Source organism: Oncorhynchus tshawytscha, linkage group LG23 (assembly GCF_018296145.1).
Source record: "Oncorhynchus tshawytscha isolate Ot180627B linkage group LG23, Otsh_v2.0, whole genome shotgun sequence".
Lineage (NCBI taxonomy): Eukaryota > Metazoa > Chordata > Actinopteri > Salmoniformes > Salmonidae > Oncorhynchus > Oncorhynchus tshawytscha.
In genome coordinates this window covers 11,299,421-11,371,509 of record NC_056451.1, presented here as the reverse complement: position 1 = coordinate 11,371,509, position 72,089 = coordinate 11,299,421, and the positions used below count along the sequence as shown (strand labels likewise).

The 72,089-nt window shown below is 41.6% G+C and overlaps 3 protein-coding genes across 3 annotated transcripts; 2 read left to right on the top strand and 1 right to left on the bottom strand.

The window, feature by feature from the left end:
* Window positions 1-119: 119 nt before the first annotated feature.
* On the top strand, window positions 120-1,732 carry LOC112222987 (type-4 ice-structuring protein LS-12). Its single transcript, XM_024385874.1, has 4 exons — window positions 120-163; window positions 534-602; window positions 896-1,013; window positions 1,353-1,732. Exons 2-4 carry the CDS (start codon window positions 557-559, stop codon window positions 1,591-1,593), a joined length of 405 nt encoding a protein of 134 aa, XP_024241642.1. The 5' UTR covers window positions 120-163; window positions 534-556; the 3' UTR covers window positions 1,594-1,732.
* A 28,273-nt stretch (window positions 1,733-30,005) lies between these two features.
* On the top strand, window positions 30,006-53,326 carry ntrk1 (neurotrophic tyrosine kinase, receptor, type 1). The gene is made up of 17 exons (XM_024385875.1): window positions 30,006-30,386; window positions 34,913-34,987; window positions 35,584-35,655; window positions 38,921-38,989; window positions 39,349-39,503; window positions 39,765-39,907; window positions 40,247-40,385; window positions 45,187-45,519; window positions 45,709-45,729; window positions 45,993-46,051; window positions 46,179-46,281; window positions 47,168-47,320; window positions 47,482-47,612; window positions 47,728-47,900; window positions 49,383-49,632; window positions 49,869-50,027; window positions 52,392-53,326. Exons 1-17 carry the CDS (start codon window positions 30,187-30,189, stop codon window positions 52,575-52,577), a joined length of 2,421 nt encoding a protein of 806 aa, XP_024241643.1. The 5' UTR covers window positions 30,006-30,186; the 3' UTR covers window positions 52,578-53,326.
* Window positions 53,327-61,144: 7,818 nt separating this feature from the next.
* On the bottom strand, window positions 61,145-66,825 carry LOC112222989 (membrane progestin receptor delta). The gene is made up of 7 exons (XM_024385877.2): window positions 66,564-66,825; window positions 65,982-66,109; window positions 65,566-65,771; window positions 63,209-63,335; window positions 63,016-63,112; window positions 62,590-62,734; window positions 61,145-62,307 (listed from the first exon to the last, which is right to left on the bottom strand). The coding sequence occupies exons 1-7, from the start codon at window positions 66,756-66,758 to the stop codon at window positions 62,042-62,044; spliced, it is 1,164 nt and encodes a 387-aa protein (XP_024241645.1). The 5' UTR covers window positions 66,759-66,825; the 3' UTR covers window positions 61,145-62,041.
* Between the last annotated feature and the right edge of the window lie 5,264 nt (window positions 66,826-72,089).

Here is a 72,089-nt window from a genome sequence, read left to right as displayed (position 1 = left end):
CATCAGCCAACACTACACATTTGCACATTCCACCTCAGTTCACTTCCTTACATGTAGTAGCCAATAAGATTTGGGCCAGGCCCCTTTTCTCCAGCAGGAGCTATAAAACCCCTTGGCCCCAGACACAAGGTACCGTTAGGTCCAAGAACCTCCAGAAGTAAAGGTAAGTCTTCCATGGTTTTCTCTGTCTGATCCCAATGTCTCAGTATATTGGTTTAACGCTTAAAAGTGTAGCCCCATATTTATTGTGTGTATACAGAGTGTTGAGTGTGTCTTTTTGTTAGTAGTAGCCTCAAGAGAGATACATCTAAGTACTGTAAAGTTTTCATTATGACTACATGGTTAAATATGATACCAATTTCTACTGAGATCTTAATGTGGTAAGTTTCATCACATTTACCTGGTTTCACCAGGATAAGTGCAACTTCTGAAAGTGAATAGAATATCTTAGAGTGTCAATTGCCATGTAGTGTACAATGTTGCATCTGAAACTCCCTGTTGTCGTCCTAATCCTCTTGTCTCCTCTCCTGTAGATCCCCCTTGCCCATTAGCAATCATGAAATTCTCTATCGTCGCTGCCCTTGTTGTTGTGCTGGCCATTGGTAAGAATTCATTACACAAATTGTTCCGCAACAAAGAAAAATCTTTGACTTTCTATCGTAATCTGCATATATACCTAATACTACTCATGAATAGTAATTGAGTAACGCATAACTGCTAAACAAGGTAATTCAGAGGATAAATATGTATTTGAAAATCAAGCCTTTTACTCCTCTGCTCATCTATAACCTCTTCAATCATAACTACATCCATCCTTGTTTTCTGACTGAACACAATACTGTGTGTGTAGTGAGTGTGTGTAACTAAGTGGGTTTTCTGTGTGTGTGTATGACAGGCTGTGAGTCCAGTTCCCTGGTGAAGCGTGACATCCCTGCTGAGATCGAGACTCTCACCAAGTACTTCCAGGACGCCATTGAGAAAGTGAAGTCTCATGAGCTGATCAGCCAGGCTCAGTACGTCACTGACCACAACACTCTTCCAATAGAATTTAATATAATAGAATACTTCTCTTGAGGGGGGATTTTATTGCAGATCAACAAAATAAGTACCATCAACTCTGTATGGAGTTTAATCTCTTCACGTTAAAGATATCAAGTCATTCTAAATAGATCACTCATTCAAATTGTTACTATTCATTTGATTTATTCGTAACATTGTACTTGACAGGGATATTACCTTTAAAACATGTCTGTTTTCACATCAGTACCATAGAGTCGGCTTTAAAGCTAGCTTGCTCGCTGAGCTTACAGCTGTTGGAAAACGTCTCTCTAAGTGTGTCTCTTTACCCATAGGGGTTACCTGGAGGAGGGTAAGACTCAAATCACGCCTCTGACTGACAAGATCCAGGAGCATGCTGAGAAGATCCAGGAGCAGATGAAATCCTTTGTCAGTGACATCGAGAAGCAAGTGCGTCCCATGGCTGATAAACTGCAGGTCCAGTTCAAGCCTCTGGCTGATGACTTGCAGGCCCAGATGGAGCAGCTCTTCCAGACGGTGGTTGACCAAACCAAGGCTCTCCTCCCCCCCCAGTAAATCTAACGTAACATCCCCATAGCTTGGGTTCACTTTTGGTTCAGCCCAGACCATAGAAAGGAAAAACCTCTGTCTGTTTCACCTGCGTCAAGTCTACCTCACTCCTCTTGACATCACCAATAAAGGGCATGAAAGGTGACCTATTTGTCTGTGATTGTTTTCTCTATGGTTCACATGGGCACATTGCAGATTAAATGAATGCACTGTGTACTGCTGTGTAATTTATTGAAGGTTCAAAGTCAAATTATGGGGTTGAAATTAGATACATTTCTGGGTGGAATTTGATGGGAAGTGCTTATTGAAATGCAAGTCAATATTTGTTTTTGATATACTGACCTTTGGGCCACTCTATCATATAGCCTATAAGCAGAGTTGGGTAGGTTACTTACTAAATATAATCTGTTACATAATCCGTTACAGTTACTAGTTACCTGTAAAAAAATATATAAAAAAATCTGTAATTTTGGATTACCCATACTCAGTAATGTAATCGTATTACTTTCCCCTTAAAAGGCATTAGAAGACAAAAACGATCCATCAAACGCATTTGGTGTGTCATCATAGTGGTCTCTGATTCATGGTCAGACTCGCTCAGGTGGAACAAGCTAAATTTGCGCCTTTTTTCAAGGCTGAATTGAATGTCATTGAGAACAGTAAAAGGGTCAAAACAAATGTTTCGCAAGCAAGTAATCCAAATGTATCTGTAATATGATTATATAATTTTAGCTGGAACTATTTTTTTTTGTAATCAGATAACATGATTACATGCAATCAGTTTCTCCCCAACCCTGTCTATGAGCCCGAGATGTTAATATTCTTTAAAATGTAATTTGTATTGGATGGAGTTTAGCATCAGCTACATTTAGATTGTTACATTAATGTCATTGACTGTGGCCTAGGCCAACTACACACACTCATTAATGCATAGAATGTCCAAAAGATGACAATGAATATCTGATCTGATTGAGGAGATAAATGGTGAAATAGCTTTGCTTGTCCTTTGTCTTGATGATACCGTAGCTCTGTTGAATTGACTGGGAAATAGGGACATGCTGGGACTACAAAGTGCATAGAAAAAGACAAGGTTACAAAAACTCAGGAAAAGGCTCTAATATACAGTCACGGTTACAGATTTAGTAGCCTATAACTGATTTACACTGTGGACAGGGATTTGAGCTATAAACCCCTTGATGTCGCGGGAAACCATCATCTGTGATCCGATCCATGCACTCACGGCAGACGTGGTGACCGCAGGGATGGCGCCAAAGTCTCCAGTGTGGAATGAGACCGCAACGCTGAAAGTCGCGCGGCACAGTTGTGCATCCGAGAAGCCCGACATGAGTGACTTCAGAGGAATAGCCCACCACGTAACTGAAGGGGGTCAAAATAATAATATATACAGTATATTTTGATAGTGCAATTCATAGGCTTTATCATCATCACGACATCACCATTACATTCTTAAACCCTAATCATACAGAGTACGACCGTTTGTAGTCCTAAAAACCGGAAATAATTTACCTCTGGTTCGTTCAGCCATTACTATGGGCAAAGTTAATGGGGAAAGAATAGAGTTTTGGAATAAACGGCGAAAATAAGGTCTGAGGTTTTATGAGATCTTATAGGTTTTGTTCTATGAGGTGTCAGCCAGTTAACATGAACTTTATGAATTACAAAGTCTTTAAGTGCGTAAAGTTTTTTAAAGTTACATAAATGCTTAATTAAAAATGAACAAAAAGTGATGTTAGCTGATGAAGATTATCTCATAGAACAAAAATGTATAAGATCTCCTAAACCTGTGTTTACCACAGACCTTATTTTCGTGTTTATCCAAAAACCCTACAAAAACTCCATTCATTTTCACACAGGCTTTGTACAATGAACCATGGCAGAGTTAGTGCCTACAAAAAAAACTTAATCACTATTGCTCTCTATATCACCACCACCACCATCTTCTTCTTCATCATCGTAGTCATCAAAAAAGGCTGTTCCTTTCAACCAATCAGCATGCCCGAATGGACATTTGGGATGCTGATCCATCCCACTTCAGGCAGACTAGACACTAGACTAGAGTGTTGTCCGTGCATCCGCAATTGTAAGTTTATGGCTTCAACGTCATCATCATTGATATAATAACCTAAATATAAATTATTTTCAGTTTTAGATGGAAAGTTTGTTGATGTTTTGACAGACCAAAATTGACCTCATTTAAGGCCTACCTCATGTAGGCCTACCTGTCTTTTGTATTTTGTCCTCTCAGTTGGCAACAAGGGAAGATGGAAAACATCCCACTCCAAAATCTCTGCAGTCCCTTCCATACTCTCATTGCTTTGAAAAGTCAATGGAAAAGGGTGAACATCTCTGAAACTGAATGAGACAAAGAGTTAAGGGATGAGGCAGTGGTGTTTGCTCAGCCTCGACTACAGCTTCGCAGATATTGTAACTTGAATATAGGCCTGCCTACCTACAGATATCTCCATTTTAAATAGCAAAAATAATAATAAACGACACTACATCATAATGGAGAGATGGTTGCAATCTGGAGAATGTTGTACATCCTTTAAAAATAAGTATACGCATGTTGACATAGAACCTGCATATTAGGGCTTTTTGTCTCAAAGCAATGAGGTAGACCATGACTTGTTGTCAATTTTGACACATAACAACAAAATCACTAGTCTTCCACACAGCTATGGACCCTTAAGATGAAAGGCGGCATGCTTTATTGGTTTTAGAAAATGAAACTCAAATAGAGGCACACTGTGTGTGCTGTAGCAACCCAAGGAATCAAATAATCATTCATCAAGTCAATGTTGAGTCTGATTTGGGAAAAAAAGAATGTGTGTACTTCCTCTACTCTCATTATTAGCATGATGGCGGTGCATCTAAGTGTACACAATAAGTAGGCGTATAGCCCTCTTGAATACACTATGCTCAATGATTTGATAGCACGATCTCATCGGGCTTCACTTTACTTTACCCTTGCCTATTCAGTTGCCAGGCTACAAGATGTACTCAAGGTGGCCTCCTTTAGCTAATGTTTAAAATACTGAAGGATATTTTCAGGGAACCTCAGTCTCCTTCCTGCTGAACTAATCTCTATACATCGCAATAGCCATCAGACCTTCAGGCTGAAGGCTAAAGGCATTTGAAAGAGGTAATGCCAGTTCTTGGTGACCTTCTCATTGTAATAGAATATTTAATGAAGACAACTTATTAAGTGCCCTTACTTGCAATCAAAGAAACACGTGACAGAAAGTTTTTTTTTTTTAAATCACATGTAAGTTTTATACCTCTGCTCATTTTGATAGGCCAGATGTCTTGTCAGTTCTGCAACGTTGCCTACTTGAAGTAAGCATGACATTAAAAAAATAAAAGATATATGAACCATTTAAACCTGATTCCAATCTCGACAATGGGGTAACCAGGGATTGCCTCTAGGCAGTTTTTATAACATATTTCAACTATATGTCTGTCAGACTTCTGTACTCATAACAAACGTATCAGTCAACATCAGATGTCAGTGTACGACAAATGATCTAGCGACCACTGTCACGAAGCAGCAGCAGCAGTACAGATGTTTATCAGACCATTAACTAATGACTGCATGTCTCATGGCATGTCTTTTCATAAACTCATAGAACATTTTATAACTTCTCAATACATTTGGTAACACAGGCTTCATATCAGAGGGTTATGAAGGCATATGAGGGACATGAGGCTTAACAGATGCTATTTCCGTAGTGTTAAAGAGGCAGTTGGTGGTGGTACCTTGTTATACAGCCTCTCAGACCCTGGGGTGGTAGAGGAAGGACAAGGCCAGGGTGATGTAGGTAGGCACACCAGATGGATGGAGAGCCAGTGATAAGCCCCAGAGATAACTGGGTATCTGGGCACACTGTGTCCCACAAAGGTTGGCACATGCAGTTACTGCCATGTAGTTAGGCATAGAGAGAACCCCTAAAGATAAACGGTGTCTTTGAGGTTCCCTTTGCATTTAAAAAAAAGTGTGTTACCTGTTTCAATAACATGTGCATTAAGTTGGATTTGATTTGTACTTATGAGCTCCATGTAACTTTTTTTATACTGGAAAAATAGACATGAATAGCATAACAAAAGCAAATGATCATGTTTGTGCATGATGTGATGATCAATCAATTTATTTAGCTATGTTCTGTCTTAATAACCATTAGAATCACAACAGAATATGTTTTCCCTTACCTGTTGATGTTGCCCACTGAATATGGGGAACATCAAGGTAGTATGTATTATGTATATACTGTATTATTCCCGAGGGGTTTTTCTCTGTTACTGTAGGCTGGTGAGTGATTTGGGAAAAGACTCCTTGTGGTGCCACGTCAATTTCCAGAATGTCGATGTTATTTGTAATCACGCAACTGACCAAATTACGCAATATTTTAGTTCTGGGTTAACCAAGATAAATGTTTTTGACATCTGAAGTCTGTCTGCGAGGTATGAAATATGGTGTGACATATCTAGCTGGCATGTGGCCATTGTGTTACTGTTTGGACTCCTATAACACATATATTGACATTAACACATTAGACACATGTAGTTAATGCCTAAAAACTAATTCAGCTATTTCAAAGTTATTGCCTATTCTATACTGGCATAGGCTCTAATCTAATGCATATTCTCCTCTGCATATTAAAGGCTATACTGCATGTGCATTATATTTATAGGGGATTCCATCACATGTACAGGTCCTGTTGAGTAACTAAATTGTCACAGATATGACAGGAAACACATTTACAGGCAATGTTTATTTTGTTGATCCTGTACAACAAAATAAATAGATTGATATAATTTCACTACACAAGGAGTGTTGTGTGTGTGTGTGCCTTTGATAATATGCTCTGTGTGTCTATAGTCTTTAGAAGAAAACAAATATATTGTATGCCCATGTTGTCCATGCACTCTTCCTTAAATCAAGGAGAGCTAGTTAGACACGCAGATTTTATTTTTGATCTAACAAATCAGATGAGTATGAGCTGAAGGATCCTAGATAACCCAGGAGCATATAGTGTATAGAGACATATGGCACTGATTCAGAGACAACCCATAGTTGACTTTGATTATGCAGATAAAAAAAGAGCAGGTTAACATGATACAATGTACCATTTAAAATCATGACATGTCAAGATCAAAAATCATCCATAAATCCATACGCACCCACATAATGACAGGACTACTTTCTGCCCATTAGCTAAATGGAAGGTACTCACCATGTTTCAATTTAGGCACCTAGAAGGGTCATCCAGAAGGGCTTGAACTGCGCGTGGAAAATGGCGAACCCTGACAGAAAAGAAACGGTGGCCTATTATGGGAATCTGAAAGCACTTAAGAATTTGACAAAAATGTGAGAAAAGAGAGGAAAATAAGAAAGCACTACATGGAAGCCACACTTACAGATGGTTTTGGGCTGTAAAAAGTGGGACCAATCCAATATCTACAGTTCCAAATGCCTTGTCTTTAAGAAGAGTGCTGTATGCTTTGGTGTCTGAGGAGTAAGGACACAGACTGTCTCAATGGGCAGTGGGGAATACTGATGGATATGTTTTTGCTGGCATGGGTTATGTTTTTTACTCAAAGCTGACAGACAGACAACCCCCATGCACACAGGTGCTAGCCTATTCAAGGGAATTGTGTAAAAATGACGTCACTTGAGAATCTGCTCTGAAAGCCTTTCAACATAAAAGTCCTTCCTTCCACTTTGAGATGTTCTACAGTACATATTTTTTTCTTTCTTTCTTTCTTTCTTTCTTTCTTTCTTTCTTTCTTTCTTTCTTTCTTTTTCTTTCTTACTTTCTTTCTTTCATTCTTGTGTCCTTACAGAATAATGTAGTGCAATTCTATACAGTACACATGTAGCAGCAACATATATTCACACATATATAGTCACTGTACAAAAAAAACCCGGAATATTTGTTTTCACAATAGTTGCCATTTTCTGGGAATTTCTTAAAAAACAAATTAAATATATTTTTCCCAATTGTCTGATGTTCCTGTTTTTATGTTCCTGTTTTTCTTCTGTCTCTCCAATGCTGAAATACCACTTTGTGAAATTACAGTACAATTTTGAAAAGTAGACACAGGCAGTTGGCCATATAGAAATAGAATGGATAGAATGGGCTTGGAAGCTCTAACCCTGGTAAACTCAAGGGTACACTCAAAAGGACTGCCTGCTATTGTGATTCAATAATTCCCATGGTAATTTGGAATGTTCTATCTACCAACTGATGCTGGATTGCCATAGTAATCTAGAATGTTCATTTAAATGATGCTAACTGATGTGATTCATGCATTGGAATGTATTTGTTGTAATGTCAGTTGAGTTGACTCAACAAATCATCGCACAGACTGAAGGGTACACTTCCTGCTTTTACTTCATGGCATGGGTCTAGGTTGAAGATGACAAAGGTTAAGACAAGATGGTTACAATATCCCTTTGCAACAATGGGGTCAGCTACTGTATGCTAGTGAACAACAGCTCTGGTAGCCTAGGGGTTAGAGCGTTGGGCCAGTAACCGTTAGGTTGCTGGTTTGGATTTCCCAAGCCGACATTGAGAAAAATCTGTTAATGTGCCCTAGTTTGGTTCAAAGGTGCCATACTACTATGGCTAAAACTGTAAAATGAAATCATAACTTGTCCCCTAACCTTATATCTTCATACTGAGCATGGGTACACTCAAAATGGATGTCAGTCCACCCGTTATGCCTTCATTGACTTGAATAGGGACGTCCGTTCTGTTCATTCTATTTCTACGGTTGGCAATGCATGTGCATAGCCTCAGCAACAATGGAGTGCTGGCCTTGGTGATGGTTGCTAGGCAATGGAGGAAATACAATGGCCTCCTTGGAAACCAAAGGCCCTTAAGTGGACTAAAAGGAATGAAATCACACAAAAAATGTATTGATGAGGAAAACAGTGATGCTGTGCACCTTAGAGTAGACATATAACAACATATTGCTGTGCTGTAGCACATGGGGGAGACAGACAAGAGTAGGTACCCCTGCAACATAAGCTGGACATTAATTCTAGTTCCACACAAACCCTTATGGCTTTGGTTCCATGTTGGCTAGACTTATCAATCAATCAAACATACTAATCAATCTAATAATCATTACATGTCTGGTTGGCTCTTGTGTTCTGTCTGTCTGTGATTCATGTTAGATGTCTCTTGATTGACTAACATTTCTTAGTCTAGATGTGGTTACTGCAATAACAACAATCACGTTACAAATAGGGGCTACCAGTGTAAACGTCAAGAAAATAAAAATATGGAGTTGGTTATCACTGTTGTGTAATCTGTTATTTCCTCTATCAAGTCACATCAGATCTTTACATGATCAGGACATTCTGTTTAGGATGAGGACTGAATGAACCAATTGATCCACATACAAAACATTTAATGATCCTTGTGTATTTTAGACAGGCATTGACGATGTGTACATGTGAAGGGGCTGAGGCTAGAGTGCAGCAGGTTTTATTCATGTGGATGTTTGGTTTGGCTACAAAATGGAAGCAAATTAGAGAGCGATCTTAAAAACAGCAGCAGTCCACTTGGGCTTGACAATAGTGCTTCTGCTGTACAATATTGTTCTTTTTGTGTGGCTAGATGAAACAGGTGCACTTTGCAAGTGGTTGACAGCGGGACAAGAGTATTCCTAGCATGTATTTTTAGGAGCTAGTTTGTTGTCCCCTTATGAAAATATGAAGAGTTCTCTCATTTAAGGAAGGTGTATGCAACTGCAGAATAACCACATTATATGTCCATTGTCATGAATATATTGATTTGCCTCAATTGCAATCACACATCAATTATTATCACACAACAAAGCCTACAGGGTTTTTTCTTAGATCAAAAAGGAGATTAGGTGGTGAGCTTGGCAGGAGGCGTGGCAATGGGTGTGGTTGCAGTTTTAAAGCTAATTCCCTGCGATTTAACATATTCTGCCTTGGAGCTTAAAGTATTTTGTTGTTTTACATCAAATTTCCTGCATTTCTATGCATTTTGCCATGGCTAATGCAGCATTTTGTTTTTCAAACATAATAACAAAATCTATACTCCTGAATTCATAGTTTTGGGAAGGTTCTATTCTCCCTGACTGTCTAGCTTTCATTACGATGAGTTAGCTCTTAAAGACTATAGTATGCAAAAATATATACAGTGGCAAGAAAAAGTATGTGAACCCTTTGGAATTACCTGGATATCTGCATAAATTGGTCATACAATCTGATCTGATCTTCATCAAAGTCGCAACAATAGACCAACAGTTTGCTTAAACTAATAACACACAAACAATTTTACATTTTCATGTCTTTATTGAACACACCCTGTAAACATTCACAGTGTAGGGTGGAAAAAGTATGTCAACCCTTGGATTTAATAACTGATTGACCCTCTTTTGGCAGCAATAACCTCAACCAAACGTTTTCTGTAGTTGAACAACGGTCAGGAGGAATTCTGGACCATTCCTCTATACAAAACTGTCTCAGTTCAGCAATATTCTTGGGATGTCTGGTGTAAACCCCTCTCTTGAGGTCTTGCCACAGCATCTCAATCGGGTTGAGGTCAGGACTTTGACTGGGCCACTCCAGAAGGTGTATTTTCTTCTGTTGAAGTCATTCTGTTGAAGTCATACTTTACAGTTGGGATGGGGTTGATGTGCTGTGCCTTTTTTTCTCCACACATAGTGTTGTGTGTTCCTTCCAAACAACTCAACTGTAGTTTAATCTCTCCACAGAATATTTTGCCAGTAGCGCTGTGGAACATCCAGTTGCTTTTTCGCGAAATTCAGATGTGCAGCAATGTTTTTTTGGACAGCTGTGGCTTTGTCCGTGGTGTCCTCCCATGAACAACATTCTTGTTTAGTGTTTTACGTATCGTATCGTAGACTCATCAACAGAGATGTTAGCATGTTTTAGAGATTTATGTAAATCCTTAGATGACGCCCTAGGATTCTTCTTAACCTCATTGAGTATTCTACGCTGTCCTGTTGCAGTCATCTTTGCAGGACGGCCACTCCTAGGGAGAGTAGAAACAGGGCTGTAACGGTCGTTGTATGAAGGAGAAGAGGAGGACCAAGGTGCAGTGTGATATGTGTCCATATTTATTAAAATGAACACAAAAATAACAAAGAGAACCGACTGAAACCAGTACTTGCTGGTGCAGACACACAAAACACAATAGAAAACAGGCTATCTAAATATGGTTCTCAATCAGGGACAACAATTGACAGCTGCCTCTGATTGCGTCAGATAACAATATTGACGAATACGCTGATTCGGTGTGCGAGTTCATTAGAACGTGCGTTGAAGATGTCGTTCCCATAGCAACAATTAAAACATTCCCTAACCAGAAACCGTGGATTGATGGCAGCATTCGCGTGAAACTGAAAGCGCGAACCACTGCTTTTAATCAGGGCAAGGTGACTGGTAACATGACATACAATACAAACAATACAAACAATACAAACAGTGCAGCTATTCCCTCCGCAAGGCTATCAAACAAGCTAAGCGTCAGTACAGAGACAAAGTAGAATCTCAATTCAACGGCTTCTAGGTGCCTAACGACATTTAAACGTGTTAACCCTCGCAAGGCTGCAGGCCCAGACGGCATCCCCAGCCGCACCCTCAGAGCATGCGCAGACCAGCTGGCCGGTGTGTTTACGGACATATTCAATCAATCCCTATACCAGTCTGCTGTTCCCACATGCTTCAAGAGGGCCACCATTGTTCCTGTTCCCAAGAAAGCTAAGGTAACTGAGCTAAACGACTACCGCCCCGTAGCACTCACTTCCGTCATCATGAAGTGCTTTGAGAGACTAGTCAAGGACCATATCACCCCCACCCTACCTGACACCCTAGACCCACTCCAATTTGCTTACCGCCCAAATAGGTCCACAGACGATGCAATCTCAACCACACTGCACACTGCCCTAACCCATCTGGACAAGAGGAATACCTATGTGAGAATGCTGTTCATCGACTACAGCTCGGCATTCAACAACATAGTTACCTCCAAGCTCGTCATCAAGCTCGAGACCCTGGGTCTCGACCCCGCTCTGTGCAACTGGGTACTGGACTTCCTGACGGGCCGCCCCCAGGTGGTGAGGGTAGGCAACAACATCTCCACCCCGCTGATCCTCAACACTGGGGCCCCACAAGGGTGCGTTCTGAGCCCTCTCCTGTACTCCCTGTTCACCCACGACTGCGTGGCCACGCACGCCTCCAACTCAATCATCAAGTTTGCGGATGACACAACAGTGGTAGGCTTGATTACCAACAACGACGAGACGGCCTACAGGGAGGAGGTGAGGGCCCTCGGAGTGTGGTGTCAGGAAAATAACCTCACACTCAACGTCAACAAAACTAAGGAGATGATTGTGGACTTCAGGAAACAGCAGAGGGAACACCCCCCTATCCACATCGATGGAACAGTAGTGGAGAGGGTAGCAAGTTTTAAGTTCCTCGGTATACACATCACAGACAAACTGAATTGGTCCACTCACACAGACAGCATCGTGAAGAAGGCGCAGCAGCGCCTCTTCAACTTCAGGAGGCTGAAGAAATTCGGCTTGTCACCAAAAGCACTCACAAACTTCTACAGATGCACAATCGAGAGCATCCTGGCGGGCTGTATCACCGCCTGGTACGGCAACTGCTCCGCCCACAACCGTAAGGCTCTCCAGAGGGTAGTGAGGTCTGCACAACGCATCACCGGGGGCAAACTACCTGCCCTCCAGGACACCTACACCACCCGATGTTACAGGAAGGCCATAAAGATCATCAAGGACATCAACCACCCGAGCCACTGCCTGTTCACCCCGCTATCATCCAGAAGGCGAGGTCAGTACAGGTGCATCAAAGCTGGGACCGAGAGACTGAAAAACAACTTCTATCTCAAGGCCGTCAGACTGTTAAACAGCCACGACTAACATTGAGTGGCTGCTGCCAACACACTGACACTGACACTGACTCAACTCCAGCCACTTTAATAATGGGAATTGATGGGAAATGTAAATATATCACTAGCCACTTTAAACAATGCTACCTTATATAATGTTACTTACCCTACATTATTCATCTCATATGCATACGTATATACTGTACTCTATATCATCGACTGCATCCTTATGTAATACATGTATCACTAGCCACTTTAACTATGCCACTTTGTTTACATACTCATCTCATATGTATATACTGTACTCGATACCATCTACTGTATCTTGCCTATGCTCCTCTGTACCATCACTCATTCATATATCCTTATGTACATATTCTTTATCCCCTTACACTGTGTATAAGACAGTAGTTTTGGAATTGTTAGTTAGATTACTTGTTGGTTATTACTGCATTGTCAGAACTAGAAGCACAAGCATTTCGCTACACTCGCATTAACATCTGCTAACCATGTGTATGTGACAAATAAAATTTGATTTGATTTGATTTGAGAACCATACCAGGCCAAACACAGAAATAGCAAATCATAGAAAACTAACTAACATAGACAACCCACCCAACTCACGCCCTGACCATACTAAAACAAAGACATAATAAAATAACTAAGGTCAGAATGTGACAAGTGCGTAATTTTCTCCATTTAAAGACATTTTGTCTTTATCGTGGACTGATGAACATCAAGGCTTTTAGAGATACTTTTGTAACCCTTTCCAGCTTAATGCAAGTAAAACAAAATATATATTTTGTCTTCTGAGCTCTCTTCTGTTCGAGGCACGGTTCACATCAGGCAATGCCTCTTGTGAATAGCAAACTCAAATTTTGTGAGTGTTTTAATAGGGCAGGGCAGCTCTAACCTACATCTCTACTCTCGTCTCATTGATTGGACTCCAGGTTAACTGACTGATGACTCCAATTCACTTTTGGAGAAGTCATTAGCCTTGGGATTCACTTACTTGTTCCAACCTGTGAATGTTTAAATTATGTATTCAATATAAACAAGAAAAATACAATAATTTGTGTGTAATTAGTTTAAGCACACTGTGCTTGTCTATTGTTTTGACTTTGATGAAGATCAGATCAAATTTATGACCAATTTATGCAGAAATCCAGGTCATTCTTTTTCTTGCCACTGTAGGTCCATTATCTTTTCTGGTTTTAGACACTGAAAGCATTTTTTCATCCAGATGTTTTTCTTCTAAAAACAGTGTTTGGACTTCGATGGCCCGAAAAACAAATCACATTGTTTTTCAATCCACAACCAGACTACATTAAATGCACTGCACGTTTGACACCTAACATGATCAATTGTAGACATCTGTAGGCATTAACAAGGTAAACACACTAAAATGAAGGAACCCACTGCTCTTCTAAGACCAAACCATAAACTCAACTCAAAGATTCAAAGAACCACAATGTCGTATTTCTCTGAAAATGCTCCTCCTCTCAAATTAAAATGAATCTCTCTCAAATCTCTGTGCAATCTGTTGTGGAGAAACTGAAGCACCCACTCCAAAACAACACTGTTATTTGCTCCTCCTGGGGCCGACCACTGAAGTGTTCTACTCAGTTAGAGCTCCTAATGCAGATTCCATTTCAGTAGTGATTAGGCATCCTCCCTATCTACCAGACCTGTCTATTGGATATACATTCTACTGCCCTCCTCCACCCCCCCCACCCCCCCATTCCTCCATCCCACCCCTGGGATACCCTGCAAACTGCTTATTCAACAATCGCTAACCATAAATATATGTAATGACATTTTGGAGGCAAAGAGGCCTGTGTGGTTTTTAATTCATATTTAATGGCTGTCAGGCTGAATAGCTAGCCCACTATCCTAAATTGGAGCTGCTCTGCCACTCCCCTCCACTTAGGACTGATAGCTGTCTGCTCTGATGCTCCTCGTGGCGCTCTCTCTTCCATCCTTGTTCTCTCGTCGAAACAGAGTAGTACACTCTTAGAAAAAAGGATTCCAAAAGTGTTCTTCAGCTGTCCCCATAGGAGAACCCCTTTTGGTTCCAAATAGAACCCTTTTCAGTTCCAGGTAGAACTCTTTTGGGTTCCATGGTGAACCCTCTGTGTATGGGGTCTACATGGAACTCAAGAGGGTTCTACCTGGAACCGAAATGGTTCTACCTGGAAACAAAAAGGGTTCTTCATAGCATTCTCCTGTGGGGACAGCCGAAGAACCCTTTTAGGTTCAAGATAGCACCTTTTTTTTCTGTAGCGTGATCCCTTACTTAGGTTGTGTTAAAAACAGCCATCTGATTAGATCAGATCAGCCTAAGAGGCGGAGATGATGGCAAAAATGACCACTGTAACAGTTCAAATGAGTAGGACTGATTCTATACTACTGATAGAACAGTTTAATAAATGTGACCAACCTCAGACAATTGTAGCTCATAACATCATAGAAAAGATACACAAATAATTCAACGTGCAGACAGTCTGTGGACAGAAAATCATCTCTCTAGGCAAGTCATTTAAGAACAAATTATTTTTACAATGATGGCCTACCCTGGGCTAATTGTGTGCCGCCCTAAGGTTCTCCCAATCACGGGCGGTTGTGATACAGCCTGGAATCGAACCAGGGTCTGTAGTGATGCCTCTACCACTGAGATGCACTGAGATGCCCTGAGATGCCAAGTGCTGCGCCACTTGGGAGCTGGTGACAAATACAAGGAGACAGCAGGAAATAATCAGAAGCACATTTTCAGATGTCCAGATATTTTATCTAATCTGATCACATTGACAAATAGAGGTAGGCCTACATTACTCCTCTGAGGACAGCCAATGACTGATCAGTGCAACAATACACACTGTGATATAAAACGGTATCCTAATGACAAGATGAGCATTAAGTCATCCCAAACAAAGAGTAGGGGTGGGTTAAAAAAACATCCTCATAATCACTACAACAAACATTGATGCCCACCCAGCTTCTTCTTTCTTCATTTAGAGTTGGGCCCAGGCGCTGAAATGTAAATAAATCTATCAGGGCAAGGAGCTGGAGGCTCGTATTACCACTACTAACAGTCAAGAGCCTTTTCATGCTGCCCAGGAGGGCCATTCCTGTAACGCTAGCACACTAGAGAGGCCCACAAATCATCTCTCTCTCTTTCTCTCTCCTTCTCTCTCTCTTGCTGTCTCGCTCTCTCGCTCGCTCTCTCGCTCTACCCTCTGTCTCTTGCTTTCTCACTTGACATTTCTCTCGCTCTCCTCTTTCATCCCTTTTCTTTTTTTCTTCTTCTATTCAGTTATTTGTTTGTATTAATCTTCACCCCACCCCCTGCCCATGCCCCTTCTACTATCATATTCTCCTCCTCTTCTTCACTCTCTCTTTATCCTCTCCACTCTTTCACAGTTACTTACATGCCTGAGAATAAGACCTTAGACCAAAGACAACCGTAAGAAATGTAGTGTTGTGTAGTGCACGTGCATGTAGAAAGAAGGGGTTGGGGTTGTGCTCTGTCCCTCATCATGCACTATCCGGTTGTTATCCTATCTCCAGTAGTTAGACAAACAGGTTGAAGCTGCTCATTGATGAGTGATGATACTATCTCTGTCCCTGATCAATGCTGGGCTCAGCCTCTATCGATCTGTCTTCAAGGTGGGATGGAGCTTTTCTAGTTCTGACCCACACAGGCCAAGTGGGTCACTTGGGTCGCGACCACTGTTTGGGCAGATCCTAGGAGAGGTTAATAACCACGGCAGAACAACAAACACACAATAGGGAAGGGTCATGTCAATGTTCATTCAATATGTTTCTTCATTGTTTCTTCAGTGGATGGTGAAATATAATTTTATTTTACATTGACCTACAAACTGAAGAGCTTTGAGAAAACATCAAGACTGTGTGATAATACGTCACATTTTATAAGAAATTGGGCAAAAAAACGAGTTTATTTGATTTCATTTATGTGGAGCAGTCAGTCCTCAGCTTCAGACAGTAGCAGTGTTCTAAGTACTCATAGATGAGGGGTAGCGCTTCCCTTTTTTGGCCCAATTCCAAACCACACCCTAGCCCCTAGCCCCTATCCCAGACCCTTGGTAATTCCCTCCTGTCAGATCCATGACAGGGAATCAACATGGGGCCCTAAGGGTATGGGGCTGGAGATTGCTTTGGTATTGGGCCTTTATCTCTGACATCTCCTGTCTCAGGATCAGTTGGTAGCACACTCAACAGTCATACACTCGCTGTTCCCATTACCGAGTCCAAGTGCCTTTTTTCTGGACCACTTTTTTTCTTCTATGATTGGCTTTATTTTTCACTGTGGCAGATCTCCATCTGATGTTTGGAGTTGACTTAGCTCCTGAATCAGAGCATCAATCAATGGTAATTACTGTCAGGCTTCTGGTGGGCCAACCCTCACACCCATATGGACCCGGCCCATCCATCCTGGCCAATTGGCAGCTTTATAGCCCCATATAGGACGCTCTCTGTCAGCCGGTGGGCTGGGCTTGGGCCTGTGTGGAAGTAGGACTCTAACAATGAAACGCATTTGACATGTGATTGAGGCATTGAGCCCCAGGGTTTGGCACTCTATTCAACGCCTCAATGCCAGAGCCAATTTACAGCATTCACAGCCTGCCACTCACTCTACTGTGGGTTATCTGCTGTCTGCTTCTTTTTCTATTGGAGTGTGATCCCATAAATACAACCATTCATAATGAATCACTGATAATGCAAAAGCGAGTTTGAACAGATGCGAGTTTTGATGCTTTACAATATACATCATGCTGAAATGATTCATCAATATTCTCCATTCTTATGTTGATCAGATGCCTCATTGTATCGCAAAAGGGTTCATGGAACTACACGAGTGCATGGGATGTGTTAGCAAGACTTCCTCTTGATGTTCTCTGACTCAATGATTGATCTAACGTGATTGGGTAGGTGAGAGCAAGGCTCCCATTGCATTGCTTTCATCCAATCCAGGCATGTCAGATCAGTGACGCAGCTCATTCCAAGTCACGCACCAAGCATCCTTGTGGAACTGGCAGTAACAGACTTATGTCACCTGGGATGGACGCCCACTGAGGCTACACATTGCTTTCTCCTGGTCTTGACAAACGTCTTGCTAAAGACATTGTTGGTAACTTGCAGAGTATCCAACACACAGAATATCAAAAACTGGCAGTGAAAGACCGATTTCAGTACGAAATCTGTTGTACCAGTTACATGGTTCATATTCAGGCTATGAAAATCTTTACCTCAAAAATAAATCATGAAATGAATCAATATATGATTTAATCAATGTTATCCACGGGTTAGTAATTACTTATCCCATTGATAAATTAAACTACTCTGCCACTGAATAATCGTTAGGGTACATGCTTGTAATTTTCCCTCAATATGTTTCTCTGAAATATGGACCTTTCCTATAACTATTTATGAATGTTGTGTACTTTGCTGTACTGCCCTGCTTAAAACACTTGCACTATGTTTGTGTACGTGTGTGTGTGTGTGTGTGTTCATGTGCATTCATGAGTGCTGTAGGTCTCTCCTTGTGTCTAATTCAGTTATAGAGTGTGTACCCCAGGGCACGACTCTCCAGCTAAAAAACATTAGTAATGATGCTCCCAAAGATAGAGCTGGAGATCTGGGCCGAGGAATCAATAGAATTAGGGGAAAATGCATAACAAACTGTAAGGAGAGCACTTATGTCTAATTGAATATATACAGTAACTATCAGAGGGGTCTGGTGGGTTGGGATTTTGATAGGTCCAAAAATATTAGGGAATAGGTTAAACGTATATATAGCAGGACAAAAACACAATACTGGATTGAGATGCAAATGCTTTAGATGGTAAGATTAGAAGTGTTTGATTACTTCGTTCTTGGGACATAACAGGTCTCTCTTGTAAAATAGATTTTCAATGTGAAACGGATCTGTACGAATAAATGATTTGTTTTTTTTAGCTAAATGCATTTTCAGAATAGATTAGAATGGGTTGAAAAAAAATCTCTGTTGATTTGAAATCAGCACTGAGGTCCATCAGTGAGAGAACATATTGTCTGTCGATGGGAGGCAATTGGCCTTGGACCTCAAAATGGGAGTTTAAATAAAATACAATTGTATTTGTCACATGCTTCGGAAACAACCGGTGTAGACTAACAGTGAAATACTTACGGGTCCTTCACCAACAATGCAGAGAGGGAAAAAACAGAGAAATAATAGAAAAGTAAAACACTTAATAACGAAAGTAATAATAAATACACAATGAGTAACGATAACTTGGATATATACACGGGGTACCAGTACCGAGTCGATGTGAAGGGGTACGAGGTAACTGAGGTAGATATGTACATATAACTAGGATTATTACCTAATCATCTACCTACACTCAAAGCCCATCCAAATCTGTTATCTTCCATTTATTTCATTTGAGGTCAGCTACAGCACAAACTTTGTGTCAACACACAATCATTTTCTTCATTGCAAATTCACTTTCCTATTGGTAGAGTTTATTTTCTATTCACATTGGCTTATTGGTTGCTATTGCCTATTCAAGTATAACTGAATAGCATTTCCTTATATAATCCCTTATTTTGCTTGATCCTTGCACTGATGTGTATGAAATTAATAAGATGGGTCAAAGCAACAACTTGTATGGACAATGGCCATTTATTCTCATTTTTCAATCTACTAATGGAGTTACAACCTTTTGTCTATCCCTGTAAACATTTGAATACTAGCTGTGAATAACATCATCGGGAAGAGAGAGAGAGAAAGAGGAGGTGGAGGAGGGCTGGAGAGAGTGAAGGTGAGAAACAAAACAGAAAGGGAATTTTTTCAAAGTTTTGATCAGTTGTATATTCCATCTATTGTACCTTAGTCCCAACATTAAACCTGGGCCTGTGGTATATGTCCAGGAGGTGCCAGAGACAAAGAATGAGTGATACAGAGGAACATGTGTGTGAAGCAGAGAGAAAAGAGAGAGGGATAGAGAGTGAAAGAGAGAGAGAGAGAGAGAGAGAGAGAGAAAGAGAAAGAGAAAGAGAAAGAGAAAGAGAAAGAGAAAGAGAAAGAGAAAGAGAAAGAGAAAGAGAAAGAGAAAGAGAAAGAGAAAGAGAAAGAGAAAGAGAAAGAGAGGGGGGAGTGACAAATAGAGGGAAGAAAAAGAGAATGAGAGAGAAAACTGGAACAAGAGAGAGAGAGAAAGAGTGAGAGAGGGAGAGAGAAAGAGTGAGAGAGGGAGAGGGAGAGAGAGAGAAGAGTGAGAGAGGGAGAGAGATAGAGAGAAAGAGAAAGGGAAAGAGAGGAGGGAGCGACCAATAGAGGGAAAAAAGAGAGAATAGCGAGACGTGTGTTCATTAGTCCTGGAGCTAACTGCTCCTCTCTCATATAGCTCCTTGAGTTTCAGCTCATCTGCATGAGGCAACCAGGGCCTCTGGTGTCCCTGGGCCTAATGAGAGAGAGGAGTGGGGGATTTGGGTTACACTCACCCTTACCCTGCCCTGCTCCAGCCTGGGTATCGATCCTGGGTTTACCCATGTGAGTTTCACTCATACACACACTGGCGAGGGCAGGGCACTACTGTCTGGCTGGGTGGGTGTTGATGCTGGGCCACTACCATGGAGAGAAACAAATGGAAAATAAGATAATACGGCTAGGATAGCGAGAGGGGGAAAAAAGAGAAGAGTGATGAATTTGAGACGGCTACAGCCATCGATCGGAGGAGAGACTTTGTACGACCAGAGCAGTGATGTCGATGGTGTTGTTCCCGCTACCCTCAGATCTGGAGATAAAACCATGTTTTCAGAGTCCATGTCGCAGGCCGTGTATTCTGATCTAACAGTAAGATACTGGCAATGAGGCTTCACATAACAACCGGTTGAGCTGGGGAAAAACAATCAGTAACAATAATTTCTTAAGATTTAGCAAGAGGAATGAAATGAAAATTGAAATTGGATTGTTGGAGTATCAAGGACAGGACATACAGTATCTGGGTAGAATGTCCCTGAAGGAAGTCTAGAATAGAACAATCCCTCCCCCTGTTGATCAAACCAAGGACGCATTTCTCAAGCTTCACAGGGGAGACAGATTGTGGGCATTCTATAAAACCTAGTCAGAGGAGAGAGGAGAATACAAGGGGAATTGAGAGTGGGTGGTCTAGTACTGAAGGTAATGAAGTACTGTCTAGGGCACTTTCACAACCACCTGAGCCTTTCTCTGAGTTTTCTCTGTTCCACTCAATCAGTAGCATTAAGCAATTTCAAATCCTACTCTATATGCTGCTTCAGTGTAATTACTCATTAGTGCCAATCAAAAATCCATATGCTCCATTTTCCTTTTCAGAATCCTGCATTTCAAGCTCCTCATATCAAGGATAGGGTTGCAAAACTACCAGTAATTTACCAAAGTTACCAGAATTGTCAGTAATTTTAGTAAAGAACATACTTTTTTGGCAATCTATGGAAATGTTGGTAATTTAAACTTTAATAACTTTTTAAAAATCATGTAAAAAAAAAATCTTAATTTTTGTGTCCATATTGTCCATGAGTTTCTAGTGGAAAGACCACATGGTTCAAGAGAAAATAGTGTAATTAATTTTAAAAAGCATCTAATCAACAATGACAACAGTTTGGCCCCAAAACATTTACAACGAAGACATATAGACATAAATAAATCAAAGTGTGTTAAAATATAAAGGATATCCCACTCTGAAACCCTCATATTGAACACAAACGGCATTCACTAAGTTGATGGGTTGGATTTTAGGATACTATTTTACTGCATTGCCATTCAAATGTTCATATTTAAAATATCTTATTTTATTATTTTATATATTTTACATGTTATTTACATGTTGTTTATATGTAATTACCTAAAATTCCGTAGTTTACTAGTATGTTTCGAAAGTTACCAGTAACATTCCCTCCCTTTGCAACCCTAATCGAGGAGGAAAAAAGGAACGTGTGGACAATTTACTGTCAATGTCTTGGCTGGAAGCCTTTTTCCTAAGCTACGCCTCTCAGGTTTCTTTGACTGACATCTGTGCGATGTCAAGCTATTATCGGCCATTTTGTTGGTGGACTGTATGTGAGTGGGTCAATGTACAGCAACCGTAGTGTAGCAACGCAGGCTGGACAAGGGCACTGTGTGCATTAACCACTCTCCGTGTAAAAGCCTTTCCTTGTATCTGGTCCAAAATAGCTTTTACTCCCTCTCTCTTTACTCTGCGCTCACTCTCTAGCTCCCTCACTCAAACACTCTGGCTTTAGAACATTAATATGTCGCTTTCTCTCTTTCTTTCTCTCTCTCCCCTCTCTATCCTTCTCCCTCTCTTTCTCTGTTTCTCTCTTTCTCTGTTTCTCTCTTCCTATCTCTCTCTCTCCCTTTCTCTCCCTCCTATCTCTCTGCCCTCCATTTCCACAGCCGTTAATTAATCTGCGCTTTGGTAAAGTTTCAGAGAGTGTATGGGATTACTTTAATAACCCAGTAGAGATTAACATATAATAATGGATTAGATCTGCACATTAATAGTTCATATACTGTATATTGCCATACCTTTCATTGATTTTAATTATTGTTGCTTATGGTTATGTCTTCGATCGTGGCTATTCATTTGAGTTTCAAGACAATGAACAAAGACAATGAACATGTCATTCCACTCAATTAGCTAATGCTTCCCGAAGAATATGTAAAAGCCCTTGTAAAACTCTAATTTACAAGAGAGCACTTAATTAGCAGGTGTGAGCCTGTGAGGCTTTCAAGAAGCAAGCATTTCATAAAGTAATTGAATCTAATGGAACAGTAATTCATTGAATAATGGTAAAAAGCTACAGGGAGAAAGAATGTGTGAGAGAGAGACAGAGTGGGGCTGCTCAGGGATGGTATAACTACTGTACACATGGTATTGTGGACAAGGTGATGGTTGGTCTAGACCTGGGGCCAAACCTACAATATGCACCACAGTGACCAAGTCCATTTTGAATGAGTGATGTCCAAACCACTGTGGTTATGTTTGACATGACAGGAGGAAGATGGATTCATGGGAGTGAAGGCAGCCATTAATTCATCTTTGACCATCGATCTTCATGGTGCCTGAACATAGTAATTTATTCTAATAGTACATAATAAAAAATATGTAGGTTATTATAAAAAAATATATGTAGGTTATTAATAACCTTTTCTTACCTGAAAATGACCACATTTTTCTAAATGATAAGAAATTGGGGAAGAAACCTCTTTATAAATGGAAATTAATATACACTACTGAGATTAATAAAAAGAGTTCAACCAAACAGGTCATTCAATGACAGACACAGCAACAAAAATGTGTTGTTAGGACGTCCCCAGAACGTCCTGAAATAGTCTCCAAAAGTCGTCAGGATGTTGTGTCATGGTCCACCTTATTTCCCTCGTTCGCGGCGTCTCGAGGACACGAGGGACGAATCAGAGAGCACGGTTATGACGATGTCATTATGAAGTGACCAAATGGGAACAATGTTAACCTTCAGTTGCGATCAAGGCCCAGCGCACTGGCCTTTAAAACATATTTGTTTTATATACACTCAGTGGCCAGTTTATTAGGTATCCTTCCCTGTTGTTTGTGGCTTACTATATAAAGCAAGCAGACAGGCATCAAGGCATTCAGTTACTGTTTGATTGAACGTTAGAATGGGTAAAACAAGTGACCTAAGCGACTTAGCGTGTGGTATGATCGTCGGTACCAGGTGTGCAGGTTCTAGTATCTCAGAAACGGGCGGGCTCCTGGGCTTTTCAAGCTCGACAAAACAAAACACATCCAGTCAGCGACAGTCCTGTGGGCGAAAACAGCTAGTTAATGAAAGATCAAAGGAGGATGGCAAGAATCTTGCAAGCTAAAAGGCAGGTGACAAACATGCAAATAACGGCGTACTACAACAGTGGCGTGCAGAACGGCATCTCGGAACACACAACTCGTCCATCCTTGTCACTGATGGGCTATAGTTCGGCACAGTGGACTCAACATAATACCCATAAAACCTAGAGGTAAAACGAGGTAATGGTTCCAATCGTTTTTCCCCCATTCATTTTTGCATCTGGAATTTTAGACCTACTTCATATAAGGTCAGCTTACCCTGGTGTGACATTTTGATAGCCATGTAATTCTCTCTCGGACAAGGTGAGTTCTCCCAATATATTGCCCTCAATTTACTCTCAAAAATTCAAAATGCTAATTAGAAACAGAGAAGACCTCAGCAAGACTACAAATTCCTGCAGGAAGCTCCTGCACGTCATCTCTAGCCGACACTGTCAGCTACCGTTCAACAGCGCAATCAGAGACCTTATGTGCCCAATCCATGATCTGAAGTCCTCTTTTCTCTGTCTTAGCTAGCCACTGACTACACTTTAGATAGCTAGTTAGCAGAGCAGTAGACAAAAACATAAATGTTTGTACATTATGTTGACTTCTGTGTCTATTTCAGGCCTTGTGGCATTTTTTTCAAGGACGAGCATAAAGAGCATTAAAGGGGGATAAAACCTTCTTGCCTTCTGGAGAAGTGGAGCTATAGTGAGAGGCAATTTACCGGTTTGGTCAGGGCCAGTATGAGGGACAACGTTTATCCTGTGTCGGTGAGTGTAGCTATTAAGTTAAGTTTGTGCATCTTAGCAATACAAAGTCTTCTGTACGGCTGTCTACATTCAACAAGGAAAGAGCCACTTAATCAATGATAAAATCATTAACCAGATTACCCCGGATACCAGACTTCGATGAGTGATAACTCAGTTCTAGAATGTTGTCATTGATTTAAAAAAATCTATTGACATTCAAACTGGACTTTGTTTAGAAGTCCAGCCTGAATTATAGTTTCATGACCAGAGACACATCTTCAAAGGCATAGTATTTATTTATACAGTCTTGATTTATAGGATCCCACAATATGATTGATATGTCAAGTGATAAAATCCCAAGTTAACAATTACAAGTTTATGGAAAAACTGCACAAAATGACAGTTTATTAAATATTCTACAGCTGTAATGCCATCAATCAAATCAAACTTGATTTATATAGCAGATTTATTACAACGAATGCATTTCAAGGTGTTCACAGTCATTGGATGGGGTGTTGTCTGTTAAATGGGGCACAGATGATGAAGAGGAGGGCATTGAGGCATTCAAAATGGCTAGGGATGGGGATGTATGTGCAGGAGTCACGTCTTTGGGTCACGGGGTCTGGCAACCCGGGTGCCTCACTGGATGGTCTGGTGGGCACCACAGCAGTAGTGGAGGTCAAGTGTATGGTGCCAGGTGCAAGGGACGTTACCACTGAAGAGGCAGTGAAGTCAAAGGATTTTAATATCAAGTAGGGAGGTTACATCCTCCGTGAAGACCATCCTTACTGGCACCAACTCCACATCACTGGAAGGGACACATGCTTCTTTGTTGTGTGGACCACCAGCGCCTCCATCACCATCCTCATCCAGCGTGACGACCTCTTACAGACTCATATTGCTTCTCCTGTCAGTACCTGTTTTCAGGGAAGCCAGTGGTCCAAAAATATTCCACATAGCTCACACACACACACACACACACACACACACTAGGCTCCCAGAATAGGTTATATTACATACAAGTTTGGCTCAATGCTGCCAACTAAAGTAATGTAGTTAACTTTATCATGGGCACATTGGGAATATATATCTGTGATGTTCAAATTATCCCCTGTGTCTTACTTAATGAAGGCCCAAGTCATCCCTGCCTGTACCTGATATTGTTGAAAATCACAATGAATAATAATAATGACAATGAATAAAGATCATACACAAACAATAGACTCCCAGAATAGATTATATTACATACACTTTTTGCTCAAAGCAGCCAACTAAAGTAATGTAGTTAACGTAAGTTTAATCACAAAGGCTGGTCTGAGTGCATTTCCTCACAGTTTTATTCAGTAATACAACACAATTCACATTGCATTTTATCATGGGCACAGTGGGGATTTATAACTGTGATTTTTAAACAGTCATTATGCAAGCCTATGCTGGTTTTCTTTTTACTTGTAAGGAAGGTAATTACAGTCGGTGGGTATCTAGCTCATTTTCATGGGCACCTAGCTAACCACAGATCTTTGACCTAACCAAAATTGCTTGTTAACTGCTAGCAAACAGGGCTTACCTTATCACACTTCTCCAGCAACGCCTCTCGCTTACAGAGGTTGGAAAATGCTGAAATTGGAGTAGTGGTTACAATCCAGTACATAGCACAGAACCATCCTTGCTTCTGATCGACAAAGAGACCTACGGTTAGCTAGTTCGATACAAAGGCCAGAGGGTAATTCAAAAAATGTAAGTAATAAAAAAATTCTAAGGTAGCTAGCGAGAAAATTTGAAAAATGCTAAACAAGAATACACATTAGAAACACAATCAATTACTTACATGAGAAAGTAAAAAGGCTATAATATCGACTTTATTTTTTATTTAAATGTTTTATTTAACCTTTATTTAACTAGGCAAGCCAGTTAAATTATTATTTACTTACTAGTTTACTTGCTACTAGTCGAAGAGTTTGCATTGAGAAATATGCCTTGAGAGATGATGTCAAAGCTTGCATCAAGATGTGTAGGTCTGTATGCGAGCCACATTAGCGGCTAATTAGCATTTCAATTTGTAGGTGTAATTACAGGAGAATATGTTGATCAAAGTTACCTTGTCCGAGAGAGATTTGCACGGTTATCAAAGTGTCACACCAGGGTAAACCTACACGAAGCACAGACCTTATATGAAGTCATTCTAAAATCCCCCACACCAAAAATGCATAATGAAAGGACTCATACTGTGCTACTCAAATGCAGCAGACAACCACACCGGGTCCCACTTATATCAGCTAAAAACAAGAAGAAGCGGCTTCAGTGGGCACGTGATCACCAGTACTGGACAATTAAGGAGTGGAAAAAACATTGCCTGGTCTGACAAATCACGGTTCCTGTTGAGTCATGCTGATGGCAGAGTCAGGATTCACAGCCCTATCCTGCCTGGTGCCAATGGTACAGGCTGATGGCGGTGGTGTAGTGGTGTGGGGAATGTTTTCCTGGCACACGTTAGGTCCCTTGATACCAATTGAGCAATGTTTCCATGCCCCAAAGAATTCAGGCTGTTCTGAAGGCCAAGGGTGGTCTGACCCAGTACTAGATAGGTGTATTGCAACCTCACTTCTACACTATGAGGTTGCAATAATACTGTGAAATTGTGAAAATTATGATAATGCCCTTTAAGTGTAAGAGCTGTTTGAAAAGATCGCCCTGACATTTCAGCCTGTTTTGGTGGGATGCAGTTTTGGCCTTCTATGGTGACATCACCATGTGGTTAATTGGTTAATAGACCAATAAGAAAGAGAGTTCCAAACCTCTCTGCCAATAACAACTAGTTTTCAGTTTTCCCTCCCCACTCCCAGACTGTCCTAGCAAAATTCTTGAATGAGAAATTGTTCTTTGCTAAGAAGCTATTTTTGCTTTTTTTTTTTTTACCATTTTATTTGAAAACAATCACAAAAGATACTTAATTGTTACCCAGAAATGATTTGATATTGAGATAAAAAAAAACAGCTACATTGGAGCTTTAATGTTCCTAGAACTTTTTTCAGAACTTTCAGTTAGATAACATCTCACTAAAACCTAGAAGGGACCAAACGGGGATGTTACCTAACATCCTTAGGATGTCCCCTGTGATGCTTTGAGGTTCTTGCTGAGGTGTGGGGGTGGTGAATTCTGGCTATTTGTCCTTAATTTGATTACCCATTGTTCTGACTGGCTACTTTATTCAGTATATCCTGCTCTGCCCTTGATTACTGGAGACTATGGATTATGATGAGAATGTATAAAAGTATATTCCATAAACACTTTGCATTCCTCATTTCAATGCAAACAGACATGTACACTGCCACACAGAAAAGAAAAGAAACGAAACGACGGTTTAAAAACATTATCTCATTTAATTCAATTTCATTTGAAGTTTTCTTTTCTTTGATATCAATCCATTGCATTAATAATGGGTGGTATAAAGCGTTCTGTATGCTCAATGTCACATTTCAAATAATGCTCTATACCTTTATCTACTCCAGGAAAAAGAGGACCGAGCACGCCCCCATTCTCATTGCCCGGGCTGCAGAGAGCAGGTTGAGAGCTTCAAGTTCCTTCGTGTCCACATCACCAACAAACTAACATGGTCCAAGCACACCAACACAGTCGTGAAGTGGGTACAACAAAACCTATTCCCCCACAGGAGACTGAAAAGATTTGGCATGGGTCCTCAGATCCTCAAAAGGTTCTACAGCTGCACCATCAAGAGCATCCTGACTGGTTGCATCACCACTTGGTATGGCAACTGCTCGGACTTCGACCGCAAGGCACTACAGAGGGTAGTGCGAACGGCCCAGTACATCACTGGGGCCAAGCTTCATCCAGGACCATCCAGGACCTCTATCCCAGGTGGTGTCAGAGGAAGGCCCTAAAAAAGACTCCAGCCACCCTAGTCATAGACTGTTCTCTCTGCTACTGCACGGCAAGTGGTATAGGAGTGCCAAGTCTAGGTCCAAGAGGCTTCTAAACAGCTCCTGAAAATCTAATCAAATGGCTACCCAGACTATTTTCAGTGCCCCCCCCCCCCCCCACCCACTCTTTACACCACTGCTACGCTCTGTTGTCATCTATGCATAGTAACTTTAATAACTCTACCTACATGCACATGTTACCTCAACTAACTGGTGCCCCCTGAATATAGACTCACTATTGTTATTTTACTGCTGTTCTTTAATTACTTGTTACTTTTATCTCTTATTCTTATCCATATTTTTTTTAAACTGCATTGTTGGTTAGGGGCTCGTAAGTAAGCATTTCACTGTAAGGTCTACACCCGTTGTATTCGGCGCATGTGACTAATACAATTTGATTTGATTTGAGTAGAACACTTGTGAAAATGGTTATTGCCTTCCCGCCTTGCCTTGCTGAGCTCAGTTAAAGTACGGAGAGTAGGGAGGAAGTCCTGAGCCATCACTATCTCCTGACTACTGCAGCAGAAATGGCAATTCAGCTGATAGCTGGTAATTGTGGTCAGGACACTATGACCTTATTCATGTGTATGATGACTAAGAGGGATGGGGGTGGGGTATACTATTTGTCCCTGGGGTAAAAATTGGCTCCGTCTCATAGACGTCAAGAGATGGAGGGCCACAAAAGCAATGCTAATTCTATATGATTCTCTTTGCGATTTTGCAGTGAGCAATTTTAGCCTTCTTCGAATAACATTCTGCTGAGAAAAATTGGAGCCAAATTATATTCCGACATGAGTTTTTCAAATAATCATGCTAACCCTGTCTTATGACTATGTCACAAGGTAGAAAAGTGACAGGATCTGGGTTTGGGTTGAGCAGGCATTGTGAAAACAGAGGCAAACAACAAAAGGACAGTTCAACACATTTACTTTAAGGCATGTTGTTTACCAAGGTTTCAGAACAAAGTTTCCCAATTGAATTCGATTTCATCGTCTCCATATTTCATTTACATAAACATCCTTTTCTCTTACGTTTAGCTTAAAATCCATGTTAGTTAAAACCATCACACAACATTACAAAACAAACAAAAAGGGGAACAAGTAAGGACACAGGCCAGTATATTGGATCACTTAGTCATACAGCACAAAGTCCATTTGCCATGTGCTCTAATGAAACATTTCAGCCTTAAGCTCTGTTGCAACATGGATCCACCATGATTCTGCACTGCATCACTTTCTGTGGGCGTCTGCCTGGAACACAAAAGCGGGGGGGGTTAATACATCATTCAAAATCACATTATACGTTAATCGTCCAGTAGGAATGCTTGATTGTTACACATTGTTACACAAAATAGTGTAACAATTACCCCTTTGTAAATAAATGAAATAATTACATGCATAATAACCCTGTCAAAAAGTGATTGACCGCCTCATAGCCTGTTGTGTTGACTAGGGTTTCCTAGTATTGTATCTTCCCCGATTTGTCCACAACCACCACTAAATCCCTTGTTAGCTCTGATATCACAAACCTACAAGGGAAGTCACCTCATTCATAAACCCTTGCAGATAGATGGATTCACCATTTGCAACCATCTTCACTGCATGAGACTGGTTGGTACCCAAGAACCCTGACTCCTTACTTGTCTCACACCTGCAACCACTGGTGGGACAGGAGATATCTCACTCAGAGGCAGGAGAGCATATCTCCCTCATCCCATTCCATCTCTTTCTCCCCCCAATTCCCTCTCTCTCTCTGAGGTGTCTGGTGACTATGGCTCTCCCACACAGTCAACTAATGGCCTGCCTTGCCCCTCCCTCCGAGAGAGAGTGAGAGAGAGAGAGAGAGAGAGAGAGAGAGAGAGAGGGAGAAGGGAGGAGGGAGTGAGGGTGGGGAGGCTGCAGCCCACCAGCATCCCCAGGGCCCCTTGCCTGCCTCGCTCCTGCTGCTCGCTGCTGCTGTGGCTCAATACCAGAGACTCCTGGCTGGGATCACAACCCTGCGAGTCAGCCCAGAGAAGATCTGCTTTGTGTGGAGCCTTCCAGTCTGTTCTCCTGTTTAGTTCTACTCTGTCTCAGTCTGCACTGACAACTTTCTGAGCTGCCCCTCCACAATCTTCATCATCATGGCAGTGGTTGTGGGTTCTGCTCCATGGGTAGCCCCAATGGCTCTGGTACTACTGGCAATCACCCTGGCAGTACCAGCCCTGGGAGGGTGCCCATCCGCCTGCCGGTGCTCCTTCGCCATGCTGCAGTGCCTGGAGCCCAATGGCATTGCCACTATACCCGCGTTGGCACTACAGGAGAGCGAGAATGTCACGGAAATGTGAGTGCAGTTGGTTGCTTGGATGGTTGGTGGGTTGATTGGGTCTGCTGGGTTTGTTGTCTGCTGGGTTTGTTGTGTGTCAAGTGCTCATGTTCTGCTTATCTATCTGTTGGCTCAGTCTTGGATGGGGTGTCTGTCAGTGTTGATAATGAGTTGGGTTGGCATTATGGTTAATCTGTTGCTTTGATGAGCTGACGTTGGAGATGGTGAATATAGTCCATATAGTCCAGTAGGGGGTTTAATCAAGGCGATTTGAGAGGGGAGTTATGTAACCCTATGGATTGAGTACCTTTTGTATGACCACCGGCCTTCAGTGTGTTAGTATGGTGATGAGCTGGTTAGATAACGGAGTTCATTTGATTGGTGTTCTTGCTTTGATGATTGCTTCTGCAAATTAGATTTTTTTTTTTTTACCTTTATTTTACTAGGCAAGTCAGTTAAGAACAAATTCTTATTTTCAATGACGGCCTAGGAACAGTGGGTTAACTGCATGTTCAAGGGCAGAACGACAGATTTTGTACCTTGTCAGCTTGGGGATTTGAACTTGCAACCTTTCGGTTACTAGTCCAATGCTCTAACCACTAGGCTACACTGCCGCCCCCAAAAAAACTGGGAAAAAAAACACCCCTAAAAAGTGTGCAGGCACTTTTTGTGAAGTTTCACAGAACTGTTATTACACTTATTAAAGATGAAAAGTCCATGAGATTCAAAGAGTATGTATCAAAGTATGCACCCGGATGATCCGTCTTAAATCTTATCAGAGACTTCTACTCTTAGCCCTCTTTCCATGATTTGTACAACTGGAGTTTCTCAATTTTTGTTTCCAGTGAACAAATTCCACTCAAAGAACTCACCGAACTGAACTCCCCCGCTTTGAGTTGGGGTTAAAGAGATTGTTTGATCTTGTGTCTGGTGGTTTCGCACGGGGCTGAACTGGGGACGAATGCACTGTAAGGGAATACTATCGATAAGAGCAGAGATGGTGGTAGTGGAGTGATCAGGTCTGTGGGACTGTGTTGATATTGATACTGCTTCACTGATACTCTTCACTGATACTTTTCACTGATATCCCTCACTGATATCCCTCACTGATACTCTTCACTGATACTCTTCACTGATACTCTTCACTGATACTCTTCACTGATACTCTTCACTGATATCCCTCACTGATATCCCTCACTGATACTCTTCACTGATACTCTTCACTGATACTCTTCACTGATATCCCTCACTGATATCCCTCACTGATACTCTTCACTGATACTCTTCACTGATATCCCTCACTGATACTCTTCACTGATACTCTTCACTGATACTCTTCACTGATATCCCTCACTGATATCCCTCACTGATACTCTTCACTGATACTCTTCACTGATATCCCTCACTGATACTCTTCACTGATACTCTTCACTGATACTCTTCACTGATATCCCTCACTGATACTCTTCACTGATACTCTTCACTGATACTCTTCACTGATATCCCTCACTGATATCCCTCACTGATACTCTTCACTGATACTCTTCACTGATATCCCTCACTGATACTCTTCACTGATACTCTTCACTGATACTCTTCACTGATATCCCTCACTGATACACTTCACTGATATCCTTCACTGATACTCTTCACTGATACCCCTCACTGATACTCTTCACTGATACTCTTCACTGGTTTCCCTCACTGATACGCTTCACTGATACTCTTCACTGATATCCCTCACTGATACTCTTCACTGATATCCCTCACTGATACTCTTCACTGATACTCTTCACTGATACTCTTCACTGATATCCCTCACGGATACTCTTCACTGATACTCTTCACTGATACTCTTCACTGATACCCCTCACTGATACTCTTCACTGATACTCTTCACTGGTTTCCCTCACTGATACTCTTCACTGATACTCTTCACTGATACTCTCACAGCAAGGTGTTCAGATACATACATCCTTGCCTGGTGAGGGTCATCCTCACAAACCTGTTGAGAACATGTTGTTTTAAAGGAGGCCTGTGGTTCCCTGAAGGACTATTAGCCAACAGAGTATATATACTTAAATAAAACTGCCATAGAAGAGACACATATATAATATCTTAAAGGGTACACAGTACACTCCACCTAAATATGCGTTACGGGATCCAGAGTTGGATTTGTTACATATCACACGAATTGCAACATTCATATGATCTCATACCAATTGAAAAATGTGTAACATGTCACACGAAATGGATGACATAGTACACAATTAGATGAAAAATGGGGACCACTTTCAGCTCACCACTTTCAAAACTGGCTGAAACTATACAAAAGTTGGAGGATGCATCTTTTAGGAGTTATCTTTTACTTCACAGTACACACTTTTGTCCACTCTTTTCAGATAATTGGAAAATGTCTGTTATACTTAGGCAATACAGTACTGAAAATGGAACACAGAACTAAATGCTGTTTGCTGTAATCCCACGCTGTTCTGTCTTTGTTCCTCTCTATTGCTCTCAACAATTAACACACGATCTGGCTTGTTAAGGGGGAGACTGCATCTACAGCATGTCCAGCTAGTACTTGACTTTCTCCCTCTATACCTCTCTCTCTCTCTCTCTCTCTCTCTCGCTCTCTCTCTGTTTCTCTGTTTCTCTGTCTCTCTCTCTCTTCTCAGTACCTGTGGCAAAACATGTTACTTAGAACTCCAGCAGAGCTGCTAAATTCATTCTGAATCAATTCAATCAATAAGCAAGAGCTGCTCGTTCGGGCATTTGTTTCAGCGGAACAAACAAGAAACCATTAACTGTGGAACAGGGGCCCAAATTCATAATTTGTTAAGTTATAAATAAAATGTTGCGAATTTGCAGCGAATGCCCGCCTGAGAACACTAGATGAAATATGACCCACTTGGCTCAATCCAATAAGCATAGGGGCAATTGCTGATTCTCATTCCACCTGTCCTGCAATTACATTACTGCTCCGTGGGTCCAATAAATATCTGTGTTGCTCAGTGACAGACTGAAACAATAGTGCCCCACTGTTAAAGAAGGAAATATTTGGTGATGGAAAAACTGTCTGCAATGATGTCTGGCTGATGTCTTTTGTTACGTCATGGTCAGGTTGTATACTGACTGTAAAAAGGACAATTTTAGTGATCAGAAAGAGAAGTCTTCACCTGGTTGTAATCTGGTTATCGGTCGTCATGTCAACCAGATACCAATGAAAATACATGACCAATTTCCCAGGTATTGTCATGAAAAAGGGTTGAGTGCTGCTTTTTTAAGCTGTCATATTTGGCTATACTGTATGTGAATAAAGTTTGGAATTTTTCTTGATAAAATTGTTCAAGTGGAGGAAAATATTTTCCCCTTGGTCCTTTTATGCTGCTTTACGTCTGGTTATTTATACAGTAATGGTGAAATATCATAGATGGTATATAACAGTCCACATAAAAATGTACTTTTCTGGCCACGTCGTGTACATATGTAGGATCTTAATTTGATCACCCAGTTGCAGGATAACTTTTAACTTGTGGTGTATTTGAGGTTTAAAAAGGCTTCTGAAGTTTGTAATTACATTTAGACATTTCAGACTTGATTTTCCCTTATGGAAAATGTATCAACACCCACAAAATTTTCAATAAATATAATCTGCATAATAATTCACATTTTCTGTTGCTGCAAGATTATTTTCCTGCTGTAGCAAACTGGCTCAAATTAAGTCCTACATCTGTACACTTTTACAAAAAAGGATTCGAAAGGGATTCTTCAGCTGTCACATAGGAGAACCCTTTTCGTGTAGAACCCTCTGTGTAGGGGTACATGGAACCCAAAAAAGGGTTTTTACCTGGAACCAAAACGGTTCTTCAAAGGGTTCTACTATGGGGACAGCCAAAGAACCCTTTTAGGTTCTAGATAGCACATTTTTGTTCTAAGATTGAACATACAAAGAGGTTCAAGATACTGTAGTTCAAGAGTAGGGAAAAGTGACCTTGTGTTAAATGAGTGTTGAGTTGACATACTGTCCTCTCGTGAAATAATAGGTTCGTCTGGAAAAGTGGAAAATGACTAATTGAAAAGAATTTACCATCAGCAATATCAACTGAGTGTCTCACAAGAAGACAAATGTTTTTACCAAGTCTTCTCTACAGTATATTTAGTTTTGATATTAGCTTTGTGGTTTGTTTTCTTTGCATCTGCCTTGGTGTGGTTTTTGCTATCCGTTGTCAGGCTCTTGCCCACAAAGGCCCATGGTTTGGACAATGCACTCATGAATTTCACTATAAAATATAATACTCTGTGCTGTACTGATGTCAATTTGGGTATCTTTTTAGGGCTTTCATCACGTTTAAACAAATCAATTTGTTGTTTATAATAGGCCTACACAACTCATTGTTCCTAGACAGTATTATTGTATTTTACTTTTCAGTTGTTTTTCTGTTGCTTTAAAAAAAAAATGTACTCAAATCAACTCTGAATGCCATAATTAAATGTCTCCTTTTAATTTGACATTGTATTTCTTTTTTTGTTTTATTGCCCAGTTACATCGAAAATCAAGCCGACTTGGAGAACATTACAGAAGTAGACCTGGCCAATTATAGAGAGTTGAAGAATCTGTGAGTAACTTTGCATAATTTGTAATATGTACAGTATTTTTCTAAAGGTGTATGATAATGTGTTTGTAGATGTCTGTTTGTATTACTGCAATGACATGCATACATATGCTAAATGTTCTACAATACACCTAGCAGTTGATTTGATTGACTTGGCTTTAAATGTTTGGTTGGTCCTGTCATTGAGTGAGTGGTCTTCTCTACACTCCACCTTGTAGTACATAATCCCTCCCTATTCATCCTCTCCAATGTGCCCTCTACCTTGTTATAGCAATCTGCAGTACAAAACTTTACAACTCAACATTTCATTCCCTTTATGGCTCTTTCAATCAAGGGGGTAAACCTCCTGTGTTGCACATTAGCCATTATTCTGCACCATAACCTGCAGTCCTGTACAGTCATTTCTTCTCAATCCTTCCTCTGAGTACCTTACCACTACCGTATTCAAAGAAAGGAAATGGTCTGGCGCTAACTAATACAGCTATTACAGACTGGTTAATATACACACTATGGGTTTACTGTGGCTAATTAGTAGCATAATCAGTGATTCACACTTCCTGTTCTGTCTTTTGTTTGTCTGTCGTGTTTCTACCCCCCAGCACGGTCACGTTCTGCAGGCTGGCGTACATCTCGGCGAATGCTTTCCAACACAACCTCAAGCTCCAATATGTGTAAGTGTCCTTGGTTTTACAGAGGGATTGTCTTTCCTTTTCATGTCTCGACCCATGCTTGGGTCAGGCTCTTTGTTGCTGTCAATTAAGGGGAAGCCTCCCGAGCCTTGAGATCTTGAGCTTATTATTCAGCAGAGTCACTGCAAAAATATAACAATTGCATAACAATAGATTTCTGCTGAAATACAGTTTGAAATGATTGAAATGTAATCATAATTAATTTGATACCATTTTATTCAACAATGACACTGTGTAAGTTATTAAGGCACAGAATGCATTGGTGTAGTATCAGAGGCTCGATAGTAGTGGGTCTTACCTCAGATTCTTACCTCAAGATTCTTACCTCAGATTCTTACCTCAGATTCTTACCTCTTTAACAGTGTGTTACATTTGTTTTACAAGAAACCTGCCATTTCAATTTAAAGTTAAAAGGATTGGGTTGATACAATGTAGACCAACCTGTTTTAACAAATGTAGTCACTATCAATGCACTAGATATGGGACCACTTTTAGCATATTGAAATGACTTGGATTCCTCTTGTTAGAACGTTTGAATCAACTATATTAGAAAAACAAACACTGATGGGTGAATTGTAGATTATTTTTCTGATGTTTGTGTTTCTAACTCTGTGATCCAAACTTTCCCACAAATGGAATCCTTCAACTCCCTTCTAAAGACACACCGTACAGCACACTGAAAAATAACAACTACAAACTAACATTAGTGTTGCCCATATGTAGTGTTGGGGAGTAGTGAACTACACGTTGTTCAACTAGTAATTGAACTACATTTAGCAGTAACTGGGTTGTAGTTGAACTAAATTCAAATCTTGGTAGTGTTTTCAGTAGTCAATGCCATTTAAATCATGAAGCGGGGCAGCTAACTACTGGAACTACACACAACTTTTTTTGGTGAAAATAAAACAAAATATGGGTGAAGTAGGCAAGAATTTCCTTACTTTTTCGTCATCAGACCTGCCTAATTCTCACTTAAAACATTGTTTTAGTTTTTAATAGGATAACAACTAAAACTGTGGTTGGTAATATAACCCCTTAATTCTGTTAACATCTGACCCCAGAGTGAACTGTTTTTGCAATTTGTAGTCTATGACATTTCCGACTTCGATATGTTAATTTCCACACAAAGTAGTTTGGATGTAGTGAACTACTTTTTCAAAGTAACTTTAGTTAATCAAACTATGTTTCTCTTAACGGTAGCTTAACTTCTTACAGTGTGAAGTAATTGGTAGCTTGGTAAACAATATTTTCAGAGTAGCTTCCCCAATACTGCCTGTATCCATGGCAATCATCCCTCCATCAGTAGCTGACCCTTATCTCCGCCATCTTGTCCTCATCATCTTACTAAACGGGTGTGACATGTCCGATGTTGTTCATCTGAAAGACAGGCGGTTTGGGAGGAGGAGTGGGTGTAATGGGAAGGGCTCTGAAAGGGGTTCAGGGTAGGTGGTGGGGTGGTGGGGCGGGGGGTTCTGGCGAAATCGGAGAAGACTTCCACCAGTCACCATTTACTCGCTCATTTTGGTGGATTATCGACAACTGCTGCATAATAAATACACTCCACTAAGGGTCCATTATCGCTTAATCAATATTTCAAAGAGGGGGCTGTGGGGTGTAACAGATGTGTGTCACCCAAAACGGGTGAGAACATGGGAGGGGGGGGCTCTGATACTGTACCCCCTTCCTTGATCCTTAAGATATTTAAGCAATAAGGCCCGAGGAGGTGTGGTGTATGGCCAATATTCTACAGCTAAGGGTCGTTCGTACGCACGACGCAACGCGACGCGTGGTATTTTGGCCATATATCACAAACCCCCGAGGTGCCTTACTGCTATTATAAACTGCTTACCAACGTAACTAACTACTACTATGTTTTGTCATACCCATGGTATACGGTCTGATATACCATGGCTGTCAGCCAATCAGCATTCAGAGCTCGAACCACCCAGTTTATAAATTAAGATGCTAGGAGCAGCTGCCATTCCCGGCCATCTTCCCTCCCCCTGTGGCCTGGGAGGAATCGAGCTGGTAATAGATAAGCCCCAATGGCTAACCCATCTGACATGAACTTTTGGGAGCAAGGAAAACAAATAATTGAACCCCTGCTGGCCCCCATTGGCCCTGCCAGAGTGAATATGTATCAGTTGCATGAGTGGGCTCCCCAGTGTGGTCTGCTGTCATCTTCTGAGAGGTTTTGTTTACACCCTCTGTCAGCACAGACGCATTTCAGAGCAGTCATGGTGATCTGCAGCACGTTTAAAGAGATACAATAGGGATACATAGGGGATGCCTCAGAAATCCACTGCAAATCGGCCACAATATTTCATATTTTTGATCAAATTAATTAACCTCATACTCCTAATACACAGTATTTGATATGAGTAGAAACCTGTTCTCCTTTCTCCTCTTACAAGTACAAGCAGCATCATCAGGCTAATATAACTCGAGCACTCTAGTAGTGATCGATGGCCAAGTATAGCGCCCACCGTCTCAGAGAAGTGTTTGGGCTAATCACCTAATGTACAGAACGGAGAGACAACAGCGAGAGGTGAGCCAATGACGTTTGTGAATGTAGCACTTGATGTAAAAGACTTGCCTGGGTAATTGAGCAGAGTACATTTGGAGGCACTAATGTGTCCACCCAGAGAGTAATTCCGTAGGTCCGCATTGTTCTGCAGTGAGTGAACATATCATGGGATTAGTTCAATATGATTTATTTCAACAACATAAACACACACATTTTACAAAACCATCTCTCCAGATGAATGTTTATTTACTTCACCCTCACCCCAAAATATTATAGATAAGACAAAAAAAAGTATATTACAGACTTGATTTTTTGTCCTCATTGTGGCAGCGTTTGAGAAAGCAACAGGTGTCAGACGCGCGGTAGAACAGAAACACTCATTTGAATAGATATGACAAAGACGTGTGTAAACACAACAAGCAGCCAGGCTGTAGTGACTGCTGATTGTTTGTGCGTGAATGTGAGGACTCTTGACACGTTGGACGTACAAAGACGAGCATGTGGAAACAGTGCAAAAACAAAATGGCCTCTTTTGCTTTAAATATTGAGCTGTTTGCCATGCACAGACCATTCTTATGCAAAACTCAACATGGGTGAAACGAGGGTGGGGAATCATAGGCTCAACAACAAATTGTATAATACTGTATTTAGATTTTTTTTTGCCATTTATATGCTGAATGTCCTGTTGGATGGATGTTGTCTCCTTATTGTATCACACAGAAACCTGGCATCTAACTCCCTGGAGCATATCAGTTGGAAGGTGTTCCATTTTCTTCCCCTGCTCAACCTGTGAGTTAAACACCACTCAGAACATCACTTCTGTACTCTCTTCAACTAGTCAACCTGTGACTGAACTATCTACTCAAAGATGGTCACTTTGTATGAGCAAAATAGACCCATTCCACTCTGTTTTGGAACTGATTGCAGAGAAATTTTCAACACTTATTTCACTGATGAATCATTTTCTATATTGAGTTTTTTCTCTCTATTCACTCTATTAATTCTAGAATGTTCTATTTGCTGTGTGCGTCTTTGATAATAATGACCTCGAATACTTTGTATAGACCTTTAGAAAGAACAAGAAGGTTACACAATTGAGAGAAAACTTTCGGACAAAAGAGACCGATTTTCTCTGTGTTCTCTTTCAGGGTTTTGAGGGACAACCCCCTTGAATGCTCCTGTGATATCCATTGGCTGCAGCAATGGCAGCTTAACGACCACAGTGACCTCGACAACCAACCGCTACAATGCTTCTCAAATGGCCATGCCCTACAGTTAGACTCCTTAGAGATGGAGAATTGCAGTGAGTTGAATTGATCGATTTTTTAAACTCAGTTTAGAGATAAAAATGTGATTTTACTTTATTATTACTAAGTAATATATTCATGAATAGCATATACACGTATAGTTCAAACATTGTAGAAATAGTCTGACAAGGCTTTATTAGACTTAATTGCATTAGTGGCATTGCTGATTGGATTGCTATTAAACGTCCTTATCAACATTTAGTACCCCAGGCCAAACCATAGAGTTTCCAACCCAGTCTCGGTCCATTGTTTTGCAGCTGTACCGGATGTCGCCATTGTCCATGCCAACACCAAGGTCCAGGAGGGAGGCAACCTGACATTTGTGTGTCAGGTGACAGGAGTGCCCATGCCTGTAGTGAGGTGGCGCACGAATAAACTGCTGTCTCGCTATACTGTACAGGTACTGAGTGATGATGTCACGTGGACATACTGATTGGGGGAAACCAGCTAGATCAGTGATTTTTCTGAGATATTGCACAATGCACTTTTTGTTCCCCTTAATATGCCTAACATATGTTCAACATATGTTTAAATACAAACTAGTAACAGGATCGGGGTCATATATGAAGGAATATTCACAACTAAAAATAAAATAGAATTATGGTGTTTAGGTTTCCTTATTGTGTACATTGTCATAATCATTCAGACTCTCCTTGCATCTCAGATGTCTCCATGATTGTTGTAAACTGTAATGTGTAGCTAAACCCATGTTGTCCTCTGCGTCTTGTTCCATCTGCAGGAGAGGTTCTGGGGCTCCACTTTGGAGCTGGAGTTGCAGCTGTGGAACATGTCCTCAGAAGACAACCTGCACAACTTGACCTGTGAGGCAGAGAACCGGGCCGGGCCTGGGGAAGAGAAAGTGACGTTGGACATTGAATGTAAGTGCCAATGAACTATTAAAGCTGTCAGGGTGTTGAAAGCTGAAAGACTCAGTGAGAGCTGTCATACTGCAATGAAAGCAGGGGAGGTAGAGGGAGAGAAAAATTGTGTCAATTTTCCTATCGCAGCAATGTTTATAGCCAGACATTCATTCCCCAGAATTAAATACTTTGTATTAATAATTGTGGCAAAAAATAAGCCCACCTTGTCACTTTGCTTTAATATGCCACAGGTCTTTTGTTTCAATTAGTATTGTTATCAGTTGTCACTCAATAATACATGACTACAGTAGGGATTTTAGCATGTAAATCTTGGTGGAGCAAACATTGATACTTTAAAAAAAAATGCATACCAGCAAAGCCACTACATAACACAACACTAAACAATACATTAATTTCACTATAACGGTGACAAACGGTGCTCACAAACTGTTAAGAGTCTTCTGTTCCAACAGCAGAGTTTTCTTTTCAGCACCATGGAGTGAATCCTTACCACCGCTACACCTGGCTATCAGCAGAGGCTTGTCTGGCAGCCAAACAGTTCATTCAGCCTCATAAGCGGATAAGGGCCCATCCATAATTTCGATAAAGACATTTTAACGAGTCAGCTAAGACGGACGTTGTCAATGTAACTATTTGTTCAACACTTTTGAAATGTACCGCGACAGAATTCAGAACATGGGTAGTTCTTGGAGTATTCTCTCTGTACACCAATCCAGAACAGTAGGATAAATAAACGGGGCATATATATCTACAGTGCATTCGGAAAGTATTCAGACACCTTGACTTTTTCCACATTTTGTTATGTTACAGCCTTACTGGGGTGGCAGGTAGCCTAGTGGTTAGAGCTTTTGGCCAGTAACTGAAAGGATGCTGGATAGAATCCCTGAGCTGACAAGGTAAAAATCTGTCATTCTGTCCCTGAACAAGGCAGTTAACCCACTGTTCCTAGGCCGTCATTGTAAATAAGAATTTGTTCCTAACTGACTTGTCTAGTTAAATTAAGGTTAAATAAAAAAATGACATTGTTCTAAAATCTATTTTACTCATCAATCTACACACAATACCCCATAATACCCCATAAGTAAAAACTGTTTTTTTGTTTACACATTTATAAAAATAAAATATCTGAAATTTCACATTTACATAAGTATTCAGACCCTTTACTCAGTACATTGGTGTAGCACATTTGGCAGCGATTACAGCCTCAGGTCTTCTTGGGTATGACGCTACAAGCATTACACACCTGTATTTGGGGAGTTTCTCCCATTCTTCTCTGCAGATCTTCTGAAGCTCTGTCAGGTTGGATGGGGAGCGTTGCTGCACAGCTATTTTCAGGTCTCTCCAGAGATGTTCGATCGGGTTCAAGTCTGGGCTCTGGCTGGGTCACTCAAGGTCATTCAGAGACTTGTCCCGAAGCCACTCATGCGTTGTCTTGGCTGTGTGCTTAGGGTCGTTGTCCTGTTGGAAGGTGAACCTTCGCCCCAATCTGAAGTCCTGACCGCTCTGGAACAGGTTTTCATCAAGGATCTCTCTGTACTTTGTCAAGGGGTCTGAATACTTTCTGAATGCACTGCATACAGTATTTTAGGTTGGAGTCATTAAAACTTTTTTCAACCACTCCACAAATGTCTTGTTAACAAACTATAGTTCTGGCAAGTCGGTTAGGACATCTACTTTGTGCATGACACAAGTCATTTTTCCAACAATTGTTTACAGACAGATTATTTCACTTATAATTCACTGTATCACAATTCCAGTGGGTCAGAAGTTTACATACACTAAGTTGACTGTGCATTTAAACAGCTTGGAAAATTACAGGAAATGTCATGGCTTTAGAAGCTTCTAATTGACATAATTTGAGTCAGTTGAAGGTGTACCTGTGGATGTATTTCAAGGCCTACCTTCAAACTCAGTGCCTCTTTGCTTGACATCATGGGAAAATCAAAAGAAATCATCCAACACCTCAGAAAAAAAAATTGTAGACCTCCACAAGTCTGGTTCATCCTTGGGAGCAATTTACAAATGCCTGAAGGTACCCCTTCATCTGTACACACAATAGTACGCAAGTATAAACACCATGGGACCACCACCGTCATAACGCTCAGGAAGGAGATGCATTCTGTCTCCTAGAGATGAACGTACTTTGATGCGAAAAGTGCAATCAATCCCAAAACAACAGCAAAGGACCCTGTGAAGATGCTGGAGGAAACAGGTACAAAGTATCTATATGCACAGTAAAACGAGTCCTATATAGACATAACCTGAAAGGCCGCTCAGCAAGGAAGAAGCCACTGCTCCAAAACCACCATAAAAAAGCCAGACTATGGGGACAAAGATCGTACTTTTTGGAGAAATATCCTCTGGTCTGATGAAACAAAAATAGAATTGTTTGGCCATAATGACCATCGTTATGTTTGGAGGAAAAAGGGGGAGTCTTGTAAGCCGAAGAACACAATCCCAATCGGGAAGCACGGGGGTGGCAGCATCATGTTGTAGGGGTGCTTTGCTGCAGGTGGGACTGGTGCACTTCACAAAATAGATGGCATCATGAGGGAGGAGATTTATGTGGATATATTGAAGCAACATCTCAAGACATCTGTCAGGAAGTTAAATCTTGGTTGCAAATGGGTCTTCCAAATGGACAATGACCCCAAGCATACTTCCAAAGTTGTGGCAAAATGGCTTAAGGACAACAAAGTCAAGGTATTGGAGTGGCCATCACAAAGCCCTGACCTCAATCCTATAGAAGATTTGTGGGCAGAACTGAAAAAGCGTGTGCGAGCAAGAAGGCCTACAAACCTGTAGGCTCTGTCAGGAGGAATGGGCCAAAATTCACCCAATTCATTGTGGGAAGCTTGTGGTGTGCAAAGCTGTCATCAAGGCAAAGGGTGGCTACTTTGAAGAATCTAAAATCTAAAATATATTTTGTATATTTGTTTAACACTTTTTTGTTTACTACATGATTCTATATGTGTTATTTCATAGTTTTGATATCTTCACTATTATTCTACAATGTAGACAATAGTAAAGAATAAAGAAAAACCCTTGAATGAGTAGGTGTGTCCAAACTTTTGACTGGTACTGTATATGTATATATTTTTAGCTAAACAGGTGGGGCTCAAAACAGGTGACTCTGCCTCACCTGCCCTGAATGACGAGTCGCCACAGCATTAGTAATACATCACTGTAACGTTACATTGGTGATGCATTATTTTTATAGTTGCATTCTTCTCATTTATCAACCCTTGGCGGACAAAGACCTCAAACAGATGACAGAACAAAACATACATCTGATTATAGAAGAGACATCATACTGTCAGAGACTGTGGTTTTGCCTTAGCCCAGCTTCGCTACTGAAAAATATCTGATTTGCTGCAAACTGTGATGCCACAGAAGAGAGTGTGTTGATGCATTGGCAATACATTACAGTAAATATTGGCCAAACAATATCATTTCACCAACTCAGTGACACTCATTGGAAAATAAATCCCAAAAAGAGTTGCAGCCAAATGCATGAGCATCAAGGGACAGTTAATGAATGTAGGGAGGAAAATGGGCTGATAAGCGTGGTAAGATTCGATAAGAGCCCCGGCTAATGGACTTCTCCCTCCTACTCCGGAACACAGTATTCATCCGGAGTGATTGGCAGCCTGTAAGTGCGTTAGCGCGGCTAATCTATCAACATCAGTCCCCCTGGTGGATGGACACTCATTAACCGCTAGCCTTTAATTACCCTTAATTAGCTCCCCGATCAGCGCAGTGTTTACAGCCAGGGCTCTGCTCTGTTGAGTGGCTGGTCTGACCACTTCCTGTGATTCAGGCGATTGGTGCTGCAAGGTCAGCATCCGTTCAGTAATATATATAAAATAAACTTGTTTGGGAAAGGTTTTTCAAAATGAAAATATAGACTACACCCTAGAAACCGATTAGAAGACTCAATCAAACAAATCTAATCTACGAAGAAAACGTTTAACGGTTAACTATAATTTATTATTTCATTTCATACAGAGTTCAACAAAACTCATATTGTGCTCTTTTCTAACTCTCTATTAACTAAATTGGGGACATTAAGTCAAACCCGATGGATTGTGCTAATTGTGCTAATTGTGCTATTTCTTTGCCGTCCATGACTGTCTTTAGCATCTCTTTTCAGAGATAATCTCAAGAGGAAAGAGACAAATGCCTTGGTATCCCTTTAGCACAGCATGTTCTGCAGTAGGGTCATAGGTTAAGAGCAGTGGAATGGTCGGTGGAAATTGTCAGAGTGAGGGGTCTCTCTGCATCAGCATAGTCTTCGATCTAAAGAAGCCATTTCCTGAGGCTTCTTGTCGGCTCCGTGCTTCCAGGTAGCTCTTGTGGTTAGGGGCCCTAACAAAACCTGGATTCATTATTCATACCAGGTCAACAGGTTGACAGTGTAGATGGAGAACATTGATTCATGGAAACTCATAGGAGGAACCTATAGGGCACTTGGATGAGGCTGTACCTTCTATTGACCAACAAATAACTTTGTCTGAAACAGGTTGGATGTGGTAAACTGAAAATTCAGTACAAAGAGATCATTTATGTGTAGATAACTATGGTTATAGCTTTGTGGATAATTATTTCAGCTAAATGTGATCTCATTCTAATATCATGTTTAATGATTTACACACATTTATTGTCAACGATTTTGAGGGTATTGCTCACTGTACAGTAGGTTGACCAATGTTCGGAATTCAGAAAAAGCCTTTGTTTCACCTTATCGCCTTACTCATTCACACATCCTAATGGACCACATCTCATGTCTTCCATCCAGTTCCATCCAAAATCATATTCCTGCACAACGCTGAGCAACAGCACCACTGGTGTTTCCCCTTTAAGGTGGATGGGAACCCTGAGCCATCCATCCGCTGGCTTTTCAACGGCTCCAACCTGACCGAGGGCCGTTACACCTACACACAGTTCATTCCCGACTCGGACGATGGCTCTGTGAAGCACGGTTGTCTATTTCTCAATAAGCCCACCCACCTGAACAACGGCCTCTACACCATCATCGTGGGGAACAGACTGGGCATGGACCAAGCCACGGCCACGGGGATGTTCATGGACAACCCCTTTGACCCCTTTGATCCTGAGGGCATCATCCCAGGTGATTGTCTGAAATGAAAGGTCATAGAATAATAATAATAATAATAGTAATTGAATAGGATCTCAATGATACTGACCCTCACTATTCACTAACTTGTGTTATGTTAGATACAGTCTCATGTGCTTGCATGTTCATTATGTACTGCATACTTAGTCTAAATTTGTCATCCTCTCCTTTTCTTCATGCCAGTCCTTGAAGAAAGTGATCCACGTAAGCCTTTTGAGTATTATTTTGACAGTGATTATTACATTGTAGAAACAGATAACCTTCTAAACTGTACCTAACGAGAACAAAAAATACTTATCACAGGTAGTAGAGTGTAAATTACCCAGGATTTTGCTTTCAGATACTCCACGTATCCCCCACATTTTTTTTATACACTGTGTCAGTGTCTTGCATACTTTATATGTGGTTATCAAGGTGATTTGTGAGTAACGATCCATCATTAATGATTCCTTTTCTGCTCCCTCCAGTTCCCACCAACAAATCTAATGAGGATGTCACTGAGAACACGGAGAGCAGAGTGTTTGGGGTGAGACACCATTCAATGGGTCTGAACCATAGTAATAATATAACATACAGTATGGAATGCTAATGTTTTAGCAAATTTCTGTTATGCTATGCTAAGCTATGTTGATGCTAATTATGTTTCTGTGCAGGTGTCAGTGGCAGTGGGTTTGGCTGTGTTTGCTTGCGCCTTCCTCCTTATGATGGTACTGGTCATCAACAAGTGCGGCCAGCAGTCCAAGTTTGGTATTCACCGTAAGTGACACACTCTACTATGCAATGTGTTTCAAATACCACAGTAGTGTCTGTCGGTTGTCATTTTGAACAAGTTATAGTCTCCTTTACTCAGAGGGTAAGCAACACGTTACTTGGGATTTCATAGAAGACAGGTACGAAACAACCTGAGATGGGTTAGCTGTTCTCAAAACACCTCAGTTGTTAGAAAGTGAAGGGTTGAGACTGAATTCTGGCATTTCCCTGTCTGGATAATTCAATACGAGACAACCCCAGGAGAATATGACATTTTGCCAATGGTAAAGACTCTGAAAGCGCATATCCATTCCAAACTGAAAGAACCAAAAGCCAGCATCAATGCCAACTCATTTATTTCATTATCACATTGGAATGGCCAATAGTTCCGCAGAAAGCATTGTATTCCTTTCTAAAAGTAATTCACATGAGGCCAGGCAAAAATAGGGTTTCCGCCAGGCTGTAACTTTGCACATTGTCAGCCCAACAGCTGGGTTAGAGTGCCTTAATTACAGCAGTGAACGGCATCAGGAGCCCCTAGCAGCAGCGTTGGCCATTAAAGAAGACTGATGGAGACCAGCTCCTGTAGGCGTGATAGGTCCTCTCGGACCCCCCCCAGAAAGTGCCTAAGTGGGTCTGATTGCCTAAGTGGGCCCCCCTCCTGGCCAACTCGTTTCCCCTCGCTTGCTGCCATCCACCATTTTCTATCAGGGGCTCTGGGGGTTCTGTGGTTTTCTCGTTGAGTGGGTTTTACGATTGTTAATACTGTTTGCAGAAAATACAGTAGTTGCTTACTGCTCCGACGTCCACTTCCAACATTTGAACAATGCATCCATAAATTGCTGGAAAATAAATGGATGTATCACATTCAGGTCTCTCTCTCTCTCTCCAGGTTCATCTGTCTTGGGAACAGAGGATGATCTTGCTGTGTCACTGCGTTTCATGAACTTTGGGACCAGCCCTCCTTCCTCTGACGACTCTGGCATGTCCAGCTTTGTGGAGAACCCCCAGTACTTCTGTGGCATCTTCAAAGACAAAGACATGTGTGAGTGGAATCAGAATACAACTAGGGACTGGATACGTGCTAACTTCATTATGATTGCATTTCATATCTACCATGTTTTTCCTAGATAAAGTTGGTAATGCAGTGATCTTACAATGTTTTATAAGGCCCAATGTTAAAAGCCTTTCTCTTTGTATGTACAGGTGTGCAACACATCAAAAGACAGGATGTAGTTCTGAAGTGGGAATTGGGTGAGGGGGCGTTTGGCAAAGTCTACCTGGCAGAGTGTGCCAACCTCAGTCCGGACAGTGACAAAATGCTGGTGGCCATCAAGGTATGCATGAGACTTCCATCCATGGCCACACTTTCAGAGGTGCATTACATGAAGTTTAGACCTCCTAAACATGATGATGTCATATCCTCCCGTGACTGTGTTTCTCTATGGTCAGACTCTGAAGGATGCCAATGAGTCGACCCGGCAGGACTTCCAGAGAGAGGCTGAGCTGCTCACAGTGCTCCAGCACCAGAACATTGTTCGCTTCTATGGAGTGTGTACAGACGGAGAGCCACTGGCGATGGTGTTTGAATACATGAGACATGGAGACCTCAACCGCTTCCTCAGGTATGGAAAAGAAACAGAACCTCCTACTTAAATCCCCACAGGGATAACCTCATGGCCGCCCATGCTAACCTTCCCCTGTTAACTTCTACTTATTAGCTTCAGCATGGTAACTATTTAGAAGCCGAGGGTTTTGTTCTAACATCTCTGCATCGTTGTGTCCACTGCTCTTCAGCAAAGCCACTTAATTGACCTTGATGAACCACACAAATGCAACTGTTTCTATGCCAAGCCACACTTGTAGACACCATCGTCCTCGCTGCTCTACCTTGTTGTGTTCCCAAGGCAATAACCCACTTGGGGTGGACTACATGGACCAACAATGTGTTGGAGTGGTTAAGGACACTTAGTTGTGAGAGTACCAAATCATTTCTGTGATCTGGGATGACTGAATATGTGATTTTAGATGCATTTCGGATATCATATCATTGAAGATGTCCACGTCGACCGCAGAACTTCTCGTAGCCTGTCTACACTCTGAAGTTCTAAAGACAATCTGGTCCAACATGGATGCAGGAGATATGTTCACTGAGCACTCAGACAGAGCACCACGTTGATACTGCAGATGACCACTCATGCTGCACCTGGGACGTACTCTGAGACACCATTGAAACAGATATAGACAGTGTATGTCTGCCACTGCCAGGTGTCCAGTGGGGCCAGACTGGGAATGGAGACTCAATGTGCACACAGACACAGCCCACACTATCCAGATTCATGGATAGATGGAAATCACATTTCCAAGCAGACAGAATGGATGTGTGTCTCTTAGCCTATGAGGCAGCTGCTCGTCTACCCTACCACCTGCCTGTTAAACTAATAGTGATAGAATAGATAACTTCCTGCAAGTGACACATTTCTATTAGGATTGATGGACACATCGAGGAGCTTATTGGGAGTGAGCTACAAGTCAGAGTGGGTGGGGTGGATGCCATATTGAGAGAAACTGTGGAACGTTTGAAGAGTAAGGCTATCATGCATCTTGGAATCAAATTATTCCAAATGAATGCGAGGCGTATAACAAGCCTTATGTTTCCTATTAACCATTTGTTAAGTTGTTTTGTTATGGCTTGGTCTCTAGCTGACCGCCTCTATTACACTTAAAAGATCTCGTATACATCCAACATGTTCCATCTGCAGATTGCATGCAGTAATCATCCATCTGGTCACTGTATGTTGATATTGCATCACTAGGTTGGTGCAAAAGTTCATGCATCAAAGGACTAATCAGAAGCCTAAATTAATCTGGGAGAGCTGGGCCCATATCACAAAGCATCTCAGAGTAGGAGCGCTGATCCAGGATCAGGTCTTCTGGTCCATATATTCATTTTGATCTAAAAGGCTATGTGATCCTATATAAACACTACTCTGAGACTCTGTGAATACAGGTCCTGATGGATGTCAGCCAAAGTATGTCACATGCCGTTCACCAAAAAGCCTGTAAAACTCGAAAGGTTCGTGACCTCTCCTCCCCGTGTCCACCAGGGCGCACGGTCCAGATGCCCATATCCTGGAGGAGGTGAAGATGCCCCCGTTGGGCCAGCTCACTCTTCCCCAGATGCTACACATCGCCGCCCAGATCGCTTCGGGCATGGTCTACCTGGCCTCCCTTCACTTCGTGCACCGGGACCTGGCCACACGCAACTGCCTGGTGGGAGATATGGGAGAGGGTCTGATGGTCAAGATAGGAGACTTTGGCATGTCCCGGGACATCTACAGCACAGACTACTACAGGGTAAAGGTGGAAGTAGTGAAATACTTTTTTAGGGTGGGGATTTGTCATATAACACTCCATTGTCATGTAATATTTCACAACAGAGTATATCCAACTCTATGTACAACAAAATACATCTTGATATTTTCAATGTATAGGCTTATCACATATGAAGTAGCATGGTACATCTCAATTGTCATATTAATTATAATTCTATGAATGTACAATTGAATGACCATTGACCTCACTCCTGTCAGGTGGGTGGGCGTACGATGCTTCCTATTCGCTGGATGCCTCCGGAGAGCATCATGTACAGGAAGTTCACCACGGAGAGTGATATCTGGAGCTTTGGAGTGGTCCTCTGGGAGATCTTCACCTATGGGAAACAGCCCTGGTACCAGCTCTCCAACAGTGAGGTAAGGAACTGGGCACTAGGTAGGAAGCAACATGGGGTGGCAGGTTGCCTGGTGGTTAGATAGTTGGGCCAGTAACTGAAATAATGGCGGTTCGAGTCCCTGAGCTGACAAGGGGAAGACTCTGTTGACGTGCCGTTGAGCAACGCTCATTTCTCCAGGTGCTGTTCATAATGGCAGACTCTGGGTGTGACCCTACTCTCTGATGGTGTCTCAGGGAGAGTGGGATATGCAAAAACACATTTCCAATTCACATGTGAAATAGGACAAATATAAGCACCTACCTCTTTTTGTAAAAGGGCCATCTTTGTATTGGTGATCAAAACCTTCTAGATTCATAGTAATAATGAAGTAGCTATAACTCTGATATCTAGTTGAGTAATGGAACAGTGTCCAGGCAACGTGTAAGGGTAGCCTAGTGGTTAGAGCGTTGGACTAGTAACTGGAAGGTTGCAAGTTCAAACCCCCGAGCTGACAAGGTACAAATCTGTCATTCTGCCCCCGAACAGGCAGTTAACCCACTGTTCCTAGGCCATCATTGAAAATAAGAATTTGTTCTTAACTGACTTGCCTGGTTAAATAAAGGTCAAATAAAAAAGTAAAAAATAAAAATAAAATACTGTACCACATCATCATTCAGCCAGTGGATAGAGGGTGAAGTGGGGTGAAGTGTCATAGAAGGATACTAGAGCACTAGGATTTCCCGTCTGCTATACAGCCAATCAATGACTTCATAGTAATCATGGCGGACCCAGTCCAACCATTTTAGGTTGCACCCCAAGAAGTGGACTCCGTCCTGACCGCAACACACCATTATGGCCTAGAACCCTCTTTCCTTTCAAGTGGAGGGTAGATCAATTTTCCCGTCTACTCAATTCTAATCTCATTGGCTCTCATCTTTGCCCAGGGCCAATGACGTTTAACCTTGTTAACCTAATCCTTCCCCGCCAATGATGGACATGTGTAATTATCATGTCGTCTAATTAGGGAAGGCAGGGATAAATCATCCCAAACACTCCATCTAGGCCTGAGATAAGGAGACGGGCGGCCATCTTGGAAAGTCACTATACATTTTTGTTCACTTATGAAGATGCACACAATGTTCTGAGAACCTTATGTTTCTTAGAGCTCGGTAAGAGCGTGGTTGTCCTATGGTTATTATGCATACAACCTTCCCACAACTTTCTGGGAATGGTGCAGGATAGTTGCTTTGAAACATTCTCAGCACTTTTAAGAAACTTTACAAAAAAACATGATTTTCTTGGTGTTTCATTACTTTGACAGAACGTTTCCTAAAAGTTATAAACTAAAATGACAAAAATGTACAGCTTTGTATAAGTAAAACAAACATGGCATGCAGCTCCATCCTGGTAGTGCAGTGGACAAATTCCATGGCTGAAGAACAGAAGATCATAGGTTTGAATCTCACTGACGCTGTGCCACAATAAAAAATACACATGTTTACATGATTAATGCCTAAGCAAATTCATTTCCATGAGTCCTATCTGTGCTTGGAGTTTCAAAAAAATGATTCTAAGCTAGCAGTGTTATCAGAATGCTATTTAATTACCATCAAATAACCTATCATTTCCATTCTGAGAATGTTAATAAAAGAGGAAAACATTCAGGGAACTATAGTAAAACGTTTTCAGAACCTAAAAATATCAGGCAAAATTACCACTTCAAATCTCAGAACGTTTAAAAAACATTCTGCTTTACTGGTCAGGAAATGTATGGCTCGTTCCCAGAACCAATGGGAAACCAAAAACGTACATTCCCACAACTTCCAAGGACCCAAATGTGCTAGCTGGGCATTATAGTATCATGAGGTTCAGTGCTGACATGTCTCTTCAGTTCATTGGATTAGGTTAGGGATATTGAACTCTTTAAAAGGGTTAAGTTGCTGGCTCTTTGTGTGATGTGGGGCCAAGGGCAGTCCTTGAATGGGAATAGGCATAGTGCAATTCAGTTCTTGACAGTGATAAATGCATCGAGCCATGCCAAGTGTAAGAATGTGTCAATTTGACAATTTTTCTGATGAATACCATTCCATTCTTTTGAAAGATCACCAGCTTATTAGAGGCAACATCTTTCGTTCTCACAGAACGTTCTCCAGAATTGTGCAGAAGTTGTCGACTCATCTTGACAACTCCACTTATTGTTCTTATCCAAGTGTCTTCACCTTAAGCTCTCTAGCGTAGCTTGAGCTTGTCTGGTCAAATTAATGAAAAGTGACAATCATGAAAACATTCAAACCCTGAGGTAATAGCCCCAAATAAAGAGGCATTGCAAAAACTTGGAGTTACTGAAGCTAGCAGACCTTTTAATTCTAACCCCCTCCCTCTGCCTCTATGTGCACCCCCACAGGCTATCGAGTGCATTACACAGGGCCGGGAGCTGGAGAGACCACGCACTTGCCCCAAAGAGGTGCACGGCCTGATGCAGGGCTGCTGGCAAAGGGAGCCCCAGCAGAGGCTGGTCATCAAGGACATCCACAGCCGCCTCCTTGCCCTTGTCAAGAGCCCCCCTATCTACCTAGACATCCTGGGGTAGAGGTTGGGAGGTCTGGGGCTGGGGCAGTGTCCAGGCAAGGGGAAGTAGGGGAACTTACGGTCAGGGATGACAGGTATTGGGAAGGGGTGGGAGTTAGGTAAAGGACTGTGCGATGGCAATCCTGAACCTAAGCATTGCCGTCATTTACCTCTATTGGTCTTAAACACACCGACACCCCCTCTGATTGGATATTTGCTCAGGCCAGACTTAGCAAGGATCTAGTCTGATCGGTACCATTGGGTTGGGAAGGGAGTAGGGTGAAGTTGCTCCTAGATGCTGATATTGGGTATTTTTGGGCCACTAATGGTTACAGATCGGAGTGGGGGAGGGGAAGCTGATCCCAGATCTGTGCCTCAGAGAAACTTTACCCTGAAGCGATGGGAAGACTATGAAGATGGGGGTTACTTCCTACTTCCCGGTCACTGTTTTTTAACCCTAAAGCTGGACATACTGTACGGACACTGGCAACATCCATGCTGCTTCAGCTTTGCCTACTACCCCAGCTCGCCTCGTCTCATGACGACCCAGCCCCAACTCTGTGTGCCGCTGACTGGGAGCGGGAGGAAAAGAACGAGCCAGCGAAGACCTGTCAAGTGTTTACTGTGAGTGTTTTATTGTGTGACTGAACAGGTGTTGTCCTGATGAAGGGTTTTGCATGATTGGAGGAATGCAGACTATACAGTGCCTTTGGGAATGTATTCAGTCCCCTTGACTTCTTCCACATTTTGTTACGTTACAGCTTTATTCTAAAATTGATTAAATCGTTTTTCCCCTCATCAATCTACACACAATAGCCCATAATGACAAAGCAAAAATAGTTTTACATTTTTTGGTGCAAATTTATTACAAATAAAAAACTGAAATAAACATTTGCATAAGTATTCAGACTCTTTACTCAGTACTTTGTTGAAGCACCTTTGGCAGCGATTACAGCATTGAGTCTTCTTTAGTGTGATGCTACAAGCTTGGCACACCTGTATTTGGGGAGTTTCTCCCATTCTTCTTTGCAGATCCTCTCAAGCTTTGTCAGGTTGGATGGGGAGCATTGCTGCACGGCTATTTTCAGGTCTCTCCAGAGATGTTCGATTGGGTTCAAGTCCGGGCTCACAAGGATATTCAGAGACTTGTTCCGAAGTCTTGGCTGTGTGCTTAGGGTCGTTGTCCTGTTGGAAGGTGAACCTTTGCTCCAGTCTGAGGTCTTGAGCGCTCTGGAGCAGGTTTTCATCAAGGATCCCATTATACTTTGCTCCGTTCATCTTTGCCTCGATCCTGACTAGTCTCCCAGTCCCTGCCGCTGAAAAACATCCCCACAGCAGGATGCTGCCACCACCACCATGCTTCACCATTGGGATGGTGCCAGGTTTCCTCCATATGTGACGCTTGGCATTCAGGCCAAAGAGTTCAATCTTGGTTTCATCTGACCAGATAATATTGTTTGTCATGTTCTGAGAGTCCTTTAGGTGCCTTTTGGCAAACTCCAAGGGGGCTGTCATGTGCCTTTTACTGAAGAGTTGCTTCTATCTGGCCACTCTACCATAAAGGCCTGATTGGTGGAGTGCTGCAGAGATGGTTGTACTTCTGGAAGGTTCTTCCATCTCCACAGAGGAACTCTTGAGCTCTGTCAGAGTGACCATTGGGTTCTTGGTCACCTCCCTGACCAAGGCCCTTCTCCCTCGATTGCTCAGCTCTAGGAAGAGCCTTGGTGGTTCCAAACTGCTTCCATTTAAGAATGATGGAGGCCACTGTGTTCTTAGGGACCTTCAATGCTGTATAAATGTTTTGGTACCCTTCCCCAGATCTGTGCCTCAACAAAATCCTGTCTCTGAGTTCTACGGACAATTCCTTCAACTTCATGGCTTGTTTTTTTTCTCTGACATTCATTGTCAACTGTGGGACCTTATATAGACAGGTGTGTGCCTTTCCAAATCATGTCCAATCAATTGAATTTACCACAGGTGTACTCCAATCAAGATGTAGAAACATCTCAAGAATGTTCAATGGAAACCAGATGCACCTGAGCTCAATTTCGAGTCTCATAGCAAAGGACCTGAATACTTATGTAAAAACAGGCATTTCTGTTTTTATTTTTTAAAACATTTGCTAAAATGTAAAAAAAATATACAGAAAAAAAAAAGCTTTGTCATTGTGGGGTATTGTGTGTAGACTGCTGAGGATTTTTATTTATTTAATCCATTTTAGAATAAGGCTGTAATGTAACAAAATGTGGAAAAAGTCAAGGGGTCTGAATACTTTCTGGGATTTACTGTAGCCTGAGAATATGGAAAAGTTGAATTACTTTAGTGAAGTTTAAGGGGCTCAGTGATTTTCAAGCCCGAGAATACTTTTCATAGGTGAAATTTCAAACATCTACAATTTTGATAATAACAGCTTTACCATTATGTTCAAGATGTATTGGAACAGTAAGACGCCATCTTTCCATTTTCAAGCAGTGTGATATAATCAGCAGGAGTGAAAATATAGAGAAACCTCTTGTGCCAAGTCAATTGCACTAATCAGAAAGCTTTCTATTGTTAGGCAGTTATGTCAGATCCTTCATTTTTCATATGCATAGCCCAGACCATAGTAAAGAAACTGCATACAAAGTCTGTGTTCTTCATGGCTAGCACTTGCATTGTATTGGGATATCAATTATCAAGTAGCATTTTGGAATATGAACAAACAGTAAATGGTCATTAAGAGAGATGCTCCTTATCAATATAATCTTATTTGATAACCCAATTTGTTTATAACCCAAAACCCAACCATCATCTGGATTGAAAATGTCTGAATACAGTAATGTGTGTGTGTGTGTGTGTGTGTGTGTGTGTGTGTGTGTGTGTGTGTGTGTGTGTGTGTGTGTGTGTGTGTGTGTGTGTGTGTGTGTGTGTGTGTGTGTGTGTGTGTGTGTGTGTGTGTGTGCGCTCAATGGTAAGTATGACCGGACGTCGTCTACTGTTGATATTGCTCACTACAGTTGTTTATAGCTAATGGAATACAGTACAATGTTTCGCATTTCTCCGCCTACTCATTCTAATCCGAATGTACAATATTACAAACATTATTACAAACATTATAGTAGAGTTGTACAGTTATTCTTTTGACCTATTCATTATTTATCTGATGTATTACTCTGCTTAAAATGTTTTACTGTATATGAAATCATTTGCTGTCAGAGGAAAAAACAATGACGACTAATTGTAAAATAGGAATATTTTTGAAAAAACAGTGTGGGACCTTCTATTAAAGGCCAGGAAGGTGTTTTTCCTAACATACTAGTCTTACATTTGTTTTGCATTTAAATACTGTAGAATGATTTCTCTGTCCAAGGCCAGTGAGTATACTCCAAATAAAAACATGTGTAGGCAGTGCAAGATTATAGCTCATCGGTTCAGGTACAGTTACATAGCTTTCATAGCCATGTTAACATGCCTTATAGTGACCCCAAAGCATTTAACATCAGCCTTTAACATCAAAGCAAGCTGCTGAAATCCAGTAAGATGGTTGAGACAAGATGGTTGAGAGAGATACAGCGAAATGGTTTCACATGTAACAGATGGATAACAATGATCGCAACTTCAGGAGGAGAGTGACAGATGGAATTGAAATAGAGACCGTGATACAACCTATAGACGCACAACAAGGTCCACTCTCCCTTTTAACCTTTCACCTTGAAAATAAAAGCAGACATTTTACAAGATTAGTAAAACAATTTGGACACCTTTGAATGTAAATATGTACATATACTTTATTGATGTAAAAAAAAAAATGGTAATGTTCAGATATTGTTACCCCAACACTTTGTATATCGTCTGCCCATGAATAAAACAACCATTTGGTTCAAGGAGATCAGTTTCCAATTGTCTACCATCTTACAGTACATGTTCTTATAATATTTCGGAGGATGAACGAATACAGACTAATTGTTCTTACACGTTTTAGCCTGGAAAAGCACCTTTCATTGTCTGTAATCAATTACCTGAATTACACACAGCAGTACTTTCTCACTGGAAGTCTCACCAGACACATCAGTTACTGGAAGAATAAAGTTTTATATGACCTTAGGTTACCCCCCTCCCCCAAACAAACAAGCACCCTTTGGATATATTACAGCAGCCTCTCTTCACTTCACACTTTTTTTCTCCCTCCCTTTTCTCCATATCCACTCCCTTAGGTGTGCTAATGGGTTGTGAGTAATGTTATATCGCTGGCTCTCTCCCTCTCTTTAGTGTATTGGGAATGAAAACACTTGTTAGGCTCATGCTGGACCACTGTTTCCTATGACATCTTACAGGCAGAGACGGGACTATACCTTCAACCCCCTATAGATATATACTTTCCACTGCCAATCTCCTTCCAGGATTGGGGCCAAGCGAGTCTCCCTCATCATCACTCCTCCTTTTTAAGATACCCTAATACACACTCTTTCCAAGGAAAAGAGAGCCTCTATTCCCCATCTGAAGTTTAGAGACCAATATGTCAGCATCTTCACCATTGACTGAGAGAAAACAATAACCTCAAATTGCCTCAAAACAAGATAAGCTGTGTATTTTGTTGTATGTTATCGCAATTTGGTAGAATCTGTCAAAAATAACTATATTTTCTACTCTTGTGGATGGGGTGGGCTAGATACTGTTGGCTACAGAGGCAAAAAAAAATATCCTTGTTCAATCATGCCCCCTACTGCTCACATTCATACATACACCAATACTTTGTTCCCTCTTGCAGTAGAACATTGGTTGTTTTACAGTAGATCATTGCTCAGTGAAAGGTTGTCATCTAGTGTATTGGAAAATAACTGCAGTACTACCCTACACGATCCAACATTTCAGCTGATACAGTTGTTATACACAGTCGACAGACAAACACATTAATGCTGTCAAATATGTGGTAAGTCATTTTTATTAGAGAATTGATTCCAGTGATGAATACACTCTAATAAGGCAGCATTGACACAATTTTAGTAACAAGATAGCAAACAATGACATTTTTTTTCTCTTCAGTTTTTTCCCCAGGAACTATATTAAGTTCTCCACACAAAACACAGCATATATGCTAAATAAAAATAAAAATTGAATTAAAGGTAGTATGAAAGGAAAATAGGACATTCATTCAAACCACTTCTTCCCTCTTTCCTAAAACCTAGCACTCTTCAGGAGTCACTGGAAGTTCCTTGGTGTGTAGTTTGTTGTGTCATCCAACCAAATCTTTGCATAGCTTCCTATTTTACTTACTGTAACATGCCATTCAATATGAGCACACTTTGGGAATAATCATAGCTTCATGAAAGTGATCGATGGAAACAAACAGATGCATTTGAACTAATAGGTCATCACTGTTTTTTTCCCCAGCGATAATCTAGTTTGAACGAAAGTAGATTTCAATGACAAAAGCATAACAGAATGTTTAGAAATGTAGTTGAACATTCAAATATTCAACAACTTAAAGGACGATAGGTTATATGCGCCAACTGCAGGTATATCAGCACTACAATATGTCAATTCAGATACAGTTATGGTCGATATGGTCGGCCACACGCTAGTCACAACCCACTTCCAAGACACAAGTTGTAAGACGATGAAAGCACCATACCAAAATCAATAGTGTAAAACTGAGTGCTATAATGATGATGAAAAGGGCAACTACATAGGTCTCTCTGTGTTCAATACACTAACAGTAAAATGAAATGTGTCTATGTGTGTATGTGTGTTTGCCTATACTGCCTGTACACTCTGCTCAACCTGCAACACAGTCCATTTCCCTCACTGACACAATATCACTTTCTATTCCCTCATAACCACCCAAAGGCTTTAGGGGAGACTTGGGTTGGTTGTCACACGTTTTACTCTGGTGTGTATTTCTCAGCACCAGTATATATAACAAGACTCTTTTCAACATTAACAGAAAGACCAAAGGTCTTGGGTTGAAATAGGGATCCTATTAGTATGTTTTATTCCAACATTGAGTAATAAGCCATCAAACACACTCTGCCCACTTGTGACAACCAGCCCCATCGCAGGGTTGGTTGTCACACAGTATAAGGTTCACAGGAGGTTGGTGGCACCTTAATTGGGGAGGACGGGCTCGTGGTAATGGCTGAAGTGGAATCAGTGGAATAATATCAAATATATCAAACAAATGGTTTCCATGTGGTTGATGCCATTCCATGCGCTCTGTTTCAGCCATTAGTATGCACCGTTCTCCTCTAGGCAGTCTCCACTGATGGGGTTGGTTGTCACAATGTTGGCTAGTAGTTTATTCCTTTAGTAAAAGGAAATTAAGCAATATAGTTCACAGCGTCTTAGAAATAGCCTTTCTTTTATCAAATGGTATTCCTAACAAATGCAGGGTAACATATGACATTTTGAGTCAATTTGTGTGTGCGTGTGTTGCACACACATGTGTACATTTGTCGGTGTGTGACAGAGAAAATATGTTTGGGAGAGAAAGGCAACAAACCCAGATAGCAGAGAAACCTCTGGACAATGGATGAATGATGAATCGGGAAGATGCAGTTTTAGACATTGTTTGCTAATTGGCAAGACGTCTCACAGATGGTTTGAGAATACCTCCATTCTAAATTCTACAGTTCTACATAGTATATATGTCGGCCAGGCATCAAGACTCTATTCTGATGTCTCGGCGACATCTTCCCAATGTGCTAACGCTCTCCACCTTACATATATTATTCCCAACACATTTTGATCTTCCGGGAAGGAAGGTTTACAGCAACAGATCCCAATGCTAATTAAGATGCTACATGCTACCACATGGCTTGACCTAGGAACTCAGAAATAAGTATGGAATGTAGCTCTCCCTATAATATATATATATTTTTTACATGTATACCCCCATAATGCAAACATTTATTTTTGGATGAAAAATTAGAAAAAAATACTGGATGAAAAATAATACTGCCATCTTAAAATTTTGTTTTGTTTTTTTGCCTATGAATAAAAAAGAAAAAAAAGAAAATACCCTCACCTAAATGCTTTGTTATGATGACATGAATCGACCAGGTGGATTTAGTTCTTTTGAAGAATTCACACATTTTAATCTTAAAAGTATTACACAGCGCCCTCTAGTTTGGGAGTTATAAGCACTGTGAGAATCAACCCTGGTCTCCCCTACACACTGAATACAGAGCTACATGATAAAATAATGACGTGTGTGTTAGGTCTAGTGTGGTACATGGTAAGTGCTATTATGTCAAGAAATGATCACATGATGTTGGGGATGTAATTAATCACTTTTCCTCATTTATAACATTTACAAAAATAATCATGCAAATATACAGGTAATGCCCAAAATAAAGGAAACACTTGAGTAAATGAGGGATACAAAGTATATTGAAAGCATGTGCTTCCACACAGGTGTGGTTCCTGAGTTAATTAAGCAATTAATATCCCATCATGCTTAGGGTCATGTATAAAAATGTCCTATTGCCCATTATTTTGGCTACCATGGCTAGAAGACATCTCAGTGACTTTGAAAGAGGGGTCTTAAAGGAGCACAGGGGGCTCAAAGGGTGTGTGTGTCTCTTAGTCACCACATTTAAACCCAATTGAACACTTATGGGAGAATCTGGAGCGGTGTCTGAGACAGCGTTTTCCACCCCTTCAACTAAACACCAAATGATGGAGTTTCTCGTGGAAGAATGGTGTCGCATCCCTCCAACAGAGTTCCAGACACTTGGTGAGCCTATGCCAAGGCATAGAAGCTGTTCTGGTTCGTGATGGCCCAACACCCTATTAAGATACTTTATGTTGATGTTACCTTTATTTTGGCAGTTACCTGTACATATTCACTACGCTTTACAACTGAACAGAAACAGTAAGTGCTGTTATATATACTACAAGGATGAAATACTCAAGAGATACCACAATCTTTTTCAAGGATACATGTAAACAATAGCCACTGACAATGTTATATCAGCATGGGGTGAGTGGTGTATTGGTTTGCCATAAACCTGCAATGACCACCACGATACCACATGAATACGACAGTGCCAAGACCCTTTGACCTCCACTGACCACATCCACATGCCTGGGAGATGAGAAGACATCACTCATTCCGTTCTGTTGTGCATCATCTAAGATTTCTTCCATCAGATAGCTGTTATAAACAAGATCATTTGGTATGTCCTATCGATGTTACAATGATGGGTATGTTTTAGGGAGAATTTCAGTAATTCCCTGACATTTAAACAACACATAGTGTTTCAAAAAATGTATCCAATGACCATTAATGTATGTTGTAGATGTAACAACTAAGAGTACTCCAAAGAACAATTAAAGTGACTGAGCATTCACAGGAACACAAACTGCAAAGAACCATGGAGTTTCCATGGAAACGTACCTCTGTAAAATGGCACCTGTCTTTTAATCATAGACATGGTACAGTGCTGTAGCTTTCAGGTACACGCTTAGAAAAAAGGGTTTCAAAATGGTTCTTTGGCTGTCCCCATAGGAAAAACCTTTTTGGTTCCAGGTAGAACCTTTTTGGTTCCAGATAGAAATATTTTGGGTTCCATGTAGAACCCTCTGTGGAAAGGGTTCTACAAGGAACTCAAAAGGGTTCTACCTGGAACCAAAAAGGGTTCTTTTAAAGGGTTCTCCTACGGGGACAGCCAAAGAACCATTTTAGGTTCTAGATAGCACCTTTTTTTCTGGGAGTGTAGACATTTAGAGCAGGCAATCTGAGAGAGCACTACACTGGTCTGTAAATGTATTCAAGTCATAGTGGAGATTTAAATGAGATGGTATTGAATATTAAAACAAAATGGTGGAATCATACTAAGTAGGCCAGTTAGTGATGAGAATCATGTAATGGATAGTCATACTTTATATTAAATATGGGTTTTGAGATGTTCTAATAATGGCTTACAAATATATAGGACAATTGAAAAACAGTTGCTAAATACTTATATATTAATATGAAAATTCCCTGCAAATTTAGAGTTAAAGATTTTTCCAGTTTGAGATTTACACAAACCAGAAATAATGTTACGACTACTTAGTTAACATTTGGGTAACTATATATAAAAGAAGGCACTTTTATGTGTTGTTAGACATCACATATGCTTCATACAACCCAGATCCTTTCAAGTATAAGTGAAAAGAAGTCGGCATATGATACTTTAACTCGAAATACTTCCACAACTTTAAACAGTAAACAATGATACTGAATAACTGAAAGGCTTCATAAAAATAGCTGGGTATTCGGCATCAAAGTAAACAGTGAACACATTAATAAACTCCTAAACAAACCTTATAATGACGATAGAATAACATGTAGAAAAACCACCCTGTGATAATAATCCAATGGGTTTATACAAATACTACCTGGTTTAAAAAGGTAGAATACAACTTCTTATGGTTATTATTTCCAAAGTTCACGACTGGGATAATGGTTTAGCCAACCCTTTACATTTGAACATACTGGTTGGTCACTGGTTGTGGGGAGCATCACTGTTGCTTGCGTTTCGCGGGTGGTGTCAGTGGGTGGTTGGCACTGTGGTGGGGGTTCCACAGCAGAGGGGCACTGAAGATGCCAATGATGCCTAGGTTGAGGATGATGCTGAGGGCCAGTGCCCCCAGGGTACTCAGGAAAGAGGGCACGGCCGCCTGCGCAATGAGCCACACCCTGCGTGAGGTCATATCTGCTAGCACCGCCTCCATCTGGAAGTGGGTACCCACCACGGCACAGATGTGGAAAAGCTGGTGACTGTGGCCTGAGAGAGGAGAGAGAGGAGGAGAGAGAGATCAATGAGAGAGAGTTATTAGAAATGCTTGAATTTGATCATACTGCAGTGAATAAGGATTTACCAGGGCTGCTCAAAGAATTGTCGCCGTTCAAATATTTGCCTACAGTGCCATCACGGACACAGTAGAACGGACACTGATATGCGCCAACAATAACTGGCCACAGGCCAGACTAGCTAAAGCTTGCTCAATAACTGATGTAACCTCCCAATTCCAGTTGCCATGGTATACGGGCGTTGGCGTGGACGTACCGAAGTAGTCGAAGCGCCCCGGGGCCAGCCTCTCTGGGAGGTGTGAGGCAAACAGGAAGCAGGTGAGGAAGGCGAAGAGGAGGTGGTAACAGTGACTGGGCAGGGCCTCACTGTGACAGCAGCTACCCCCGCAGCACAGCAGCAGCTACACACACACACAGACACACACACATATACAAACACACATAAGATCATTGGCACAATCAGCGGCCAAGGGATTAAAAGCTTTAACAGCATGTGGTCAAATCTTTATTTATTCTACACAAAATCAGTTTCTAAGTTAATGAGCCAAAAGTCCTGGTCAATGTATTAAAGAGAGGCATTAATCGGATCTAAACTGTGACATAACAAACAGAATGCAACCCAATGACTGTAAAAGCAGACTTTCTGTGAACTCTGGTCTACACCTTCTCAAAATACACTCACTCTGTAAAATAAAGGGATGTTGTCAAAGATGAATGGAAAGACAAATGCCCCTGTCCGGAGAACTTTACTGCGGTGTGGAAACTGCATCTCCAGGAATCTATAAACAAATAAAAACAGAGGGGGGAAAGTTACAATGGTTTCAACAACCAGGAGAGTGATGCATCATGGGTAGGATACCGTATTGGCTGCCTACCTAGAATAGCAGGACAGGCTGGTGCAGAATAGTGTGTTGCAGATGGCGATGGGCACAAAGTGTTGATGCAGCCAGCTGTTGACCCAGCAGTCAGGCATCACATAGGAGCCATAGGTTATGGCACAACCTGGACACAAACACACTGAAAGGTTTAAAAAAAAACATACGATATCTGAAACTAAATCTACCATGCATTTACCTACCATACACTCACCAAGCACTTAAAATAATTATAAATTGCAATGCTCATAACATATCAATTAGGCTTTAATAACATACTAATGAAACATTGGCCTTGCACTTGCTGTACATATGCTTCAATACCAGTTTTAATCCCAATGATGTACTTCCAATACATTTAGAAGCTGTTTTAAATAAGCTTGCCTGCAAAACACCATCTACAGTAAACATTTGCAATTCTTATCTCAGAAACATCTGGCCATTTAGGGCTGGGTGTGTTTTAGGGCTGGGTGTGTTTTAGGGCTGGGTGTGTTTTAGGGCTGGGTGTGTTTTAGGGCTGGGTGTGTTTTAGGGCTGGGTATGTTTTAGGGCTGGGTGTGTTTTAGGGCTGGGTGTGTTTTAGGGCTGGGTGTGTTTTAGGGCTGGGTGTGTTTTAGGGCTGGGTATGTTTTAGGGCTGGGTATGTTTTAGGGCTGGGTGTGTTTTAGGGCTGGGTGTGTTTTAGGGCTGGGTGTGTTTTAGGGCTGGGTGTGTTTTAGGGCTGGGTGTGTTTTAGGGCTGGGTATGTTTTAGGGCTGGGTATGTTTTAGGGCTGGGTATGTTTTAGGGCTGGGTATGTTTTAGGGCTGGGTATGTTTTAGGGCTGGGTATGTTTTAGGGCTGGGTAGGTTTTAGGGCTGGGTGTGTTTTAGGGCTGGGTGTGTTTTAGGGCTGGGTATGTTTTAGGGCTGGGTGTGTTTTAGGGCTGGGTATGTTTTAGGGCTGGGTGTGTTTTAGGGCTGGGTATGTTTTAGGGCTGGGTATGTTTTAGGGCTGGGTATGTTTTAGGGCTGGGTATGTTTTAGGGCTGGGTAGGTTTTAGGGCTGGGTGTGTTTTAGGGCTGGGTGTGTTTTAGGGCTGGGTATGTTTTAGGGCTGGGTGTGTTTTAGGGCTGGGTATGTTTTAGGGCTGGGTGTGTTTTAGGGCTGGGTATGTTTTAGGGCTGGGTGTGTTTTAGGGCTGGGTGTGTTTTAGGGCTGGGTATGTTTTAGGGCTGGGTATGTTTTAGGGCTGGGTATGTTTTTTTAGGGCTGGGTGTTTTAGGGCTGGGTGTGTTTTAGGGCTGGGTATGTTTTAGGGCTGGGTGTGTTTTAGGGCTGGGTATGTTTTAGGGCTGGGTATGTTTTAGGGCTGGGTGTGTTTTAGGGCTGGATATGTTTTAGGGCTGGGTATGTTTTAGGGCTGGGTGTGTTTTAGGGCTGGGTATGTTTTAGGGCTGGGTGTGTTTTAGGGCTGGGTATGTTTTAGGGCTAGGTATGTTTTAGGGCTGGGTATGTTTTAGGGCTGGGTGTGTTTTAGGGCTGGGTATGTTTTAGGGCTGGGTATGTTTTAGGGCTGGGTGTGTTTTAGGGCTGGGTATGTTTTAGGGCTGGGTGTGTTTTAGGGCTGGGTATGTTTTAGGGCTGGGTGTGTTTTAGGGCTGGGTATGTTTTAGGGCTGGGTATGTTTTGGCAGTAAGGAGAATTGTGGTAGATTAAGGATCATATTGTAGGGGCCTCAAATCCACTAATATGGATTTGAAAAGGCACCTTTTCAAAGTAAGAGACAAAGTTTGTTTGAAAGAGAGGGACAAGCCTATCACACACACCCATACAAGCAAACACACACCCAAGAAAAGCCCACGTATTCACAAGCAGAATGCAAATACCCAAGTATGTGAATTGGTTGAGCAAGCACGTGGACACAGACATGAATCCATGGAAAAGATTATTGTTAGATTATTGTTAGATACTTGAACAAGACATGTATTATTATGCGAAAAAAAAATAATTACAGTAAATCTGACAAGCCCAGACAGCACAGCAACACGACACACACTGTGCCAAATCAAACATACACGAACAATGACGTAACCACACAAACAATGGTTACAAATGTGGCAAGTAGTATACAAAGTTCTAATCGTGCAACTGATTGCCCAAGTTCGCAGAGACTTTTTGGAACTTGAAAGATTGCACGTGGCCTTTAACCTGTGGGATTGCACCGGGTCGGATTAGTGGAAGCTGTAGCCTACTGTGAGAGTAGGCAGACTTGGTACTGGAGGAAATGTAACCAGAAAAAATAACTAAAGGTAAAGGAAGTACTAATAGTCTAACTGTGAAGTGCAGACAGTCAAACTTCATGCAGCGGGCCTTACCCAGGCTGTAGAGGCTGAGGGCGCCGTAGTCAAAGAAGTAGCAGATGTGGCGTGCCTCGGGGGACATGGTGCTGAAGGTGTGGGCACAGCTGGAGGTGAATGGGTACACACAGATCAGCAGCATGTACACCAGCAGCGGCCAGGTGTAGCTCTCCGACAGGAAGTTCAGTGTGGAGCACAGGACGCTGAAGCGCCACAGGAAGTACCTGGGAAATGAGAGGCGTCGCAACACCGTCAGTTTCAATTCGTATGAAATGGGGGACTGATCGGAAGATTTGATACGAAGGCAGGAAGACACCAATCTGATATGTATGTTTTCCAGTCTAAACCAACCCTAATTGTTACAGAATACCTCCGGCTATCTATGGATCTGATCTCCTTGTCTACATTCAGAGTGTTTGCATTGGTGTACATACCATGTGGGCAGGAAGTGGGTCCAGATGTTGACTGTCTCATTGGTCATCTGGAAGCTGCTAAGGATGCAGTCCAGGGCGGAGCTTTGGGGGTGACGGTATCCCGAGATGATGCCATCCTCCCGGAACACCTGAAGGCAAAACACTGTGATACACAGCACACAGGCTACTATAGAGATTATCTAACAAACAACTGGAGGACATCAAGACCTGTCCTCCTAGTCTGGTACATCTGGGCCTGTATTTCAAAAAGTGTCTTCAAGCAGGAGTGCTGATCAACACATACATGGCATTTTAGTAATTTAGCAGACACTCTTATCCAGTGTGACTTACAGTTGCATTCATCTTAAGATAGCTAGGTGGGACAACCACATATCTCAGTCATAGTAGGTCTTTTTTTTAGTAGCTGTAAGCAAAGTCAGTGCAAGTAGGGGGAAAAAGTCAAGTGCGAGTTTTAGTTCACGAAAGGCCATCTTTATTTTATTTTTTTATTTACAAAAATGGCTTGAACATTCAGTCTGTGAAACGTCTGAAGGTTTGTGAAATGGTTGCGAAAGGTTCCTCTTTCAGTATGGTCAGTCTTACCTTGGGGACTTGGTGGATGTCGAAGAGCTGGGGGAGTTTGATGCTAAGCATGTCTGTGGGCAGTCTGATGGCCCCCCTCCCTCTCTGGCAGGCCTCCCTGAGCCTGGCCCTGCATCCCCGGCAGAGGACACACCAGACTGGGCAGTCAAACGCTGGGGCCTGGGCCCCCTCTCCAGGCCCTGGTTCCCATTGCATACAGCGGTCCCAACCCCAGGCTTGGCCCCAGCCCTGGGCCCAGCCCCCACCACCGCTGGCCACCCCACCCCCCCACCACAAAGGAAACACTGCAGAGAGAGAACAGGAAGAAAATGGCTGTTAGATATAACGCTCTAGAAATTACACTGACTTACACTCAGATATATTGTGTGAGGACTGTTACATACCCATCAGAACTAGAAATGTGTTTACAAATCACACATGACACATCCACTGTATGTGAATTGGTTGGGGAATAGTCCACTCTGTTTCCACTTGATTTCAAATTACAAACCAATACAAAAACATTCCATAGAATTTTCTCATGGTTCCATCAAAATGAGTATTCCTTCTTTTGTCATAATGTCCTTTTTGACTGGACTCAACACAGTCTTCCATTGTGTCAACCTTCTCTAGACGTCCCCAGACATGGACTCAGATGTAGACAGTGGTTAGCATTGTCAGATTATGGTGGGCTGTTAGCTAACAAAGCTAGCATGACAATAACATGTTCCTGCTATGTAGTATTGAACAGAGGACTCCTTCTGTTCAGATAGCAAGGGAGATTGTTAATAAGAGCCTTTTGTTTATGAAGCCAGCAACCCACACCATGTTCAATATTGCGGGCATGCTTTGCTTGCCATTTATCAGCTGGCAAAACAACAAAAACCTCTTGTTGGTTTCATGCAAATCTGTCATCGTCTATTGAGAGTTTCTGTTGAGGAAGTTTCATTTTGCCCTACTTACTGATATTTAAATCACTCATCATCTCTCACTGTCTCTTTATAACTGAAAGGTATTTCAGATACCCTTTATGGAAATACACTGAGTGTACAAAATATTGAGGCCATCAGGACCACATTTACAACATGAACTTGCTTCTTGGGATTACTCAATTAGCAGAATCAGTATGTGTGCATACAGGTGGGCAAACAGGTAGTGCCATCCCAAGGAGCACACGAATCCTATGAAAAGGAGAGCCTAGGAGGCCAAAATGGAGGCCACGGTGTATTCAATGGACCACTGAGTGTACAAAACGCTAGGAGCACATTCCTAATATTAAGTTGCACTCCCTTTTGCCCTCAGAACAGCCTCAGTTCATCGGGGCATGGACTCTACAAGGTGTCGAAAGCATTCCATAGGGATGCTGGCCCATGTTGACTCCAATGGTTGCCACCGCTGTGTCAAGTTGGCTGGATGTCCTTTGGGTCGTAGACCATTCTTGATACACACGGGAAACTGTTGAGCATGAAAAACCCAGCAGCAAATCGGTGTGCCTGGTACCTACTACCACACACTGTTCAAAAGCATTTCAATATTTTGTCTTGCCCATTCACCCTCTGAATGGCACACACACAATCCATGTCTCAATTCTTTAAAATCCTTCTTTAACCTGTCTGCTCCCCTTCATCTACACTGATTGAAGTGGATTTAACAAGTGACATCAATACGGGATCATAGCTTTCACCTGGAATCACCTGGTCAGTCTGTCATGGAAAGAGCAGGTGTTCCTAATGTTTTTTATACAGTGTATATCATAGAAATGTGTGCAAACCACTATCAAAGCTTATTGTGAAATAGACACAAATGACTTGGGTTGCAAAGTCATACCGAATTCAATATAATATAATTCAAATTGAAGAGGCAGTAATTGGGAGCACGCTAGACCTTGAAGTGACTTGTGTGAATCTGTGAGGAACAGGAAATTCGTGATGTGCAGTTCACAAATTATTATTTTTTAACAACCTTTTTAACTGCCTCGAGAGTCATGATACATTTTTCAGAGTGACTCGTTCCTTTTAGTCGTTCGTTTGACCTGCTCTGCTGGCCACTATGAATCCTACAGCAGGATTCAGACGCGTTTCTCCGGCTCAGTGGTTCCAGAGCTGTCTATATCATATGTGCGTGCAGGAAAATAGATCATGCTGCATATGCAGCATAGAGAAGAAGAATACATGTTTAGAACTGGTATTTGATCTCATGGTGTAAGAATTCATGTAATTAGTTGATTATTGAAAGCTATACAGCTTTGTAGAAGCCTAAACAGCCTGCCTCTGCTCAACAAAATCGAGAACGAATCGTTTGGGGGCCTGCAGCAGTTCGCGAACGATATCTTCCTCTCTGCAGTCAAGTCATTCCGCAAAGAGTCGTTCACAATCTAGTCTGGTTGTATGCCTATCTATCACCCACGTACGTTGTTTGAAGCACACTAGAGTAAGTCTCAGTCACAAATGACAGCTCCAATAAACCCCTGTGGTGAACGGGAGGCTTGTAGAATCATGAGCCTTTCAAGTTTTTAGTTAATCGTTCGCCGGCAGGGGGTCCTGCGCGCTCTAGGTACTGAATCAAGTGAACGAAATGAGTCGAAAGATTCATACTTCTGACTGAACGAGTCGAAACGATCTGAGTCAGTAAAAAGAGTCAAACTTCCCATCACTACAGGAAATACTGTGTGATAGCCACTGAGGCACACACAAACAGCAGAGCATGTATGTGCTGAAAAAGCAAACAGGATGGATAAACATGCCAGGAGAGGAAGGATCATGATGTCTACCTGGAACCAAAAAGGGTTCTTCAAAGGGTTCTATAGGGACAGCCGAAGAACCCTTTTAGATTCTTGATAGCACCTTTTTATCTAAACGTGTATGCTAAAGAGCACAATTAAACTAAATTCCACTCCAGCCATTATCACGAGCCTGTCCTCCCCAATTAAGGTGCCACAAACCTCCTGTGACCACCATCCATACGGTTTCCTTTGTGAGAGTACAGTTGCTACAACCGCCTCATATAAGTCCTATCCTAAGGCTCAGAATGGAAGTTGCTCTGTTCTGATGATATGTCATAGTCAGAGCACTTATCTCAGTGTTGGCTGGGTGAAATATTACCTGGAGGTTGCCCTGTCATTATGGTGCATACCTCAGGCTCTGTGATGTGACAGTGTGTGAGGGGAGACAGAGACAGAGAGAGGGGACAGGACACTGCATGGTGGCCAAGCTGCAGGCCTTATCCTATTTACTGGGACAAAGTGTGCTTTGTGACTGAGGCCCTGTCAGGAGAGAGCAGGACCAAGGGCCGACTGTTACACACTGGCCTGGGCTCTATGAAAATGAGTAGCCATTCTGCTCAACACATGCACGCACCCACCCACGCACGCACACACACACACAATATTATATTGAATTCTGTATGACATTGCAATCCAAGTAATTAGTCTCTATTTCACAATAAGCTTTGATAGTGGGTTGCACATATTGATATGTACAAAACACTAGGAACACCTGTTCTTCCATGACATAGACTGACATATTGATGTCACTTGTTAAATCCACTTTAACCAGTGTAGATGAAGGGGAGGACAACTGAGACATGGATTGTGTATGTGTGCCATTCAAAGGGTGAATTGGCTTAACAAAAACGTGCCTTTGAAAGGGGTATGGTAGTAACTGCCAGGAGCACCGGTTTGAGTGTGTCAAGAACTGCAACGCTGCTGGGTTTTTCATGCTCAACAGTTTCCCGTGTGCATCAAGAATGGTCCACCACCCAAAGGACATCCAGCCAACTGGAAACAACTGTGGGAAGCATTGGAGTCAACATGGGCCAGCATCCCTATGGAATGCTTTCGACACCTTGTAGAGTCCATGCCCCGATGATCTGAGGCTGTTCTGAGTACAAAAGGGGTGCAACTTAATATGAGGAATGTGCTCCTAGCGTTGTGTACACTCACTGGTCCATTTAATACACCGTGGCCTCCATTTTGGCCTCTAGGCTCTCCTTTTCATAGGATTCATGTGCTCCTTGGGATGGCACTACCTATATGCCCACCTGTATGCACACATACTTATTCTGCTAATTGAGTAATCCCAAGAAGCAAGTTCATGTTGTAAATGTGGTCCTGATTAAAACCTAGTTATAGGGTCAAAATGTTGCCTGTATAATGTTATTGGACTTTGGGAGTGTGTACTCACTTTGGTTACCACAAATCCCCACCTAGACATAGATGACTAAAACATCTGTGGCCATATTCAGAAAGTGTTTCAGAGTAGGATGATCTGCTGATCTTGCATAAGTGCTGCCTTTTAGATCATAATGAATAGCATTGAATGAACAGGGAGGACCTGATCCTAGATCCGACTGTAAATACGGTCCCTGGCTTCCTTTCTGTAGCAGAGAAACTGTGGTGAAGAAAACAAAATGAATTATTCTTAATCCTAACCCACCCCACTATGAAGTCATCTTTAATTCTAAGTGGACTCATCTTGACTCCAACTGTCCTCTCCCTCAGTACTCTCCCAAACGGACTCTTCCCAGCAGCCTCATTGCTAATCAGCTGTAAAAATGATGTCAGGTGGTCATGTGAGTAAGAAATACTCTCACTGCAGAGTGGAAAATAAACATGTCCACATATTTTGGCTTAGGGTACGCCCCAATTTTGTTAACTTCGTAGGAATCTGAATTGTCTCGCACAAACTATTGGCATCCATGTCCGCGTTTATGGGAAAGATCTGCTAAGTGACCAGGTGATGATTTGGTAATGGTCCAAACCAATTTATCTGATTAGATCTCATGACAATGAGCACATTGCAATGAGCGCATTGCAATGAGCACATAGATGACATAGTTCTCAGCTTACTTTTAAAAGAACTGCATGTTCTTTCACAACCAGTAAAACTATTTATGAATAACACAGATTTATAGCCTGGAATCTAACACAATGGTGAAAGTGAGCATATCAGTTTGGATTCCAGGGTGTGTCTAACAGTGTACGGTCCTTTCCGATTCTGATTTCGTACTCCATCCACAGTTGGTTGGGGAGGACGGGCTCGTGGTAATGGCTGGAGCGGAATCAGTGGAATGGTATCAACCACATGATTTCTATTAGAGGTCGACCGATTAATCGGAATGGCCGATTAATTAGGGCCAATTTAAAGTTTTCATAACAATCGGAAATCAGTATTTTTGGGCGCCGATTTCTGATAATTTTTTTATTTACATTTTTTTTATTTAATTTTTTAAATACCTTTCATTTAACTAGGCAAGTCAGTTAAGAACTTCAATGACTGCCTAGGAACTGTGGGTTAACTGCCTTGTTCGGTGGCAGAACGACAGATTTTTACCTTGTCATCTCAGGGGTTTCAATCTTGCAACCGCACAGTTAGTCCAACGCTCTAACCATTGCACTCCACGAGGAGCCTGCCTGTTACGCGAATGCAGTAGAAGCCAAGGTAAATTGCTAGCTAGCATTAAACTTATATTATAAAAAACAATCAATCATAATCACTAGTTATAACTACTCATCCAGTTTAGCAGGCAATATTAACCAGGTGAAATTGT

Excerpts from the sequence above, each read along its gene's own strand:
- LOC112222987 (XM_024385874.1), top strand. The coding sequence starts at position 557 with ATGAAATTCTCTATCGTCGCTGCCCTTGTTGTTGTGCTGGCCATTG. Across the intron at positions 603-895 it reads TGTTGTTGTGCTGGCCATTG|GCTGTGAGTCCAGTTCCCTG; the intron begins GTAAGAATTCAT and ends TGTGTATGACAG. Across the intron at positions 1,014-1,352 it reads GAGCTGATCAGCCAGGCTCA|GGGTTACCTGGAGGAGGGTA; the intron begins GTACGTCACTGA and ends CTTTACCCATAG.
- LOC112222989 (XM_024385877.2), bottom strand. The coding sequence starts at position 66,758 with ATGCAATGGGAACCAGGGCCTGGAGAGGGGGCCCAGGCCCCAGCGTTT. Across the intron at positions 65,772-65,981 it reads ACCCACTTCCTGCCCACATG|GTACTTCCTGTGGCGCTTCA; the intron begins GTATGTACACCA and ends CTCATTTCCCAG. Across the intron at positions 63,113-63,208 it reads AGCCTGTCCTGCTATTCTAG|ATTCCTGGAGATGCAGTTTC; the intron begins GTAGGCAGCCAA and ends ATTTGTTTATAG.
- ntrk1 (XM_024385875.1), top strand. The coding sequence starts at position 30,187 with ATGGCAGTGGTTGTGGGTTCTGCTCCATGGGTAGCCCCAATGGCTCTG. Across the intron at positions 39,504-39,764 it reads CTTAGAGATGGAGAATTGCA|CTGTACCGGATGTCGCCATT; the intron begins GTGAGTTGAATT and ends ATTGTTTTGCAG. Across the intron at positions 47,901-49,382 it reads GACCTCAACCGCTTCCTCAG|GGCGCACGGTCCAGATGCCC; the intron begins GTATGGAAAAGA and ends CGTGTCCACCAG.